The sequence below is a fragment of the Tasmannia lanceolata genome, unplaced genomic scaffold (genome assembly GCF_043159265.1).
Source record: "Tasmannia lanceolata isolate RefF3 unplaced genomic scaffold, GAP_Taslan_0.1 ptg000037l, whole genome shotgun sequence".
In the NCBI taxonomy this organism is placed as follows: domain Eukaryota; kingdom Viridiplantae; phylum Streptophyta; class Magnoliopsida; order Canellales; family Winteraceae; genus Tasmannia; species Tasmannia lanceolata.
Window position 1 is genome coordinate 17,174,711 of NW_027518714.1, and position 72,089 is coordinate 17,246,799.

At 41.9% G+C, this 72,089-nt stretch overlaps 1 protein-coding gene and 3 pseudogenes across 3 annotated transcripts; all 4 read right to left on the reverse strand.

Moving 5' to 3' along the window:
- Positions 1 to 1,777: 1,777 nt before the first annotated feature.
- On the reverse strand, positions 1,778 to 5,581 carry LOC143860616 (cytochrome P450 71AU50-like; annotated as a pseudogene). Its single transcript, XR_013239760.1, has 2 exons — positions 4,642 to 5,581; positions 1,778 to 2,655 (listed from the first exon to the last, which is right to left on the reverse strand). The product of XR_013239760.1 is annotated as a cytochrome P450 71AU50-like (transcript).
- A 1,819-nt stretch (positions 5,582 to 7,400) lies between these two features.
- LOC143860617 (cytochrome P450 71AU50 pseudogene) lies at positions 7,401 to 8,737 on the reverse strand (annotated as a pseudogene).
- A 14,778-nt stretch (positions 8,738 to 23,515) lies between these two features.
- Positions 23,516 to 24,049, reverse strand: LOC143861276 (cytochrome P450 71AU50-like). Its single transcript, XM_077372218.1, has one exon. It carries the CDS (start codon positions 24,047 to 24,049, stop codon positions 23,516 to 23,518), a length of 534 nt encoding a protein of 177 aa, XP_077228333.1.
- A 7,644-nt stretch (positions 24,050 to 31,693) lies between these two features.
- On the reverse strand, positions 31,694 to 35,167 carry LOC143861277 (cytochrome P450 71AU50 pseudogene; annotated as a pseudogene). The gene is made up of 2 exons (XR_013239946.1): positions 34,278 to 35,167; positions 31,694 to 32,406 (listed from the first exon to the last, which is right to left on the reverse strand). The product of XR_013239946.1 is annotated as a cytochrome P450 71AU50 pseudogene (transcript).
- Positions 35,168 to 72,089: the final 36,922 nt, after the last annotated feature.

A 72,089-nucleotide genomic window follows, 5' to 3' on the forward strand; every position in this document is an offset into this window, starting at 1 on the left:
GTACAGTGTTATGGCAGTATGACATAAAGGGTAGATAGCTCATACAACCAGCAGTTAGCACTCTCCATCATCTTTATCATGTAGCTAATTCCTGTGTCTCTGATAGGAGTTGAAGATATGCAGGGAGAGAAAAAGGAGAGAGGAAGTTGGGTGTGGAATCCTACTCTTCTTACTGATGAATCTGAGTTGGCTGTTTTCTACAACGAAGGTTAGCCGCCGAATGACTTTCGACAAAATTGTCTATTAAATTCCATATATGTGTACTAGTATTGTGGGCCATGCTATGGTAAAATGGTGGGCCCACCAAATTAAAACATGAGAAAAATAGTGGGACCCAACCTAATGCACGAGTTTGGATAGAGATGGTGGTAGGGGCGCAACTTGGGCCGGGCTCAACCCAAATGGGTTCAACCCGATTTTGGCTCGGGTTGGGTTAGGGTTGGGAAAAACCAACCCGATTTAATTTCATGTTGGGTTAGGGTTGAGGCCTTGCCAACCCGACCCGACCTCTATCCTCCAAGTTTATCTTGATTTATTTGGGTTATTGTATTTTTCTGTTTGGCCTCAGTTGAACACGAAGCCAACTCAATCTGACCTGATTTCGGGTTAGATGGGTTGGGCTAGGGTTGAGAGATTTAGAGGCGGGTTGGGTTAGGGTTGAGGGAATGCTATCTTGGATTGGGTTAGGGTTGGCCTCAACCCGACGCGAGTTGGACCCCTAGATGGTGGGGCTACCCCATAAGACCCATCGATTCTATTAGGGGTAAAATTGTGGGCTCACCCTACCCATGAGTTTGGATAGAGATGGTGGGCCACACCCTATGAAAACCAGAGGTGTAACGTGATGTGTTATAAAATTAAGGAGGGAAATCGTTATGAAACTTTTGTCAAATGGATTATATTAAAGAACAAGAAAGAAACGTTGAAACGTTGGGGTTTGAATGCCATAGGGGAGGAGAGAGATTTTAGGAGGGATTTAAGGAAACTTTCTAAAATTTTGCAAAAAGAGATTTTAGTGATGGGTAATACAAAGGAATTTCTGTTTTTTTTTTTTTTTTTCGTCCACATCACACAGTTGGCTTATTGCTATATTATAATAGATTGGCCGATTACTATATTATAATAGTTATAATAGATAGATATATACATATATAGGTAGCTGTCTGATTTCTGTGTGGTTGTATTGCATGGATTGACCCTTTAGTTTTATGTTAAATTATGCTTGAATATCATATATTACCACTTTGGTTTATTTACCTCAAAATTGCTTTATTATATTCATCCTCAGGTTCCCTGGCCCGTGTTTCCTTAAAAGAAGTTCCCTAGAATCCTCAGATTTTCTTAAGGATGATTGCCTTGTGAGTGCACAATGGGTGTTGTCACAACCTGGATCGAGAGGCACAGACAGTATTCCATATCAAAACCACCCCAGGACATAGGTCAGTGTCTTAAGAAGTTATGGGAATCTGGTACTGCCTTGGCCGTAGAGTTCGTGGTAGGCAATGAGACATTCAGGGCTCATATGTCTAGGACTTGCTCTTCACTATCCGGTATTCAGAGCCCAATTAATTATCTGGTCGATTTCGAATCATGGACAACATAGTGGAGACTGCACATATTGACACCCGAAATCGGTCTCTTTTATTTATTTATTTTCTTAAGCACCATTGTCTTAAGAAAATGGTGACCCACTTCAAATGGTTCACCCACTTCAAATGAGAGAAGGGACCAACTGAGTGACACTAAGAAATATATTTGCGGCTTCCTAGAGTAAATCTACATAAAAACTAGGCTTTTAGTAAGTTCATCATCGATGCATTTCCTTTTGATCAACTCAAGCCATTGAGCATTTTAAAGTGAAAAAGAAATACACAACAAAGCCAAAGGGCCTGTTCTCCATGAGGATGACTATCCAGGGTTTATTTTGTACTTGGATAGGCTTGATGAGCTGGATGTAATATTTTAACCAGGATAGCCAATGCCTTAACAGCTTATTTTAATGATTTCTCTCCCACTGGAGAGCAGCCCCACCCCAAAATTCTACCCATGAAGGCGATATGTTGGAATAGCCAATAGATGGTTAGCTCTTGGCACCACAAGGCTAAACTTCTCGGTCATGTCCAAATCAGAGGGAGACATTCCATTTGGAAGCTCCCAATCAAAGCAATGCACTAACTGCGCCAACACCAATCGAACCACCCTGAGTCCCAATTGCATCCCAGGGCAACTTCTACGTCCAGACCCAAAAGGAATAAGCTGAAAATCTCGGCCTCTGAGATCTATATTTGTGCCGATGAACCTCTCAGGCAAGAATTCCTCAGCATTCGGCCATGAATTGGGGTCCCGTCCGATCGCCCAACCATTTATAATGACACGAGATTTTCTTGGTATGTAAAAACCATTAACCGTGCAGTCCTCCATGGCCTCGTGAGGAGCGAGCAATGGGACCACAGGGTGGAGCCTCATGCTTTCCTTAATCACCATGTTCATGTACTCTAAGTTAACCAAGTCTGACTCCGCCACCATTCGCTCCATGCCAACCTCGCGCTCTAACTCTTCTTGGACTTTCTTCATCACTCTTGGATTCCGAAGGAGCTCCGAGAGGGCCCAATCGACCACGCACGCCGATGTATCCATTGCACCCAGTAGCATATCCTACACAAAAATGGTAGTTTTAATGATTTATACACACATATATGCTTTGAAAGAGCTCTTCAAATTTTGACTAATTAAGCATAAGTTTAATGCACAATTAAAAATTAATCTTGTACAATCTTTTTTTTTTTGAATGATATTCTTGTATAATCATATGTGGCCGGGTGTATTCTGATTTGGAGATAATTTTATATGCAAATATTAACATCAATAATAGCTTTACATCTATCTTAGTTAATGAATTCCAAAGTGGCTTAATGTCTCATTTGTTAATAAAATTAACTTAAAAGAATTTTATAAGAAAATATGTGACCATATTTAAAAAATAAGGACCGGTTTGTCTACCCGTAAAGTGCACATGTAATCTTCTCTTATTTAATTAATGATAAATTTTTTAAGAAATAAAAAAAAAAATAAGCGCTGATTTTTTTCTGTTATCAAAAGAGGCACGTGTGATTGCTAACTATATAAGTACTAGCATTCTTGGTCCATGGGTGGAAAATAATGCACCCCACCCTATCAAAACATGAGGTGTAAAATCGTGGGTTGCACCTATGCATGGATTTGAGTGGAGTAGGCAGAAGTACCAGGGTGGGAAATAGAAACGGGAAACGAAACGTGAAATGGAAACGGGAAACGCATGAAAAAAAATACAGTAGAAACGAGAAACGATAAACAATAGAAAATCGTACGATAGACGTCTTAGGAAATTACGTGTTTTTTCCACAATGATTTTCATAAGTTCCACACATGTTTCCTACGCGTTTCATATGCATTTTCTACTACTGTTGCATATGTTTATCACGTGTTTACACATTATTTACATAAGTTTTTCATATGTTTCCCATGTGTTTTAGAAATATTTCTCCAATTTTGTATCATATTTTGGCAACGTTTCCGAAACGTGTTTCTCTCATTTTAGGAGAAAAGAGTTTCCCACCCGCCTAAGGAGTTTCCGGCAACTATGGGTAGAACTCACCCTATCAAAACATAATGTGAAATGGTGGGTGTCACCCTATGCCTGAATTTGGGTGGAAATGGTGGGCCCGCTCATGGTTGTAAAATTGTGAGCTTTCCAGATAAATATTATTCATAGAAAGAAAATGAACGACAAATAAAAGAAACACATTCACTATATAGGAAAACACTTCTAAAACAGGATCCTTTCCCGAAAATAAACACGGGAATAGTGTATGGCTGAACGATTTGGCAATCCCGCGTAGGCGCGACACATGAGCAAAAGACAATGAAGTGATCTTGTCTTCCACAAAATGCAAAATAGCTGTGGAATTGACCAAATTGTCGGTGAATTCCACTTTTGTCTTCATTTTCCAAACGAAATCCCATTTTGAAAGTGTTTTCCAAATATTATAGATAGATATATAGACTTGGCAAACGAGCGGGCCGGGCCGGGTTTGACCCGGCCCGTACGGGTCCGGGTCAAACGGGCCTGGTTAAAATGACCTGGAAAATTTTACGGGTCATTGAGCTTGGACCCGCACCCGGCCCGTACGGGCCGGGTCGACCCGTTGGTCACCCGGATTTTTGACGTATTTTTTTAAAGATTTTTTTTGTACAGGGATTCTCTAGCCACCTTCGCCAAGGCTACTTTTCGGCTTGTCGCCAATTCTTTGCGGCAAAGATCGGCAGAAGTACGATTTGCGATTTGCGCAAAGGTGGCTAGCAATAAATAATAGCAATATATAATAATCATGCGGGTACTAAGTTTTAAATGAAAAATTACAGAAAAATGGAAGCAAAGTAGGAAAATTACCAAAAAAATTACCAAAAGAATGTATTAAAATATGACAATTACCAAAAAAAGTACAAAGAAAATAAAAAAATTATGACAATTATGGGAAAAAAAAGGCCAACATAAAACTTTTATACTTCTCTGCGGGTACCCGCGGGTCCACCCAGCCCGGCCCAGTTTTGACGGGCGGGTCCGGGTCACTTTTTGCCAGGTATATAGATATATTTCCTTACCAATAGGATGGCTTTGATGTTGGTGCGATCAACTTGAAACTCGGATTCCTTGGACTCCATGAGGGATAACATGACATCCATGAAATCCTTAAGATTCCTGTGGTCTCCAACCTGCATATGCTCATCTATGATTTTCTCTAAGAAATTATCCAAGACCTTGCTAACCGCCTTCATGCGGCGACTCAGCCCTTGAAGATCAAATACTCCAAAATAGGGGATGTAATCCGCTATGTTGAAAGCTGCCGTCAATTCGAGGGTCTCTTGAACCACTTCTATAAACCCTCTCTCATCCAAATCCTCATCCTTGTACTTCTTGCCAAACACCATCATACAAGTCATGTCCACGCTGAGAGATGCCACCTTTGCACTAAGGTCTATGGCCACACGAGAATTTGATATATCCTTGAGGGATTGGATGAGGAGGGCTAACTCTTCTCGCCTCGTGGACTCGAAGGATTCCATCTTAAGGTTGCTAAGCAACTCTAGGGTGCACAATTTACGAGCGTTGCGCCAATAAGGGCCATACTCGGTGAAAGCAATACCCTTACGGTTGTAGGCCATGTACTTGGCAGCCTCGGAGAATGGCCTATTGGCGAACACAAGGTCATGTGTCTTGAGGAACTCTTGGGCCGCCTTCGGGGACGAGACGATAACAGTCGGGACTAGGCTGAGCCTCATGAACATGATGGGGCCATAGTCTTTGGCTAACCTATGGAGATCGCAGTGAGGGAGCTTGCCCAACCTGTGAAGGTTCCCCAAAATTGGTAAGCCTAGAGGACCAGGAGGTAACCTTTTTTCCTTTTCCTCTCCTTGCAAGTAGGAGATAAGCAAAGGAACAAATTCCTCCCACTAACACCAAGAGAAGGGCAGTCCAAGAAGACATGGTAGGCACGGTTCTGGCAAAGCTAACACGCCTTTCGTCCATTATTTCTCTCTCTGAACCTGCAACTCTATTCTTGCATATATATATATATATATATATATATATATATATATATACAGCACTTAAAAAGAGAGGAGTGGAGAGGGGTCAATTTCTTGCTTGCCATCTGATGGAAAGCTAAGGAGATTTTTTTTATGGAAAGCTAAGGAGATTTTTTTTTGTTTTTTTTTTGACAGGTAAGATGGGTTAAAAACCAAAGCCTTAACCAATTAGAGCTAGAGGCTCAACCCGAAAGGTAAATGACATTATAGTAATTTCATAAGTGGTGGCTAAGGGTGTCAATTTTGGCTCGGGCTCGGAAGCTCTCTCGAGCTCGGCTCGAAAAAAGCTCGGCTCAAGCTCGGCTCGAATCCTTAACGAGCCGAGCCGAGCTGGCTCGTTAAGCTTAACGAGCCGAGCCCGAGTTATGCCAGGCTCGGCTCGGCTCGGCTCGTTAAGGCTCGTCTTGTCAACATCATCTGCAAAAACGTAATGAGGGTGCGTATGTCATGTCAACGTCATCTGTAAAAACGTACTCGTTTGAGTATCAAACGGTTGTGAAAAATCGGATTAATTTTTTCCCGTAATTGTCATAACTTCTAACCCTTTTTGGTATTTTTTTCTTAATTGTCATAACTTACTGCCTTTTCTTGGTAATTTTTCATTTTAAACTTTATAAATTCAGATAATTTACTTTTTTATTTGTAATGATTACTTTTTTATCTTATTTGCTTTTGCTACCAACCTTTGGTGTGCGAAACTCTCGATAAACCCAAGCTCGATAAAGCTCCCGAGCGGCTCACGAGCCTGGCCGAGCCTGACCGGACCAAGCCGAGCCGAGCCGAGCTGAGCCCGAGCCCGAGCCTGGTTCGAGTCCGAGCCGAGCCTTTGAGCTTAACGAGCCGAGCCGAGCCTGGCCAAGCTCGGCTCGGCTAGTTTACACCGCTAGTGGTGGCACATTTATCTCACTAGAAAAAATAGAGAGACGACACACACACATTTGTCATGGATTGTGCTGGTCAAACGCTTTGTTTTTACACAAAAACAATAGAAACATGGAGAAATGTACCGTGCCCAAAAGTGTGACTTGAAGCTGTAAGCACATGGTTTTTTTTAAAACCACTCTCTTGAAACAAGGCCAAAAAATGCCATACCCTTCTCCTTGGAGCTTTAGAAAAGCACATCCTTTTATGTCTATTTAGTACACATGCCCTTTACCTTTTAAGTACAAAACCAACCCAAAAGTCACTCAAATTTACAAAATCTTGCCACTGAGCCCTATATACGAAAATCAACCATTTTCTTGCCCATTCTTTTTCAAATTCTTCCCCAAATAAGACCGAATCTTGCCAGAAATCGTGTGCTTTCAATCAAACGGCCATAACTTTCCCAAAACCTACCCATTTTGCAAATTTATCCTCGCCCCAAGCACAAAATCTATTCCCCAAGAATCTTGCTTTAAAATGCCCATTTTTCCATTCAATGAGATATAGATCTCCTCCAAATCTTCAATTAGAACAAAAAATTCTTGCTTTCATGCCATCTTTACTTTAAAATAATACCCAAATTTTAAAATCCATGATTGATGGCCTAAAATAGTAAAATGGTAGTTCTTCACCCATTTCAACTATAAATATGCATCCCTACAACCCTATGGGTTAGAACTCACCCTATCACGAGGTGAGTTCTACCCGCCCATGGGTAGAACTCACCCTATCAAAACATAATGTGAAATGGTGGGTGTCACCCTATGCCTGGATTTGGGTGGAAATGGTGGGCCCGCTCATGGTTGTAAAATGGTGAGCTTTCCAGATAAAAGTTATTCATAGAAAGAAAATGAACGACAAATAAAAGAAACACATTCACTGTATAGGAAAACACTTCTAAAACGGGATCCTTTCCCGAAAATAAACACGGGATTAGTATGGCCGAACGATTTGGCAATCTTAATGCGTAGGCGCGACATATGAGCAAAAGACAATGAAGTGATCTTGTCTTCCACAAAATGCAAAATAGCTGTGGAATTGACCAAATTGTCGGTGAATTCCACTTTTGTCTTCATTTTCCAAACGAAATCCCATTTTGAAAGTGTTTTTCCATATATTATAGATAGATATATTTCCTTACCAATAGGATGGCTTTGATGTTGGTGCGATCAACTTGAAACTCAGATTCCTTGGACTCCATGAGGGATAACATGACATCCATGAAATCCTTATGATTCCTGCGGTCTCCAACCTGCATATGTTCATCTATGATTTTCTCTAAGAAATTATCCAAGACCTTGCTAACGGCTTTCATGCGGCGACTCAGCCCTTGAAGATCAAATGCCCCAAAATAGGGGATGTAATCTGCTATGTTGAAAGCTGCCGTCAATTCGAGGGTCTCTTGAACCACTTCTATAAACCCTCTCTCATCCAAATCCTCACTCTTGTACTTCTTGCCAAACACCATCATACAAGTCATGTCCACGCCGAGAGATGCCACCTTTGCACTAAGGTCTATGGCCACACGAGAATTTGATATATCCTTGAGGGATTGGACGAGGAGGGCTAACTCTTCTCGCCTCGTGGACTCGAAGGATTCGATCTTAAGGTTGCTAAGCAACTCTAGGGTGCACAATTTACGAGCGTTACGCCAATAAGGGCCATACTCGGTGAAAGCAATACCCTTACGGTTGTAGGCCATGTACTTGGCAGCCTCGGAGAATGGCCTATTGGCGAACACAAGGTCATGTGTCTTGAGGAACTCTTGGGCCGCCTTCGGGGACGAGACGATAACAGTCGGGACTAGGCCGAGCCTCATGAACATGATGGGGCCATAGTCTTTGGCTAACCTATGGAGATCGCAGTGAGGGAGCTTGCCCAACCTGTGAAGGTTCCCCAAAATTGGTAGGCCTAGAGGACCAGGAGGTAACTTTTTTCCTTTTCCTCTCCTTGCAAGTAGGAGATAAGCAAAGGAACAAATTCCTCCCACTAACACCAAGAGAAGGGTAGTCCAAGAAGACATGGTAGGCACGGTTCTGGCAAAGCTAACACGCCTTTCGTCCATTATTTCTCTCTCTGAACCTGCAACTCTATTCTTGCATATATATACAGCACTTAAAAAGAGAGGAGTGGAGAGGGGTCAATTTCTTGCTTGCCATCTGATGGAAAGCTAAGGAGATATTTTTTTTTTGTTTTTTTTGCCAGGTAAGATGGGTTAAAAACCAAAGCCTTAACCAATTAGAGCTAGAGGCTCAACCCCAAAGCTAAATGACATTATAGTAATTTCATAAGTGGTGGCACATTTATCTCACTAGAAAAAATAGAGAGACGACACACACACACATTTGTCATGGATTGTGCTGGTCAAACGCTTTGTTTTTACACAAAAACAATAGAAACATGGAGAAATGTACCGTGCCCAAAAGTGTGACTTGAAGCTGTAAGCACATGGTTTTTTTTAAAACCACTCTCTTGAAACAAGGCCAAAAAATGCCATACCCTTCTCCTTGGAGCTTTAGAAAAGCACATCCTTTTATGTCTATTTAGTACCCATGCCCTTTACCTTTTAAGTACAAAACCAACCCAAAAGTCACTCAAATTTACAAAAGCTTCCCACTGAGCCCTATATACGAAAATCAACCATTTTCTTGCCCATTCTTTTTCAAATTCTTCCCCAAATAAGACCGAATCTTGCCAGAAATCGTGTGCTTTCAATCAAACGGCCATAACTTTCCCAAAACCTACCCATTTTGCAAATTTATCCTCGCCCCAAGCACAAAATCTATTCCCCAAGAATCTTGCTTTAAAATGCCCATTTTTCCATTCAATGAGATATAGATCTCCTCCAAATCTTCAATTAGAACAAAAAATCCTTGCTTTCATGCCATCTTTACTTTAAAATAATACCCAAATTTTAAAATCCATGATTGATGGCCTAAAATAGTAAAATGGTAGTTCTTCACCCATTTCAACTCCCTCTAAACCACAAAAAGTCAAGCCAAAAGCCTCACACAAAGCTCTCAAGCTCTCAAACTCTTAATCCTTTTCCATTTTCTTCAAGCTTTCAACATTTTTCTCTCTTCTCCAACTTTCCTTTTCCATATTCTTCCACCGGTTCGTCTGCAACTCTGGAATTCTGCAAAGAAGGGAAGGACTAAACTCTTTTGTATTTTTAGACTTCATCTTATCAATTAATTTCTTTTAGAATTGCTATAAGCAACTGTTTTGAATTCTCTCTTCTCTACTTACTGTTGGAAAATTTGTTGAGGGTACTGTTGATGATAGAAAACAGAAACTTGTTGCTTCAAGGCGTGATATCACTTTCCTTAAGACAAGATTCACCCCCACTAGTAGTGTGCAAAGGGGATCCGCGAATTGCCTCCAAGATACAATGAAGCTTAGTAGGGAAGCCCTACTAATGTTTGATGACGCGTAGCACTAGCGGAATCAAACTCGAAATGCCCTTCCGAAATTTCAAGCCTTATAGAAATCTCTAGATTCTGTTTCTGCAGAAAAACTGTATCTAGAACAGTAAACAAAAGAAAAACAGTATGTAGAAATACTTGGGGATTTTTGTAGGAGTGTAGAAGAGAGTGTAAAGTCTGTCAGAATTGCCAATTCGATTTCTATATGAAATGACTGAAGTTTGCACATTTTTATAGACCATCTGGTGTCTTTTCAGTGTGAAAAACACCTCTACAGGGCACCTTTCCAGAATGTTTGAAATCTGACCGTTAGATCGCACCCATTGATATTGAATGGTCCTGATCGATTCTAGAGGTGACTGTTGGTTTGAGTAAAACCTCTCTCCAACCCAGTCATCGTTAGATCAACCATCTATGGTGTGGATCGCACCCCCTTGGCACATGACCGTTGGGGGAAGGGACACAACCCATTTGATCACACCCTTTGACCGTTGGAGTTATGGGCCCGTTGGGCCGACCGTTAGGCCCGAACCGAAGCCCAACCCAACTGAACCATTCGGCTTGATGGGCCTGCGAACCATTTGACCCACCCATCCGACCGGTCCACCTTCATCTTGATCCAACGGTGCAGATCAAATCTGGAAAAATTAAAGGCTCCAATCGCTCCTCGCGACGTTGCGTACGTGCGAAGTGCAAAGTGCGCCTAAAAAAGCGCCAATAAAGCGCCACTGTGCGCCCTATAGCCCATTGCCCACGCCGCGCGTGCGCGTGTGGGAACGGTGCGTTGCACCGTCCCGCGGGTCCAACCATGGGTTCAACCCAATGTGCAATCAACAAGAGTTAGAAAAGGTAGTGATTTATAAGCCCTTCTCTTTCTTTTCTCTCATCCGGTACGGGACTATCTTTTCAACTACACTTCTACATCCTTTTGTAAAAGCAAATATTTCCAAGAAAACATTTTCTTTTTCCCAAACGCTTTTGATAAAACATTTTCCAAAACACTAAAACATGTAATATACATGATTTTGAAAATGCAAAATCACTAATAATCCCCCACCATTTTCAAAATCAAAGAAAATTTTCTCATCAGGCTTGGAAATCTTATGCATAGATGAAGGTATCTCTCGATTTGAACCTTCACTTGGTGAGGACATATCAAAGTTAACCAGAATTGCATAGTAGACGTATCTTTGAACAAGCTATTCTATTTGGTTAACCGGATACGTCTCACACACAAGATTTCACCTCTTTGGGCAATTTCTAAAACCGACACATGTACTGGCCTTGTGTCTATATCTTGGTTTCATGAGCGCTCTAGAGACTAGCCAGGTCTCATAGGAAGCGGCACCACTTCCACACTCACATAGGTAGGCTTATCAAGAGTGCCCCTGTAACTAAAACACTCCAACACTATGTTATAAGCCTATTAAGAGTTTAAATACTCAGCCTTCTCCTTTTAAACATTACAGGTACCAAGCACTTTACCTTGGGATGGCAAATAATACAGATTATAGTGCTTGCAATCACTCCATATGATGTACTTGGACTCATTGAACTCAAGACTTGATGTTTATTCAAGTGTTGAGTTGATGTTCCATCATTGGTGACTATTGGTTAATGGCTTTAACCCCATCCCTAATGATGTTTTACACACCAGATCTCTTGCAAGAGCTTTAGTGAATGGATCGGCCAAGTTTTGGCTCGATCTCACAAAATCAATAGTTACTACTCCATTAGTAAGTAACTCTCTTATAGCACTATGTCTAAGTCCTATATGTCTGGACTTACCATTATAAACATGATTATATGCCCTTGATAGTGTGGCCTGACTATCACAATGGACATAAATCGATGGCATTAGTTTAGACCATAACGGAATTTCCAATAACAAATTCCGAAGCCATTCCGCCTCTTTACAGCATGCTGCCAGAGCTATAAACTCTGCTTCCATAGTTGAAGTTTGTGGACCCCGATCCGAGAGAGGCGGGGGGACGTGCCCCCACGCGAGTCTCGTGATTGTCCACGTGAAGGAGAGCCCCACCAAGGAACTCTCGAAAGAGTGCCCCTCACAGCATGAGCGGCGATGTGAAGTGAGATACCTCTCGATTCGAGGACTAGCCCGGATTCGAGACGCACCTTAAACAAAGAAAGAGTCGCCATCCAAGGAAGTGGGCCCTGGATCCCATGCTGTGCTCTGTCGCAACAGATAACCAGAGATATAAAAGGTCCGTGCCTGATGACGAATGGGGAAGGGGTTAGGCGCCCCCAATTCGCCCAAGTGCAAGCACCTGGTCTCTTATGCCATTTATTATTAACTTTGAAGAGTTTTGGGCAAAATCATGTGAAATGGGAACCATCATCCCCGAGATAACGTCTATCTAAGCATGCATGACCCGGGGATGGGCAAAGAAAGTGAACATCCAAATCCTAACTCATCGCATCTAATCCTAACTCATCACATCTAAGAAAGCAATAAACAATTGCATGCATAGCTACAGCTAAACAGATAATGACATATATAATGAGATAAGGAAAGCAAATATCTAAGTTTAGACAGATAATCAAGCTAAGACGAATGGATAACGCTATAGCTAAGCAATCAAAGCAGTAAGGTAAACACACTAGCATGCGAGCCTATGCAAGAGATAAGACTAAGAAAATGGCAATCGATCGCACGCTAGAAGAACAAACAAACTAGAATGCATAAGAAATCTAAGATAAGCGCACAGCAAGCTAAAAGGTGTAAGAAAAGAAAGAAATCGGAAAATCAACGGCACGTGAGAACCAAAATGCCAGAGGAAAGAAGATGGAACACACGTTAGGCTCAGAGGGCGATTCAAAAGAAATCAAGCCCAGCGATCCTAATCTGCTGAAGATCGGACAAGTCTCGCGATCGTCATAACCTATCGTTGGGCTCAGCGAGGGCAATCCCTGTAAAGGGGCCACGCTACGTCATCGCCCGTCCCAAAACCCGATAAAACATCAGAAAACCGATGGAAACCGAAAATCACGATGAAAACCGGAAATGGAATGAAAAGAGGGCTCTGAGTGACCGGGCAATTACCATCCTTGCCCATTTTTGCTTTTGTTTTGAAATGTTTGAAAATATTTATTAAAAATGTTTGACTGAACTTGGGTGGACGAAAAGATGAGAAATATTTGTAAAATGGTGATTTAAAAAATGGTGACTGGACTCAGGATGCCAGCAGCACGCCTGAGCTGCCTACATACCCCTCAGCTAGGGATCAAGCCATCCGTAGTTCGGACCAGATTTTCCTAACTACACTCTAATGACTCGAGATTTTTGAGATTTTTGATTTTTCAGATGTTTTTGATTTTTTTCGACACAAGAGGACAGAATCCTATCATCACAAGGGGAGGACAGACTCCTGATATCCCGCAAAGGTTAGACAGCATCCTATGCTTTGCGGGGGGGATGAACAGAATAACAACTCTGCAAGGGTTGGACAGCATCTTATACCTTGCAGGAGTGGATAGAAAAAATGCACGACTTGATGAGAGGGTGGACAGAATCCTAACCCCTATGATGATAGGACAGACTCCTGAAAGACTGAAGGACTGACTCCTATGCTGAAGGCTGACTCTGAAAGATGGAAGGACGGAACCCTAAATTTTATGAAGGGATAGGACAGAATCCTAAACTCTACAGGGGGAGGACAGACACCTAAACCCTAGGATGGTAAGACTGACTCCTAAACTCTCTAGGACTAACTCTAAAGAGGAAGAAATCCCTTAACCTGCGAAGACTCTAAGGCAGGAAGGGAAGGGGTTGGCTCAAGATACGTTCCGTCATAGCCGTAACCTGAGAAACAGGAAATCCTGGTGTTCGAGAATGGAACGGCAATGCCCACATAAAGTCCTAATGGGGTCCTCAGGAAGACGAAGGGAGGATCCGACACTAAACGTAACTCAATGACAAAGAAATTATTTACAAGGAATGATATACAAGGAAGCCATAAGATTTTAAAGAGCCAACCCCAAACCCACAAGGTATACATAACATTAGCAATCAGTAAATACAACACACAGCCAGCACAATTTGGTCATGGAAACAGCAAATGCTAAGAAGAAGCTAAGTATTACCTCCCTTTCCTTTTGCTGAAGTTGCAGGATTCTGGTCAAATTACCAGAACAGATGGAGAGGCTGAGTGATTGCTCAATTTGGGTAACAAATGGCTCGATCCAGGAGAGGGTTAGCTGAATCGATGAAAATGCATGCCAGAGAAGGTGACGCTGCCGGAATTAACGGCTCAATGAAATCGATGCCCGGAATCAGGCGAAATAACCTGAGAAAATATCTGGAATCTCTTTCTCTTTCTCTATATATTTCTCTATATGTCTCTCTCTCTCTCTCTTTCTCTCTCTCTCTCTCTCTCTCTCTCTCTTTTTCTCCTCTTTTTTTTTACAGAAAGAAACAGAGGGTTCGAGGGTTTAAGGGAGGTAATAGTGAAGATAATGGGTTTTGAGGTGGCAGAGGAGGTGAAATAGGCTTGCCGGATTCCGGCAAGCTTGCCGGAGAAGAAGGTAGGTTCGGTGGTTATGGGTTTGCGGATTTGGGGTGGAGGTTGGGCGATGGCCGCCGGTGATGGGGGTGGAGAAATACGTAGAGGTGGTGGTCTGTGGTGGGGGAGGGTTGGATCGGCGATGGGGTGGGAGGGGATTACAGAGGAGAAAAGAAAAAATAAAATAAAAGGCGAAATGGGTTTTGGAATGGGCGATGGAGTTGCAGAGGTGGCGGGGTACGGTGGAGGTGGGTTTGGTAGGTTTTGAGAGAGGGTTTAATGGAGGTGGTGGTGGATTTTTTGGGTTTTTCCAAAATGGGTTTGGATTGATTGGCTTTTAATGGCAGAGAGGATGGAAATCGAAGTGGGTTTCGGGAGGTGGAGATGGGTTTGGAAAGAAAAAATGGCAGAGGAGTAATGGTGGAGGAGGTGGCTGGCCGGTGGGAGGTGGTGGCTGTGTGGAGATGGAGGTGGGTTGGGACGAAAATGGCAGAGGAGTAATGGTGGAGGAGGTGGCTGGCCGGTGGGAAGGTGGTGGCTGTGTGGAGATGGAGGTGGTGTTTTTTTTTTAAAAAAAAAAAATGGCAGAGGAGGTGGCCGGCCGGAGTTGGGTGGGTTGTGGAGGATGGGTTTTGGTTTTGGAGGTACAAAAGAAAGGGTTTCGGTTTTGGGGTTTGGAGGAAGGTGAAGGTGGAGATGGAGGAAGATTTTCGAAGGGTTGGGTGGTGGTGGTGAGGACGGTGGTGGTGGAGCTAAGGACGATGGGGTTTGCCGGAAAAGATGGATGGCCGGCGACTTTCTTTCTTCTCCCTGCTCCTCTCTCTCTCTCTCTCTCTCTCTCTCTCTCTTTATGGTTTTTTGGGTGACAGAGGAGGTGGCTGTGGAGAGGCTTGGTGGTGGTGGTGGTGGCTGGAATGGAGGGGTTCTGGTGTTTATTTTTTTTTTGAAATGGGTTTGACCTTGAAAATGGTTTTTGGGTGAAGATGGCTGAGATGTTGGATGGTGGATGAGAAGGGAGGGTTGAAGGTGGTGGAGGGTTGGGGAAGAAGAAGGTGGACGGCTGGGCTCCCTCTCTCTATTTTCTTTTTCTTTTTCCTTTGAAAATGGATGAGCTCCTCCCTCTCAAGCAAGACTCTCTTTGTTTTATACTTAGGGTTCTATCCCTAACTCTAATCCTAACCATCTATGTGGCATCTTCCTTTCCTTGATCGATCTCAACCCTTGGTCTACTTCCTCCACAAACATTCCATTTTAGAAACCCTAAAACCCTTGAGTGTTCTAACTAATCTAGACCCTACACCTCATCTCCTTGATCCAATGGCTGTGCTTGTGGCTTGTAAAGGAAGCAACACTCATTTTATTAAAATACCCCTAGGACAAGGTGATTTTACATCCTCCTACCCTTAGGCTCTACTTGCCTTTTCTTCCTATCAATGGGCACCTTTGTTATGCTAGTTCACCCCCCTCTTGTGCAATAAAGGGAGACAGCATCAACACTACCACTCTTTGATAGTTGCACTAACCTGTTCGTCCTTTCTTCCATTTCTTGTCCAATTCTTGTAAAATTTGTAGGGACACTCTCGGAGAGGTTAGCCACCCTGGGAAAATTTGTATCAATTAGCGAACAACGCGAGCCAATAAAATTTTGGGGTTCCTTCGCATTTGGGTTTGATTCATTGCGGATTTCGAAATTTGAAACTTGGCTTCCGAGAGATTCTGAGGTTGACTTTAAGACTCGAGTTTCGGGATATTTGGGAATCAGATTTTTATTTGATCTCGGGAATTTACTCGACCTCTGGGACAAATTCGAATTTGGGGGAAATTGGGGGTAGGTCAAAATGGGGTGTCTACAAAGTTGTTATGCATGTCTGTTTCTTAGAGGCCCAGGAGACTGCTCCCCCACCAAGGGTGAAAATCCACCCACTGGTTAATAAATGGTCTATACGCTCAGTTATCCAACTAGCTTCAGAGTATCCTTCTATTACAGTTGGATACCCACTATAACATAAACCATAGTCTATAGTTTTCTTTAAATATTTTAAAATTCTATAGACTGCATTCCAATGAGAAAAACTAGGATTACTGGTAAACCTACTAAGTTTACCTACAGCATATGCTATGTCTGGCCTAGTACAAGTCATAGCATACATAAGACTACCAATTACACTAGCATACCCTAGTTGAGAGATAGTTCTGCCAGTATTAAGATACAACTTTATATTTGGGTCAAAAGGTGTTGAAATTGGTGAACATTCAAAATGGTTAAACTTTTTGAGAACTTTCTCAATATAATGTGATTGTGTTAGAATAAGACCATTATCCTGTCTTATGATTCTAATACCCAAAATCACATCAGCTTCACCCATATCTTTCATATCAAAGTTTTGAGAAAGATATGATTTAGTACTTTGAATGCTTTCAATATCGGTACTAAAAATTAACATGTCATCAACATATAAACAAATAACAACACCTTTGCCACCCTTAAATTTACTGTATATACATTTATCTGACTCATGTATCTTATAACCATTTGACACTAAGACTTTATCAAATCTTTCATGCCATTGTTTAGGGGCTTGCTTAAGCCCATACAAAGATTTGATAAGCTTACATACTTTATGCTCTTGGCCTGGCAGAATAAATCCCTCAGGTTGTTCCATATACACTTCTTCATCAAGTTCACCATTTAAGAATGCGGTTTTAACATCCATCTGGTGAATGTGAAGTTTGTATATGGAAGCAAGGGCAATCAACACTCTAATGGTAGAAATCCTAGCAACAGGTGCATATGTGTCAAAGTAATCAATACCGGGTTTTTGAGTAAACCCTTTGGCAACTAACCTTGCCTTAAACTTTTCTATGGTCCCATCTACTTTGATCTTCTTCTTAAAGATCCATTTACATCCTATAGGTTTAGACCCAGGTGGTAGATCAACCAAAATCCAAGTTTTATTACCCATGATAGAATCCATTTCGTCATTAATTGTTTCTTTCCAAAAAGCAACATCTTGTGACTTTATGGCTTCTCCATAGGTTTGAGGGTCACTTTCTATGCTTAAGTTTAACAAGACAGAACCTTGGAGTTTTTCCCTTGTCCCTTCTACCAGGTATGTTACAAAGTCAGGGCCAAAACTCCTATCCCTTCTATCTCTTGAACTTCTTCTTATTTTACTAGGTTGTACACTAGGTTCACCAACTTCTGTTTGTGATTCTAAAGGACGATCTACAGAAGTTGTAGGTTCAATTTCTTTAGGAATTGAAGTGAACCTATTTTCATAGAAAAAGGCATCTCTAGATTCAATTATGGTATTGACATCTATGAAATCATTAGGTTCTATAACTAAGAACCTATAGGCCTTACTGTGACTAGCATATCCCAAAAAGATACACTCAATACCCTTTTCACCTAATTTTCTTAACTTAGGTTTAGGGACTTTAACTATAGATCTACAACCCCAAACTTTAAGGTAACTTAAGTTTGGTTTCCTTTTCTTCCACAATTCATAAGGGGTTATATCAGATTTCTTACTTGGTACCCTATTCAAAATGTGACAAGCTGTAAGTAAGGCTTCACCCCAAAAACTTTTATTTAAACCAGAATTAACAAGCATAGCATTAATCATTTCAGTAAGTGTCCTATTCTTCCTTTCTGCTACACCATTTTGTTGTGGTGTATAAGGGGCAGAAGTTTCATGGACTATGCCTACTGATTCACAGAAATGAGGAAAGTGATATTCACCACCTCTATCTGATCTGAGACATTTAATGCTTGTTATACATTGGTTTTCTACTTTAGTTTTATAAATCTTAAATTTTTCTAAAACCTCATCTTTATGACTAAGTAGATAAACATAACAGTACTTAGAATAATCATCAATAAATGTAACAAAGTACTTTTTACCTCCCTTTGTGGGAATACTATGTATGTCACATACATCACTATGAATTAAATCTAACAAGTTAGAAGTTCTATCTACTTTAGGAAATGACTTAGTGATTATCTTGGTTTGCATGCATGTTTTACATCTATCTACTAAGTCATTTTCATATTTAGGAATTAAGGTTAACTTAACCATATCATTCATTTTCCTAGTATTTACATGTCCTAAACGATTATGCCATAAAGATAAAGAAGAATCCAAAACATAAGCAAAGACATTCACTTTATTGATATTAAGTTTGAACATCCCTTCATACATATATCCCTTCCCAACAAAAGTACCCCCCTTAGAAAGAATGAACTTGTCAGATTCAAATACAAGTTTGAAGCCATTCTTGTTGAGAATGCTTCCAGACACTAAGTTCTTTCTAACTTCTGGTACATGGTAGACACCGGTTAGAGTGAGTCGCTTGCCGGATGTGAACTCAAGTTCCACCTTGCCCTTCCCTTTGACTTCTGCTGTCGACGAATTTCCCATGTATAACACGCTTCCATCTTCAACTGTTTCATAAGTTGAAAACAGGTTCCTGTCTTTACAGACATGCATCGTCGCACCAGAGTCAATCCACCAATCATTGCCATCTTCAAGCATATTTGCCTCTGAAATCATGGCGACAAACTTTTCTTTGTCTGTTGGTGCACCCGACTTCTTATCCTTAAGAAGTCGGCACTCACTCTTGTAATGGCCTGGTTTGCCACAGTTGAAACAAGCACCCTTTCTTTTCTTATTCTTATTAGTATTCTTTTCAGGGTGTTTGCTTCTCTTCCAATTGCCTTTTCTTTGTTGGTTCGAATTCTTGACATTTTCCACCAAATGGATCTTAGAGGATACAGTTTCATTTTCTTTCTTGTCTCTGATTCTTGACTCTTCCTCAATCCTGAGGCATTGAGCCAAGTTTTCAATAGACATTTCCTCTTTCTTGTGTTTTAGACTTTTTCTAAAGTCTTTCCAATTTGGTGGAAGTTTGTCAATAATTGACGGGACAATGAAGGAATCATCAAGAAGGATGCCTTGCAAATGAATTTGATTAATTACATGTTGTATTTCATGTAATTGATCAATAACAGACTTATCATCTACCATTTTAAAATTTAAAAATTGACTCACAGTGAATTTCTTGCTACTGACATCTTCCGCCAAGTATTTGGCTTCAAGTGCATTCCAGATTTCACTTGCTGATCCCATGCCTTGATATATGTCAAATAGTGTATCTGACATAGCATTTAGGATGTGCCCTTTGCAAATGTAGTCATCCTGTTCCCACTTCATCCTTGCACGAGCCTCCGCCAAAGTTTCATTTTCATTTGCTGACGGCTTTAGAGTAGTGAGAACATGGACCACTTTGAGTGATGTCAAAATGAAGTGCAACTTCTTCTGCCAGTGCTTGAAATTTCCTTTGTCGAAACGTTCGAGTTTGACAAAGTCTTGGGTCATTTGACGAACTGAATAAAGTGCCATTGAAACAACAGTAGAAATATCTTGTTTTAAGATTGTTGGAAAATTTATTGAGGGTACTGTTGATGATAGAAAACAGAAACTTGTTGCTTCAAGGCGTGATATCACTTTCCTTAAGACAAGATTCACCCCCACTAGTAGTGTGCAAAGGGGATCCGCGAATTGCCTCCAAGATACAATGAAGCTTAGTAGGGAAGCCCTACTAATGTTTGATGACGCGTAGCACTAGCGGAATCAAACTCGAAATGCCCTTCCGAAATTTCAAGCCTTATAGAAATCTCTAGATTCTGTTTCTGCATAAAAACTGTATCTAGAACAGTAAACAAAAGAAAAACAGTATGTAGAAATACTTGGGGATTTTTGTAGGAGTGTAGAAGAGAGTGTAAAGTCTGTCAGAATTGCCAATTCGATTTCTATATGAAATGACTGAAGTTTGCACATTTTTATAGACCATCTGGTGTCTTTTCAGTGTGAAAAACACCTCTACAGGGCACCTTTCCAGAATGTTTGAAATCTGACCGTTAGATCGCACCCATTGATATTGAATGGTCCTGATCGATTCTAGAGGTGACTGTTGGTTTGAGTAAAACCTCTCTCCAACCCAGTCATCGTTAGATCAACCATCTATGGTGTGGATCGCACCCCCTTGGCACATGACCGTTGGGGGAAGGGACACAACCCATTTGATCACACCCTTTGACCGTTGGAGTTATGGGCCCGTTGGGCCGACCGTTAGGCCCGAACCGAAGCCCAACCCAACTGAACCATTCGGCTTGATGGGCCTGCGAACCATTTGACCCACCCATCCGACCGGTCCACCTTCATCTTGATCCAACGGTGCAGATCAAATCTGGAAAAATTAAAGGCTCCAATCGCTCCTCGCGACGTTGCGTACGTGCGAAGTGCAAAGTGCGCCTAAAAAAGCACCAATAAAGCGCCACTATGCGCCCTATAGCCCATTGCCCACGCCGCGCGTGCGCGTGTGGGAACGGTGCGTTGCACCGTCCCGCGGGTCCAACCATGGGTTCAACCCAATGTGCAATCAACAAGAGTTAGAAAAGGTAGTGATTTATAAGCCCTTCTCTTTCTTTTCTCTCATCCGGTACAGGACTATCTTTTCAACTACACTTCTACATCCTTTTGTAAAAGCAAATATTTCCAAGAAAACATTTCTTTTTCCCAAACGCTTTTGATAAAACATTTTCCAAAACACTAAAACATGTAATATACATGATTTTGAAAATGCAAAATCACTAATAATCCCCACTCTGCATCTTATCCAGTCTCTTGTAACTGATTGACGTATGACACCCACTTATTAAGTGCTCAGTTGCATGCCCTCACACAACCTTGATGCTATTGCTTGCTGCATCTTTAGTTTGCTCTGAATACTTGGACTTTAAAAGGCACCACAGCAGGTAGTCTTTTAGACCAATTATTATATTGCAGAGAGTCAGCACAAAGCTTGCCGCAACAATCAACGGTCCTTTCACCAAAATGTGATTTTTTGCACTCATGGCACATTGTCATTGTTGGTCTTTCCCATCTGTCTTACTCACGGTTGCCATATCATTTTCCTTTAACTTAAAAAATCTAGGTTTTGGCCTATAAAATTTAGGTTTTAGCTGGTAAAATCTAAGATTTTTACAATCCGGGATTATTAAATCCTTATATCCAAACAGGGAATACGTGTCCAAGGAGAAGACTCCTATTAAACCTTCGCTTCTTAAGCAATTTTTTCCACTTATTGTTACTATGAAAGCTTCACCTATTCCTTTTTCGTGATGTTGCATTTCTTTCCGGCATTATGTAATTCTTAAACCTTTGTTCCTTCTAAATTAAAATAGGGGCGGAGCTCCTTTAAACAATTTTTCGCTTGGATGAAATCATAGCTGGTGGTGCTTAGGGTTTTGCTTTCCTCAGTTTGGTTCTTCATTAGAGACTAGGATGTTGAGTTGGTGATACAAAATCACCGGTTCGATCTACGAGTGGGTCCACTTGGCCCTTTTAAGTTGGAGGTGTTTTCTATCTCTATATATATGGTTTAATTTGTATATGAAATAAAGGGTTTGAACAAGAAGGGAATATGTAAAGAGGAAAGGAGAACAGGCTAGGGCAAGGCAAGAGGGGTTTTCTCTTCGGGGACCTAGGAGGGCTTTTGTGGTGATGCAAAAGCAAGGTTCATCTTCTTGAGAAGAAAGCTAAGGCAAGACAAGATGGTTTTTCTCTTGGGAGCTCTAAGAGGGCTTTTGTGGTAAAAAAAGCTAGGTTCTTCTTATACTCAAGGTTGAAGAGAAGATTTAGGGTATAAAAAAGGAGTTTTCTCTTGAGCTCTTGGAAGGCTTTTTTGTGGTGAAGTAAAAAAAGGGTTTTTCCTCCTCTTGTTTATCAAGGTTTATTATTCTTCCGTTATTCTTCTTCCTTATAGAGTTTTCTTCTTTGCAAGAGAAGTAATGTTTTGGAGGTATTCATGGCATTCAAGCACTTCAAGGCCAATGTTGAAAAACAAATCGGATGGTATATTAAAGTGATACGGACGGATGATGGCATGGACCACAAGAAGAATGAATTCATCGAGTTTTGCAAAGATGAAGAGATTGTTATGCATAACACCGTTGCTTATACACCTCAACAAAATGGTGTAGCTGAACGCATGAACCGGACATTGGTAGAGCGTGCTCTGTATATGTTGAGCAATTCGGACTTAGGCAAAGAGCTATGGGCGGAAGCAGTAAATATGGTTTGCTATCTCATAAATCGATCTCCTTCGATGGCATTGGGTGAGAAAACACCTTAAAGAGTAATGGTTCGAAAGTCCTCGTGATTATTTTGATTTAAAGATATTTGAATGTGATGCATATGCTCTAATTCCTAGTTTTCAAATGAGTAAATTAGATCCAAAGTAAAAAAAAAATGTGTATTTGTTGGTTATGGAAAAGGTGTTCAAGGGTACTGTTTTGGGACCTAGTTTCCCGTAAGATTACTCTTAACAAGGATGTTCACGTTGATAAATTGCGTGTGCTGGCCAAGACTTTGAAAAAGGATGAGGAAAGGATTTGAAATAAGGTGGAGCATTTCGAAATTAAACCAAGACATTCTATTTCGTAAAATGACATTCCCATTGAATGACTAGTGTGAATGATGGGAAAGTTAGAAATGATGAAAATATTGAAGAAGCACCACCATCATTGGTGGAACGCCCAAGAAGACAAATTAGCTCGACGGCACGTCTTAGAGCTTGAGTAGATCACAGCACGATGATCGCACCACCATCATCGGTTCACCCACTTCAAATGAGAGAACTGACCAAATGAGTGACACTAAGAAATACATTTGCAGCTTCCTAGAGTAAATCCATACATCAAAACTAGGCTTATAGTAAGTTCATCATCGATGCATTTCCTTTTGATCAACTCAAGCCATTGAGCATTTTAAAATGAAACAGAAATACACAACAAAGCGTAAGGGCCTGTTCTCCATGGGGATGACTATCCAGGGTGTATTTTATACTTGGATAGGCTTGATGAGTTGGATATAATATTTTAACCAGGATAGCCAATGCCTTAACAGCTTATTTTAATGATTTCTCTCCCCCTGGAGAGCAGCCCCACCCAAAATTCTACACATGAAGGCGAAATGTTGGAATAGCCAATAGATGGTTAGCTCTTGGCACCACAAGGCTAAATTTCTCGGTCATGTCCAAAACAGAGGGAGACATTCCATTTGGAAGCTCCCAATCAAAGCAATGCACTAATTGCGCCAACACCAATTGAACCACCCTGAGTCCCAATTGAATCCCAGGGCAACTTCTACGTCCAGACCCAAAAGGAATAAGTTGAAAATCTCGGCCTCTGAGATCTATATTTGTGCCGATGAATCTCTCAGGCAAGAATTCTTCGGCATTCGGCCATGAATTGGGGTCCCGTCCGATCGCCCAACCATTTATAATGACACGAGATTTTCTTGGTATGTAAAAACCACTAACCGTGCAGTCCTCCATGGCCTCGTGAGGAGCGAGCAATGGGACCACAGGGTGGAGTCTCATGCTTTCCTTAATCACCATGTTCATGTACTCTAAGTTAACCAAGTCTGACTCCGCAACCATTCGCTCCATGCCAACCTCACGCTCTAACTCTTCTTGGACTTTCTTCATGACTCTTGGATTCCGAAGGAGCTCGGAGAGGGCCAATCGACCACGTACGCCGATGTATCCATTGCACCAAGTAGCATATCCTACACAAAAATGGTAGTTTTAATGATTTATACACACATATATGCTTTGAAATAGCTCTTCAAATTTTGACTAATTAAGCATAAGTTTAATGCACACTTAAAAATTAATCTTGTATAATCTTTTTTTTTTAATGATATTCTTGTATAATCATATGTGGCCGGGTGTATTCTAATTTGGAGATAATTTTATATGCAAATATTAACATCAATAATAGCTTTACATCTATCTTAGTTAATGAATTCCAAAGTGGCCTTAATGTCTCATTTGTTAATAAAATTAACTTAAAAGAATTTTATAAGAAAATATGTGACCATATTTAAACAGAATAAGGACTGGTTTGTCTGCCCGTAAAGTGCACATGTAATCTTCTCTTATTTAATTAATGATAAATTTTTTAAGAAATAAAAAATAAAATAAGCGCTGATTTTTTTCTGTTATCGAAAGAGGCACATCGAAAGAGGCACGTGTGATTGCTAACTATATAAGTACTAGCATTCTTGGCCCATGGGTGCAAAATAAGGGATTTGCTAGCGTCCAATGCAGAAGGCATTTCGTGGATGGTCTGTTACATGATTGCATCTGATAGCAGACACACAGGTTCACTTGTCATCATAGAGTTTTATAACTAATTAAGGGTACATCTTGGTACAAAATGATTTCGAATCAATCCGAACCCAGCCCGATTATATGGTAAAAGCTCAACCCAAATTCCAAAAAATTGGCCCGTGTTGCACCCCTGTAACTAATCCAACAAAAAAAAAAACGTTCAAAACAAAATAATGGAGAACTCAAAGACAAGTGGCACTTCTACAGTTAAGTAGACTAATTAGCTTAATAAACAATTTAAAAATGACCAAGCGAACTAGAAATGAGCTAAATAAAACTACTTCGCCCTGTTTTGATAAGAATGGAAGAAAGGAGCACATTACATGTTTCCAATGTTGGGCTCGTGTTCTATTTCTTTATATTTATAACGTTTTCTTTAGAGGTTTCTTAACTTATCTTTATTTACTAATTTGTTTATTTAATATTTAATAGGGTGTGGGTCTGTGTGACATTAGCCTCTTTCGAGAAATAGCATAGGTGGAAGGTTCCATGATGGCATGTTTCTCAACTCACATGTTCCCTACTTTGGTATGACTTTTTGGGCTCGTCTTGTACCATGTGGACGTGACTGGATCCATTGATCTGACTGGGGACCACAAATCTTGCCCATTGCCATTGACCCCACCTTTATCGGATGATGCTAGGCCCTCGATCAATCAAGCCTCTACAAAGAATAGCTGAACCATTGAGTTTTCATAGCCCGTCTTACTAGTGCGACATCCGTTTGGTGTGGGTTTGGTGTGGGAAGAGGACCATGTAAGTCCCCGCCATGATTATTTATAAAATCAACAGTCCCGATAATACATCTCCTTCTGTGGGACTAAAAATTGATCAGGACGGGCAAATGTCCGCCTATTTAATTAGTGAGGCTCTGTTTGTTTTGGATTTTGAGGACCGATTGTGAGTCTAAAACTGATTATTGGATTCAAAAGTAAACATGAATTTGAGTTCAATAATCAGTTTCAGACTCACAATCGATTCTCAAAATCCAAAACAAGCAGGGCGTAAAAAATCCAAACCCGCAACTCATTCCTTGCTCTCTCCGAATCCAAAATAAACAAGGCATAAAACTTCTTTGATTGGCTGTTAATACTTGAGGATTTGAATTATATCGAGACAATATGAAAAGTGTGAATTAAAGGAGCTGTTATATGTTATGTATAGTTTTTTCTTGGAAAAATATGGACAAGGAAGAAGTACAAACGTGGGCCACGTGTTCAATGAACCAAACTGTTTATCAACTAGGCCTTTTCATATGGTTGAGCCATGCTAATAGTCTACCCTATCAAAGTATACTAATCCTTTGATGTATACTCAAATAAAACCCATCAAAATTAATTAATTTACAAGAAGTCATCCTCTTGTATTCTTAGTCCTAAAGAAACCATTCACTTGTTGGGTCTCATTTTTCTGTCTAAAAAATCAAGAGTGATGATATTTTCACCCCCCGTGCAGTACTTGCACACCCGCCTTATAACTTGATTTGACATAAAGTTGCCCACTTTTCATGTCAAATCATGTTATAAGGGAGGTGTGCAGGTAATGCAGGGGGTGAAGACATCATCTCCAAAATCAATAGCATTCATTCCAATGAAATTCCACATGAAAAATTCCAAGATTTTTTATTTATTTCGTATCAATCTAACAAAAAAGTACAGAATAGATAACACTATGAAACTTTGCACAATGGTTTTGGTTGAAAAGTTAGTACTCATAGATGGAGTGAGGAAGCTGAGTAAACAAATCCGGAAAATTCAGGTGGGACCTCCACATGGGCCCACTTCCTGGTGCCAGTCTCCAGCACATAAGCACGGTGGCCAAGATCGCATCCAGAACCAATCACAAAAATCCGATCCGAAGAAGATCCACCGTTGATGAGTGCCACACAAGGAGATGAACATATACACTCCGGCATGGACCCCACAACCTTCCAACTCTTGTCCCTTCCATCCGAACCCAGCCCGATTATATGGTAAACTCAAAGACAAGTGGCACTTCTATAGTTAAGTAGACTAATTAGCTTAATAAACAATTTAAAAATGACCAAGCGAAGTAGATTATTTCTAGTGATCGAAGTTTGCCGCTAAATAAAACTTCTTGATAAGAATGGAAGAAATGAGCACATTACATGTTTCCAATGTTGGGCTCGTGTTCTATTTCTTTATATTTATAACGTTTTCTTTAGATGTTTCTTAACTTATCTTTATTTACTAATTTGTTTATTTAATATTTAATAGGGTGTGGGTCTGTGTGACATTAGCCTCTTTCGAGAAATAGCATAGGTGGAAGGTTCCATGATGGCATGTTTCTCAACTCACATGTTCCCTACTTTGGTATGACTTTTTGGGCTCGTCTTGTACCATGTGGACGTGATTGGATCCATTGATCTGACTGGGGACCACAAATCTTGCCCATTGCCATTGACCCCACCTTTATCGGATGATGCTAGGCCCTCGATCAATCAAGCCTCTACAAAGAATAGCTGAGCCATTGAGTTTTCATAGCCCGTCTTACTAGTGCGACATCCGTTTGGTGTGGGAAGAGGACAATGTAAGTCCCCGCCATGATGATTTATAAAATCAACAGTCCCGATAATACATCTCCTTCTGTGGGACTAAAAATTGATCAAGACGGGCAAATGTCCGCCTATTTAATTAGTTGAGAAAACTGTTAATATTTGGACAATATATGGTTTAAACCAATAATTTCTCCCACCTTATTGGTTTAAACCCCTAAATCTTGAATAATAAATGGTTTAAATCAATAATTTATGAGAAATTATTTGTTTAAACCCCTTCTATTTCGGCAATCAGCCCCTAAGTTTTGAACAATATGGTTTAAACCAATATTTGATATAAAGCATTTGTTTAAACCCCTAAATCTTGAAAAATTAATAGTTTAAACCAATAATTTATGAGAAATCATTGGTTTAAACCCCTAAATCTTGAATAATAAATGGTTTAAATTAATAATTTATGACAAATCATTTGTTTAAACCCCTTCTATTTCAGAAATCAGCCCCTAAGTTTAGAAAAATAATGGTTTAAACCAATATTTGAAATAAAGCATTGGTTTAAACCCCTAAATCTTGAAAAATCAATAGATTAAACAAATAATTTATGAGCAAGCATTGGTTTAAACCCCTAAATCTTGAATAATAAATGGTTTAAATCAATAATTTATGACAAATCATTTGTTTAAACCCCTTCTATTTCAGAAATCAGCCCCTAAGTTTTGAAAAATAATGGTTTAAACCAATATTTGGTATAAAGCATTGGTTTAAACCCCTAAATCTTGAATAATAAATGGCTTAAATCAATAATTTATGACAAATTATTTGTTTAAACCCTTTCTATTTTGGAAATCAGCTCCTAAGTTTTGAAAAATAATGGTTTAAACCAATATTTGATATAAAGCATTGGTTTAAACCCCTAAATCTTGAAAAATCAATAGTTTAAACCAATACTTCTTTGCCCTGTTTTGATAAGAATGGAAGAAATGAGCACATTACTAGCATTCTTGGCCCATGGGTGCAAAATAAGGGATTTGCTAGCGTCCAATGCAGAAGGCATTTCGTGGATTGTCTGTTGCATGATTGCATCTGATAGCAGACACACAGGCTCACTTGTCATCGTAGAGTTTTATAACTAATTAAGGGTACATCTTGGTACAAAATGATTTCGAATCAATCCAAACCCAGCCCGATTATATGGTAAAAGCTCAACCCAAATTCCAAAAAATTGGCCCGTGTTGCACCTCTGTAACTAATCCAACAAAAAAAAAAACATTCAAAACAAAATAATGGAGAACTCAAAGACAAGTGGCACTTCTATAGTTAAGTAGACTAATTAGCTTAATAAACAATTTAAAAATGACCAAGCGAACTAGAAATGAGCTAAATAAAACTACTTCGCCCTGTTTTGATAAGAATGGAAGAAATGAGCACATTACATGTTTCCAATGTTGGGCTCGTGTTCTATTTCTTTATATTTATAACGTTTTCTTTAGAGGTTTCTTAACTTATCTTTATTTACTAATTTGTTTATTTAATATTTAATAGGGTGTGGGTCTGTGTGACATTAGCCTCTTTCGAGAAATAGCATAGGTGGAAGGTTCCATGATGGCATGTTTCTCAACTCACATGTTCCCTACTTTGGTATGACTTTTTGGGCTCGTCTTGTACCATGTGGACGTGATTGGATCCATTGATCTGACTGGGGACCACAAATCTTGCCCATTGCCATTGACCCCACCTTTATCGGATGATGCTAGGCCCTCGATCAATCAAGCCTGTACAAAGAATAGCTGAGCCATTGAGTTTTCATAGCCCGTCTTACTAGTGCGACATCCGTTTGGTGTGGGAAGAGGACCATGTGAGGATCAATCAAGCCTTGTTAGGGATTCTACAAAGAATAGCTGAACCATTGAGTTTTCATAGCCTGTCTTACTAGTGCGACATCCGTTTGGCGTGGGAAGAGGACCATGTCAGTCCCCACCATGATGATTTATAAAATCAACAGTCCCGATTATACAGCACTTAAAAAGAGAGGAGAGGAGATGGGTCAATTTCTTGCTTGCCATCTGATGATAATTGTAATTTAGTTGGTTGTCTACTTTTTTATGAAAAGCTAAGGAGATTTTTTTTTGACAGGTAAGATGGGTTAAAAACCAAAGCCTTAACCAATTTGAGCTAGAGGCTCAACCCGAAAGCTAAATGACATTGTACTAATTTCATAAGTGGCGGCACATTTATCTCACTACAAAAAATAGAGAGACGACACACACACATTTCTCATGGATTGTGCCGCTCAAACGCAATGTTTTTACACAAAAACAATAAAAACATTGAGTTGATGCTGTAAGCACAAGGTTTTTTGTCTATTTACTGCCCATGCCCTTCACCTTTTAAGTACAAAACCAACCCAAAAGTCACTCAAATTTACAAAAGCTTGCCCATAAAAAAATAAAAATAAAAATTTACAAAAGCTTGCCACTCAGCCCTATTTAAAATTTACAAAAAATTTTAAAATCTTTGATTGATGCCCTAAAATGGTAGTTCTTCACCCATTTCAACTATAAATATGCATCCCTACAACTCGGGGTGCAAGTTTGGCCCTGTCAGCCGTGACCCGCCCTGAGCCCGAACAGTGTCAGGGCTGGATTTTCCAACCCTGAGGGCGGGTCAGGGTTCATTTTTTTAGACCCTGACTTAGGTTGGGTCGGGTTCTGGGTTGATGCCTCGTGTTGACCCGTTCCGACCCTAAGTTTTCTATTATAGAATTAAACCATCTATGCATGTTTCTTTTGCTAATGTTTTCTATTATCTTGGATTGGTGTTTCTTTATATTATTATTATTAATTGTCTCTGTTGCCCGTCATGTTGTTGAATTCATATTGTCTTATTTTGTTCCCTTTCTCTGTTTATTGATCAATTTGTTCTATATGATAAGTGGTTGCTTTATTTTTGGCACTCTTAACAGGTATTTGCACTAGGGTCAATTTGGGCCGACCCGGCTCAGCCTAATCAGGGCGGGCTAGGGCCAGCACTGAGCCCCAGAGTCACGCTTTCTGACGTCAAATCACATTAAAAGTGGGGCGAATGCATACTTGGGGGGTTTGAAATAGGGTGATGATATTTTCACCCTTGCAGTACTTGCACACCCCCTTATAACGTGATTTGACATAAAGTTGCCCACTTTTCACGTCAAATTAGGTTATAAGGGGTTCTCCACGAATGCGAGGGGGTGAAAATATCATCTCCCTTGAAATATCATCGCCCAAGAATAAACAAATTCCGGTGGGGCTTAGAGTGAATCCACGTTTTGGAGAGAAACTCCAAGTTTCACGTGGATGAACAATCCATTCAAAAGCATATCACCCAAAATCATGGTTTCCTCTACTTGTTATAGTATATATATAGAATAATAGGACTCTATTCTAACCAATAAGCAAGAACAAATCCTATATAATTAGAAAAGACACAAAACCATTATAGAAAAAAACGAAGAAAAATACTAATTATTAGCGACGGAAAATTAATTGACTTTTCTATGTGTCGCTATTTCCTAACATTTATGCGACGGAAGTATAATAACCTTCGTTAGTTATATCTCTTTAGTGACGGTTACACCTCCATCGTTAGTTATATATGATTTAATTAATTTTTTATTAAATTCTATAGCGATGGGAAAAAGATACGTCGTTTTTTCGTAACATTTGGAGATGAATTTATGATGACCGTCGCCATATGTGATATTAGCAATGGGTAAACAAATCGCTCGCTATTGTATTTAAGAAAGAAACTAAAATAAATAAAAAATAAACTATCCAAAATGTGTAGTTTTCTTTGAAATTTTAACTACTTATATAAATAAAGTTTCGAATAATCTAATAACTAACATTCTAACAAGCTCCCCGTTGTAGATACCCCATTTTGACCGGACCCTTTTTTTTTTTCCCAATACCGAATAAGCTCCTGAAATCAAATAAAATCCCAATCCCAAAAAGTGTCCATGGTTGATCTTGAAACCCCAAAATCGAATAAAATTCCTGAATTATGAATCCCAGAATTCTTGAAGAGCTGAGTCCTGCACCACTAAAAGACAAAATGGAACTTATATGTAATTTTAAATTAAATTATCACTATTCTTTAATAAAAGGGATTTGCGTCCATCGCAGAAGGCATCTAATGGTAACAGCATGTGAGAGCAACCACAAAGGCTCACTTTTCAGAGGATTTTGTCTTCATTAATGAGGTGGCTGCTCTCACATGCAACAGACCATCCGTGAAATGCCTTCTGCAATGAACCCTAGCAAATGCCTAAATAAAAAGAACTAAGAAAAATTCAAGAAGCACATCCTTTGTGACAGAGTAGGTCCAAGTAGTATGAAAACACTCTATTAGGGTCCTTGGTATTTTAATTCTACATGTATAATATACAAACACAAATTTTCCTAAACCAAAAGCTAATGCAGTCCCAATTCTTAATCTACATCATTATCAAACACACCACCAATACAAATCAGAAAAAATGGACCAACTCTTCTTATGAAATATCATCGCGAAGGCGATAAGTTGGAACAGCTACTAGATGGGTAGCTCTAGGGACTGCGAGGCCGAACTCCTCAGTCATGTCCAAGTCAGTGGAAGATAGGTCATTCTGAAGCTCCCAATTAAAGCAGTGAACCAATTGTGCTAATACCAGCCGAACCACCGTAAGCCCCAATTGTATTCTAGGACAACCTCTACATCCAGAACCAAAGGGAATCAGTTGAAAATCTCGGCCCTTGAGGTCTATACTACTACCCATGAACCTCTCAGGGAAGAATTCTTCAGCATTAGGCCATGCATCGGGGTCTCGTCCGATTGCCCAGTAATTTATAATGACACGAGATTTTTTAGGTATATAGAAGCCATTAACTATACAGTCCTCCATGGCCTCATGAGGGACGAGCAATGGGGCCACTGGATGGAGTCTCAAACTTTCCTTCACCACCATGTCCAAGTACTCCAACTTTTGTAGGTCTGATTCCTCCACTTTGTGCTCCATGCCAATCATAGCCTCTAATTCTTCTTGGACCTTCTTCATTACTCGTGGATGCCTGAGGAGCTCAGAGATTGCCCATTCGATTGCAGTTGCCGACGTATCCATTGATCCCGCAAGCATGTCCTATGAAAAATTGTACTTCTTATGGTTACTAAGCATATACGTACTTAATCAATGGAGCTCATGGGTTTTTTAAACATGTTATGAAGACTAGAATCAGATGTGTTGAAGTATAAATTATTAATTAACACCAATTCTAAAAGCTTAAGCTTTTGGTCTTTTGGAGTAATTGAGCTCGATCCTATCGTGTAAATATTGTTTGGTTCTAAATCTTCCACCCTCCTCGGTTTTGCTTTCCAGCAGCACTAACAGTGCCCGACCCACTCCGTGGGGCCTGCCCCTTGGGGATGCTGAAAACGCTTCTACACGAGGAGAATGAGAGTTCAAATATATAGCCCAAGAACTTTCTCTCCCTTTCTGATGTGGGATCTTACAATCCACCCCCCTTAGGACCCAGTGTCCTTGCTGGGACATCGTACTACGGGAGGTACGACTCTGATAACATTTTGTCACGCCGTGACTACACTGTGCAAATATTGTCTAATTTTAGGTCTTCTACCCTTCTCAGTTTTGTTTTCCATCAGTACTCCGCAGGGTCTGCCCCTCGGAGATGCTGAAAACGCTTCTACATAGGGAGAAAGAGAGTTCACAAATATAGCCCAAGAACTTTCTCTCCCTTTTTGATGTGTTATCTTACAATCTACTCCCGCTTAGGGCCCGACGTCCTTGCTGGTTCTGCGGCAGGTACAACTTTGATACCATTTTGTCACGCCCTGACTTCACTATGTAAATAGTGTCCTGTTTTGAGTCTTCTACCCTTCCCGGTTTTGTTTTCCAACAGCACTCCACGGGCCCGCCCCTTGGAGATGCTAAAAACTCGTCTACATAGGGAGAGGGAGAGTTCATATATACAATCCGTGAACTTTCTCTCACTTTCCAATGTGGGATCTTATAGTTAATTAGTTCCTTCATATGGTATTAGAGCTATTACCTCACGGTAGGTTCTGGGTTCAAAACCCAATTGACTCCTTGATATTAAACATCCACGTGTATGATGAACCCAAAAAACGAGGGTCCACACGTAACAGGGAGTGTTGAAGTATAAATGATTACATATATACCTGGCAAAAGCGACCCATGCCCGCGGGTCAACCCGACCCGCCCGCAAATTTGCGGGCACGGGTCTGAGTTTTAGTGACCCGTCAAAACTAACCCGCGGGTGACCCAACCCGCAAAAACACGGGTCGGGTCGGGTCAACCCGCAGGCACCCGCAAGTCACTTGGCTTTTTTAAGGGTGGTGATTTTGTTATGCTAATCTAGTTAGATGGCTTTTTTTTCTAATGCAAATGATGGTGATTTTGTCATGCTAATCTATTTTTTAAGGGTTTGATGCCTGAATAGGTTGTGGGTGGCACCATAGAATATAAATAGGTTGTGGCTAGCACCATAGGTTGATCCCAACCCTCCGATTTGAATGTTAGAGGGTTGATCACTTGATCCTAACCCTCTATAGATCGGAGGGTTAGGATCAACCTATTGAAATGATTTTTGGGGCACAACCTATTTAGGCTGTGGGCCATCTAATGGATGGTTTGGATCATCCCATGGTATCGGCCATACCCCCCTCATAAAAATCCAGTGATAAAATTTTCCAAAATAAACAACTGTTTGAATTTGCGGGTGACCCGCGGGTTGACCCGGCCCACCCGCGGGCCGCGCGGGTCACCTAAATTCTGACCCTAAAAAATGCGGGTCATCTCCTGACCCAACCCGTGTGACCCGCACCCCCATCACCTGCAGGTTGACCCGGCCCGACCCACCCGTTTGCCAGGTCTAATTACATAACACAAACTCTAAAAGATTATACTTTTGGAGTAATTGGTTGTTTCACAAGAAGCTATTAGGTACTTGTGTGATTTTTATATTTCCTTACCGACATGATTGCCTTAACGTCTGTTCGATAAAGTTGGAACTCAGAATCCTTGGAATTCATGAGGGATAACATGACATCAACGAAGTCCTGCTGCTTGCCTTGCCTAGCATTCATGTGTTCATCAATGATCTTCTCGAAAAATTTGTCAACTACCTTGTTTATAGCCTTCATTTTGCGACGTAGCCCTTGAATGTCTACTACTCCAATGTAAGGGATATAGTCTGCTAGATTAAAAGTAGCTGCCAATCTCATTCCCTCTTGTATCACACCTTTGAATCCCCTTTCATCCAAATCCTCATCCATGTACTTCTTCCCAAATACCATCCTACATGTCATGTCTGCTGAGAGAGATGCCACCTTCGCACTTAGATCAACGCTAGCACCCATCTTGGCGGTGTCCTTAATCGATTGGACAAGAAGACCCAACTCTTCTTTCCTCATGGACTTGAAGGAATCAATCTTAAGGTTGCTAAGCAATTGTAAGGTGCACAATTTGCGAACGTTACGCCAATATGGGCCGTACTTTGAGAAAGACATTCCAGCAGAGTCATAAGACATGTGTTTAGCGGCCTCGGTGAACGGCCTACTGGCGAACACATGATCATGCGTCTTGAGAAACTCTTGGGCCGCCTGTGGAGATGAGACTACCACAGTTGGAACTAGGCCTAGGCGCATGTACATGATCGGGCCATATTTCTTGGCTAACCATGGAGGTCGTGATGAGGGAGCTCACCCAACATGTGAAGGCTGCCCAAAATTGGAAGCCCTTGAGGGCCAGGAGGTAATCTATTCTTGCCTTTTCCTCGAATTGCACATAGGATATAGGCAAGGGACCAGAACCCTGCTAGTACAAGAAAGGGAAAAGCAGCCCAAGAAGATATGGAAGGCATGGCCGTGGAAAATCAAACACCGTTTTTTCCTTGCTCACTTGAAAGCTGAAGCTACGTAACAACACACTTTTAAGGTGGGGAGCTGATGACAAGAAAAGGGATAAATACATTTACCTCCCATCTAGTTTCTGACACATCCACTTCTACCCCTGTGGTTTAAAAAGTGACAAAGACCTCCCCTCTAGTTTCGTTGGGTTTTTTTAACTGCACGGTGCAAACGGCGCGCGTGAAATGACCCATTTGCCCTCTGTTTTAAGTCGACAACAGTTGGGTTTTTTATCTTTGGGGTTTTTTTTATCTCTGGGGTTTTACTCGACGGAACTAGGGTTTTCAATTTGTGGAAGACGAACGACTATTTCCTGTCATCTTCAACCTTGGAACCATCGATTCGAGGGTTTCTAAAACATTCGTCTTCTCCCAGCGTTTCAGGTTGGGAAGATTTCTGTCTTTTAATGTCGTGTTGTGGGAATATTATAGAAAATGATTGGTAGGTGTTAAAATAGTTTACAAACCCTTTTGTCTGTAAATATTTTAGGAAGTTTTAAAGGCTTGATTCCAAAGTTCCCACTTAAAACAAAGTTTCTGTGATTTTTTAATGGAAAATTGTCGGGTTAGGTGTTCTTTCGATGTAAACTGTAATGTTAGTTAGGGTTTATGAGTATTTTATTGGTTTTTGTGGAATGTCGAAATTTTTTGTGGAGAAACACTATGTTGTGGTCCCAATTTGTGAGAAAGATGTCATTTTGCCCCCTTTTTAAGGCTTTTTGTGCTATCTGTCTTGCATATGGTGTTAGTGTGGTCCTCCTTTTTAGGGCTTTTTGTGCTATCTGTCTTTCACATTAAGCATGTTGTGTTCCCCCACTGGAGATTCAGTGTTTTTTTTGCTTTGAAAGTAGGGTGTATATGTTGTGGTCCCCCTGGAGAATCCATGTATTTTGGATTGAAAATAGGGGTCTGCCACTGCAGATGTGCAAATGTTGTGGTCCCCCCCACTGAAAATTCTATGATTTATGCTTTGAAAGTAGGGTGCAATGAGTGAATGTTGTGGTCCCCCCTTTGCAAAGTTAATGTTTTTTGCTTTCTAATTAGGGGTCTAGCAGTGCAATTGGGTATATATTGTACTCTCCCTTTGCAAAGTCAATGCTTTTGCTTTAAAATTAGGGTTGTCCCTATGCAAATTAGTATATGTAGTGGTCCCCTACTGGAAATGATTATATGTTGATTTGAAATGATTATATGATGCTTTGAAATGGTCCCATTCTATCACTGTTGAGTCAAATGCAATGCGTATATGTTGTCCCTTTCAGTGTATTTTAACTTTGTTCTCTTACCTTTATATGGCAGTGATGGCCCCTGGGTATCTCACTTTCGAGGTGCATCATGGTGGGGAATTTGACAGTAAAAAGAGGGGGTATAAAGGGGGAACTGTGACGCACATCGATGACATCGACCCAGATTTGTTATTATTGTTTGAAATGCAAGACATGGTGGGAGAGATAGTTGGTGTTCCTATCCATTTGTTTATGTACCATAGGGTCCCAGAGAGAGGTAAGCATTGTGGTTTTCGAAGGATTGATTCAGACAGAGATGTCCTACAAATGATAGACCTTCATAAAGGGAAGTCTACAATTCAGATATATCTTGACACTCCCCCATTGCCAGCAAGTGTAGCTGATGTCTTGGGAGGGACATCAGAAGGACATGTTGTGGGAGGTGATGGAGGTTTGCATGGGCAAGTTGTGGCCTCCATTCCAACAGGTGGTAGCACCTCCATTCCAACAGGTGGTAGTGAGAGGCATGATGAAGCTGTCGATGATGAAGAGCACACCCCCATTCCAACAGGTGGTAGCACCTCCATTCCAATAAGTGGTAGCTCCTCCATTCCAACAGGTAGTAGTGAGATGCATGGTGAAGCTCTCGATGATGAAGAGCACCCCCTCATTCCAACAGGTGGTAGCACCTCCATTCCAATAGGTGGTAGCTCCTCAATTCCAACAGGTGGTAGTGAGAGGCATGGTGAAGCTGTCGATGATGAAGACCACACCCCCATTCCATCAGATAATAGTGATGAAGATTTTGAAGACTCTGATTCAGAGGATGAAGATTTTGTTGCCTCTACAATGTCAGATTACAGTGGGAGTAGTTGTGGACTAGGCAGTGAGTCTGATTATGTCGATGAAGCTGCTGATATTTTGGGAGGAGGTGAATTTGTGGGAGATGATGTACATGAAGATGAAGATGTGGTTGGGGCATGTGGAGAGGAGGTTATACCTGATGATCCTCTGATGTCAAATGCATGTGAAGATGACGAAGATGAGTATTACCGTAGAAGTCCAATATCTTCTTCAGATGAAAGAGAACCCAATATAGAGTTCAATGAGCATGTGGACATGGAGAAGATATTGTTGGCCGTGGGGATGATTTTCAGCTCCCCCAAAGTGTATAGAGCTGCATTGAAAGAGTATGCAATTGAACATGGGTTTGAGTACATGTATGTCAAGAATGAGCCTTCCAGAGTTACTGCAGAATGCAAGAGCAAATGTGGTTGGAGAATACATGCATCTCGTATGCAACAGGGAGAAGGATTTCAAATAAAAACTTTCAATTCCATTCATAACTGCCCTAGATCATATAACAACCACCATGTTTCTTCTACTTGGTTGTCGTCAAAATATGTTGAGAAGATCATGGATGATCCCAAATGGAATGTTCATGCAATACGGAAGAGTATTAAGAGAGATTTCAAGGTTGATGTACCTAAGTCAAAGATTTATAGGGCCAAGAGGAAGGCTTTAGAATGCATTGATGGAGGGTATGTTGAGCAATATGCTAGAATTTGGGACTACTGTGATCTTGTCAAGGTTAAAAACCCAGGTAGTTGTTTGAAGTTGAAGGTCGAGAGGCCTACTTTGGATGTGTTTCCAACCTTTCAGAGGCTATATATCAGTCTCCATGCTATGAGATCGGGATTCTTGGCTGGTTGTAGGCCTTTTATAGGCTTGGATGGCTGCCATTTAAAAGGTCGATGGGGAAGCCAAATTCTTAGTGCAGTTGGGAAGGATGCAAATGATCAGATGTTCCCAATAGCCTATGCAATAGTGGAGGCTGAATTGAAAGAATCATGGACTTGGTTTCTGACAACACTCCTCAATGACATTGGTCAAATTGAGACTCATGGTTGGACCTTCATTTCTGACAGACAGAAGGTATACATCATTTGCTTACAGTTTCAAGTGTTTATATGGTAATGTAGTTGTCTTTTAATTCTAGAATTCTATAAATGTACCTATCACCTTGTTATTGCAGGGATTGGTTGAAACTTTTGAAGATATCTTGCCAAATGCGGACCACAGGTTTTGTGTCAGGCATATGTATAGCAACTTTAAGGCGGAGTTCAAGGGTAAGATTTTGAAGGATACTATGTGGGCAGCAGCATATGCTACCACTCCGATTGAATTTCAGAGGCACATGGCAAAGATGGAGAAGCTTGATAAGCAAGCTCATGCATATCTTACGAAAATTAATCCTACATTGTCGTCAAGATCAGCATTTAGCCCTAGGCCAAAATGCAATCTTCTAGTGAACAACCTGTCGGAGACATTCAATGCATTTATTCTACCTGCTAGGGACAAGCCCATTGTAACGATGTTGGAAACCATAAGAAGGCTTCTTATGGGGAGATTCCAAAAGCAGAGATCAGATATGGAGAGTTATGGGGGACCTATCTGCCCCAAAATACAAGAGAAGTTGGAGAAGGCAAAGGTTGCGGCTTGTGATTGCCATGTCGAATGGTCTGGTGGGGAGGAGTATGAAGTCGAAAGGTATGGAAAGCAATATGTTGTTAACCTAGGGCAAAAGACTTGTGGATGTAGGAATTGGAACTTGAGTGGTATCCCATGCATGCATGCTATTGCAGCCATCTTCTACCACCATGAGACCGTAGAGAAATATGTCGACCCCTGCTACCAGAAAGATGCCTTCCAGAGGAGTTATAAAGAACTGATTCACCCCATGCCTAGTATGGAGCAGTGGCCATCTTTAGACATGGACCCGGTCCTCCCACCTCCAATAAGAAGGCCCCCAGGAAGGCCAAAGAAACTGAGGAGGAGAGATGCAGATGAACCCAGAAGACCTACAAATCCATTCAAGTTAGTAAGAAAGCATGGGTCACTAAAATGTAGTAAGTGGTCTGTTTGGACACAACAGTCGCACTTGCAAAGGGCCTATCAAGGAAAAAAGGAAGTGGGCTTCTCGAGGGAGAAGCACACCATCTACTACTAGTGATGCAGCTGGTGCTACTATATCTGTTGTTGGGCATCGTAGGGGAAAAGAACCAGTCACCAGGGGCTTGCACACACCTGGAGGAAGAAGTGAGAGACGTGGGAGAGGTAGTAGAGGTGGGAGAAGAGGCCATTTCTTCTCTTATCCAACAAGAAAAGTAAGTAACCTTCATAGTTCCATATGAGTTAGTACATATCACTATGGCCTAACTTCTTCTTGTTGGCAACTTTGCAGTCTCCTCGCAAATTAAGTGCACCTGCTGCTACTGCTGGTACTTCTGCTGTTGGAAGTACTTCTGTACCTTATTTTGGGACCCAACAGTCTTCAGCTCCAGGTGGGAAGTGATGTTTGGATTCTCTTCATAGATGTCTTCAGCTCCAGGTGGAGGGTTTTTGATGGGCATGCTTACTTTCAAGTTGAAGATGGCCAATGTTTTGGAAGTTTATTGCAGGGATTAGTTATGTTATGTTAACAATGTTATGTAAACACTGTTTTTCTATGTTCTTCATGAATACTTGGGGGATTAGTTATGGTTGTCTTCTTCTTGCATGTGGAGGGTTTTGGGTTTTTGTAATGAACTGGTGTAATTTGACATTGGTTTCAGATGGCATACGTGTCTTTGTAATGCAAATGACAGACATGTATTTCTCCATGGCTTGTATTAAATGAACAGGTGGTCTATGCTGAACAAGTGATCTATGCTTGTATTGAATGGATATTTGTCCATGGGTTGTATTAAATGAACAGCTGCTCTATGCTTGTATTGAATGGAATTTGCTTCATGCTTATATTCCCTATATTCAATCAACAGGTGCTCTATGCTTGTAATGAATGGGATCTGCTTCATGCTTGTATTCAATGAACAGGTTCTACATGCTTGTATTCAATGAACATGTGGTACATGCTTGTATTGAATGAACAGGTGCATCAGAATCATTGAATGAACAGGTGCTCTGCAGCAGAATCATTGAATGAACAGGTGCTTCATGCTTGTATTGAATGAACAGGTGCTTCATGTTTCTATTCAATGAACATGTGCTTCATGCTTGTATTCAATGGACAGGTGCTTCAAATGGGTTGTATTCAATGAACAGGTCCTCTATGCTTCTATGGAATGGTATCTGCTTCTTATGAACATGGTAATTCAACCAGCTCATTCAACCTGATAATTGAACATGGTAATTCACAGTGGTTATTGAAGGTGCTGGCAATTGATGTTGATTGCATTCAATCATTATTAATGTTGGTTGAATTCCTTTCATGGTTGGAAAGTCAACATGGTAATTGAACATAGTAATTCATACCAACCATTAAGAAGTAGGGTTCAGACCTCCCAATTAAGAAGTAAAAACCGAAATAACACCAACCATCATGATAAGAAATAGATTGAAATCTACTTTCATTTCTTCAACACATTTCCTACATAGATAGTCTTTCAAAACATCATTTCAATACAGACACTAAGAAAACAGCACATAGAAGAGCAGCACCCCATGACATGGCAAGTAAGGTCCGCAAAATCTTTTCCCTGCGACGATACTTGTCGACTTCAGCGTCCAACCTTTCAAGCTCCGCCAGCATCTTTGAGAACTTCTGCATAACCTTCGGTACGATAGCACTTCCTCGAACACATATCGGTGGATCCACCCATTCAAAAAAACCACAAGAAGCATCCATCTGAAATCATAGAAGCTCATTTAGAGTTACCCCATAATTCATATCCAAAGTATGACTACTCACAAAAGATTGCTCACCTCATACCCAGAACACCCCAAAAACCTTCGCCCGAAGTTAGTGCTAGTCCATGATATCCTTAGTGGCGCTCGTTGTCCACAGTGGCATGGTGTGAAGGCAAAACCTTGTGAATGTTTACCACTCGAAGAGGAACCAGCTGATGCCATCTACCTAGGCCAAAAAATTACCCAACTGTTATTTTTTCCAAATTAGGCAAACCCTTATAATGCACTTATAAGGGTTTCTTACTTGTAAATTAACCAACATTAATTGGTAGGGTTTCTATTAATAAAACTCATTCCAAACCCTAACTTACAAGGGTTTCTGACAAATAAATCACAGCCACAAATCAAATACAAGAAAACCACAGAACTCAAATACAAAAAAACCACCACAAATCAAACACAAGAAAACTCCCAAAAATCACAGCCAAGTAAACAACAAACATTAGGATTTTTTAAACATTAGGTTTACAGAACAACAAATAGTAACAAATTTCACCACAAACGTGATTAACAGTATATTACTTCGTTTGTACAATGGGAAATGATGAAATACATAGATGTAGTATAAAATCAGAAAACATACCTGTAACCACGTGGAAGGTGTGTCCAGCCAAGAACCCTAACCCTTCGAAGTTCCCTCTTCCACAACGAAGCTCTGTTTCAGATATTTAAAAAAAAACCGGTCTGTAAATGCCTTATCAAAGAGAACACAGATACGGGGGTATTTTGGTCCGTAAAATATTAACCCTGGTTACTTTCTACGGTTCTGTCGGGTTAACGTAACGGCCAATTGACGGAAGGGGTATACTTATAACCAAACGAAACTAGAGGGGAGGTCTTTGTCACTTTTTAAACCACAGGGGTAGAAGTGGATGTGTCAGAAACTAGAGGGGAGGTAAATGTATTTATCCCACAAGAAAATTCTGATGTGGGTTTGGTGCAACGAGTTAATGCAAGAAGAATATTGGAATTACGAGAAATAATTTAATGAAGGACCTTATGAACATGTAAAGGTGGTACGATAAATGTACCACCCTTGATATTTGATCCAACAGCAGGATCAAATATCAAGGATGGGATGATGACCCTTCATCATATAATTTCTTATTGGAATTACAGTGGGTTTTGGTTTTGTAATAGGTGATAATCCGTACATGGCGGTGTTGATTTCATCCACAAAACTACGAGTGGCTATAATAATCTTATCACTATCATTAAATGAATGACTGAAAGTCCAAAATATCTCATATGCCGGTGAGCTTAGGACACCTCTCTTCTACTTTTTAGAGAGAGCAAAAGAGGCGTGAGAAATCTGGCTGGGTTGAACGGTTATTACAGATATTAAAATAAAGGAATGATATTCGCTCCTTTTGCTTTCTTGGGCCACCCCTTATAGTGTAAAAGGGTTGTCATAAATACATTAGAGGGCAGGTTTGCCTGAAAGATTCAGCTCCTTTTTCGGAGAGTTATCTTTTTTTGTTGTTGTTTGGTTTGCTTTTATTTTGTTATTTGTCTGTTTTGGTGTTCTTTTGGAGCGTGTCTGTGCTTCCTTCGTTGTTTGTTCTCCTTTCCAAGTTCTGGAAGAGTTGCTTTTCGTTTCTCATGTATATCTTATCCTTCTTTTAATATATCTGGTCGGGGTCCTGCCTAACCCAGCTTACCCATAAAAAAAAAAAACATTAGAGGGCGCAAATATATCACTTCCTTAATAATAGTGGTGACCATGGTTTTGAAATTTCGACAGAAATCCGAAATTTTGAGTTTCACCCTGGACTAGACCTGGCAAAAGCGACCCGTGCCCGTGGGTCGACCCGACCCACCCGCAAATTTGCGGGCACGGGTCTAAGTTTTAGTGACCCGTCAAAAACTAACCCGCGGGTGACCCAACCCGCAAAAACACGGGTCGGGTCGGGTCAACCCGCGGGCACCCGCATTTTTACAGTATTTTTAAATTCTTTTGAGAATGTTATCATCACTACTGTTTTTTATGAGGGAACTCCTCACTTTATAAAAAGTACGGTATGGCCTGCACCATAGGATTATCCAAACCGTCCATTAGATGGGCCATAGCCTAAATAGGTTATGCCCCAAAATTATTTCCGTTGGTTGATTCTAACCCTCCGATCTATCTAACATTCAGATTGGAGGGTTACGATCATCCTATGGAAATGATTTTTGGAGCATAACCTATTTAGGCTATGGCCCATCTAATGGACGGTTTGGATCATCCTATGGTGTGGGCTATACCATACTTTTAATAAAGTGAGAGTGCGCTCATAAGAAACAGTAGTGTTGATAACATTTCCATCTATTTTTTATTTTATGAGAATTCACTACCAAGCTTCTCCTATGGCAATTTCTCGGCAAGTGGCCATCGGTGCAAAGATACACAATTGGCAAATGTTGCTGGCAAACCAAAAAAAACGAAAAAAAGTAATCATTACACAAAAAAAAAGAAGCTAAATTATAAAGTTTTAAATGAAAAATTACCTAAAAATGGTTCTAAAATTGTAAAATTACGAAAAAAATACCAATAAAATATACAAGGTTATGACAATTACAGAAAAAACAAATGCTGTCAAATCAGAATAATTATTACAATCCCATATTTGCGGCATATTTGCGGGTGACCCGCGGGTCACCTAAATTTTGACCCGCAAAAATGCGGGTCATTTCCTCACCCGACTCGTGGACCCGCACCCGCATCACCCGCGGGTTGACCCGGCCCGACCCACCCGTTTGCCAGGTCTACTCTGGACCGACACCGAAACGTCTAATAATCGAAACCGTATTTTATTTTGTCCGAAATTTTGGAATTTCGGTCGAAATTTCTTTTTTTTTTCTGAAATTTCACCCAAATAGCTGTTTTTTTTTTAAATTTATTTAATATTTTACAGAAATTTCTAGGGCTGCAACTCGGGTCGGGCGGGTCGGGTTTTGGAGAACCCAACCCTACCCGAGAAATATCTTGGGTCGGGTCGGGTCGGGTTTTTTTTTTTGGGAAAACCCACGATTCCCAAACCCGGCCCTACCCATGATAAATCTCGGGTCGGTTCGGGTCGGGTCGGGTTTTTTCACGTTGACGCAATTTTTTAAGGAAAATTCTTGTTTGGCAAGGCAACTCAACTCATAGAAGCAGAAATTACACTCACATTACACTTGAATCAAATAATGCTGTAATCAAACAATGTTGTAATTACAATCAAACAATGCTGAATCAAACACTTGAATCAACTCAACTCATAGAAGCAGAAATTACACTCACATACAATAACAGTGGGTGCGTGGGTTTTCACTTTTAACTTTTAACTAACAATAGAAAAAAATGTAAATACCATAACTTATGTAACTCGGGTCGGGCTCCTTCAAACCCGGCTCGACCCGAGATTAATGCGGGCTTTTGAATGCTGAACCCGGCTCGACCCAAAACCCATGAAACCTGAACCCAACCCAGGCTATTTTCGGGTCGGGTAAAACCCGACTCGAGTTGCAGCCCTAGAAATTTCTACCGAAATTACCAAAATTTCAGAAATTTCAGCCGAAATTTGGTATCAAATAAAATATTATTTTTGACGTTTCACAGGATTTCGATGGGGTCTGAAACCGAAATTTAAAACCATGGTGGTGACTTACACTGAATTTCGCTTTCCATGAACAGATATATTATCTCGTGGCTGGTCTGTATAGTGGTATTATTGGTTTGTTCCATTAATTTGCTTCATGATAAGATGGTTAATTTGGCTCATCATTGGCCTTATCAGTATGCGTAAGCCTTCTAAAATGGAATATCTTACTGCTTCTATATAACCCGCCTTCTTTTTTACTAGGGTCTGTCTGGATGTGGACCAAAAAAATCGCTTTCTTTCCATAGCTCCAAGTCATCTCAAAGGTGATGATGCCAAAATCTGGATCTGTGCGTCAGGCGAGCGCTATCGGCAAAACCAGAAGCTTAGGTCGGTAGAGCTCCTATTTATGGGTGCCTGCGCTCATAGAAAACAACATTAGAAGGGCCCCGGAGTGGGGACTAGGGGGCACCCTCCGACGCTCAAGTCAGGTATCGGTATCACAAGTATCTAAGCAAGACTAATAGAGATAAACATGCTTATGGGGGGAAGAAGAGTGTCATTTACCATTGAGCAAGGGGGTGCCTTTTATAGGCTTAGAATTCTTACACCATGTTTTGGTGTATAAGCCATGTGTCCTTGTGCATGCCATGTTTTTAGCATGTTTGCCACTTGTAGGTGTGCTTGCCATACATTAGCATGTATGCCATGTGTCTAAAGTAAAAGGGGAATTTATTTATTTTTCCCCCAACACTTGTTTTCATACTCTTCTTGATCATAATTAGATTCCTTTGGTATAAGGGTGAAACGTGGCGGGCTTTAACGGTCCTACCATATTTTCTCCCTATCATAATATCCCCTACTCCTTTGGTCCATTAAATGGACCAAGGGAGTAAGTTCATTTGTCCAGTCACATAATATAGTGAAGAGGGTATTGATGGGAAGCTGGGAAGGCAAAGGGGCATGCTGTTACATTCGACGGTTCATTCTCGAGGGGCATTTTCTCCATCTAAGTGGAATAACTGTAGGGTGACCGGACCCTTGTCCTGAGGTCCGAGCAATTTTTGCTTAACCAGGTTCTTTTTACATCTAAGTGGAATGGTGCTAGTGCGGCTGGACCCTTGTCCTGAGGTCCGAGCCTTTTTTGCTCAACCAGGCTCTTTTTCCATCTAAATGGAATGGGGGTAGTGCGGCTGGACCCTTGTCCTGAGGTCCGAGCCTTTTTTACTCAACCAGGCTCTTTTTCCATCTAAGTGGAATGGTAGTAGGGTGGTTGGACCCTTGTACTAGGGTCTGAGCCCTTTTTTGCTCAACCTGGCTCTTTTTCCATCTAAGTGGAATGGTAGTAGGGTGGCTGGACCCTTGTACTGGGGTCCAAGCCCTCTTTTGCTCAACCAGGCTCTTTTTCCATCTAAGTGGAATGGTAGTAGTACGGTTGGACCTTTGTACTGGGGTCCGAGCCCTTTTTTGCTCAACCAGGCTCTTTTTCCATCTAAGTGGAAGTGTAGTAGGGTGGCTGGACCCTTGTACTAGGGTTCGAGCCCTTTTTTGCTCAACCAGGTTCTTTTTCCATCTAAGTGGAATGGTAGTAGGGTGGCTGGACCCTTGTACTGGGGTTCGAGCCCTTTTTTACTCAACCAGGCTCTTTTTCCATCTAAGTGGAATGGTAGCAGTGCGGCTGGACCCTTGTCCTGAGGTCTGAGCCATTTTTGCTCAACCAGGCTTTTTTCCATCTAAGTGGAATGGTAGTAAGGTGGCTGGACCCTTGTACTGGGGTCCGAGCCCTTTTTTTGCTCAACCAGGCTCTTTTTCCATCTAAGTGGAATCGTGGTTGTGCGACTGGACCCTTGTCCTGAGGTCCGAGCCATTTTCGTTCAATCAGGCTCTTTTTCCATCTAAGTGGAATGGTGGTAGTGCGGCTGGACCCTTGTCCTGAGGTCCGAGCCTCTTTTTGCTCAACTAGGCTCGTTTTCCATCTAAGTGGAATGGTGGTGGTAGTGTTAGGCCCTTGTGCTGAGTTCCGGGCCTTTCCCGCTGTACTTGGTATTTTCCATCAGGTGGAATTGTGGTGGCCCTGCCGGACCCTTGTGCTGGGTTCCGAAACTTTCCTACTGTACTTGGTATTTTTCATCTGGTGGAATTGGAGTGGTAATGCCAGGCCCTTGTACTGGGTTTGTAATAACTCTTTGAACTCTCTTTCTTTTTCCTCCTCTCTTTTTTGTTGTTGTGAGGACCTGGAAAGGAAGGCTCGCTTGCTTTCTGCATATTTTATGTGACACTGTATACAGTGGTTGAGCCCTTTTGCAGGTTTCTTCTTGATGGAATGTTGTTGATTTCTAATTTCAACAGCAAAAATACCTCTATTGCGCCCTCGCTGGGTGTCACTTCAGGGTATCTTGTTTGTGGAAGGGTCATCTTCCTCTCGAGTGATCAGCTCGGAGTTGATTGGCCCTGCCTGCCCCTTTTAAAATGGACAGGTCTTTTTTTTTCATGGGGAGCATTTTAGGGTATTTTCGGATGGATCAACCTAGATGTTACCTTTGTCCCACTCCCTGTTTTCTTTCAGTCCCGCATACATCACGGGCCGGAAAGTGGAGATCCGCATAGTTTAGGCAGGAACGCAATTTCATTGATCGCAAAGGGAAATACATAGCTTTGTGCTGAAAATAACAAAAAGAGACAAACAAAACATACATGATAACTTAAAAGGAAACACAGCTTTTACCCTTCCTTTTTACTTATAAAACTTTTGGAGGTTGTCCATGTTCCAGCTTCGAGGGACTGGGGTCCTCGGTGTCTCCAACCATATAAGGTGGGATCTGGGTTCAGTTGATGTCGTGCCTCGGTATCTCCGACCGCATAAGGTGGGATCCGGGTTCCGTTGATATCGTGCATCGGTATCTCCAACCGCATAAGGAGGGATCTAGGTTCCGTTGATGTCGTGCCTCGGTATCTCCAACCATATAAGGTGGGATCCGGGTTCCGTTGATGTCGTGCCTCGGTATCTCCAATCATATGAGGTGGGATCCGGGTTCCGTTGATGTCGTGCCCTGATATCTCTGACCGTATAAGGTGGGATCCGGGCTCTGTTGATGTCGTGCCCTGGTATCTCCGATCGTATAAGGTGGGATCCGGGCTCCGTTGATGTCGTGCCCTGGTATCTCCTACCGTATAAGGTGGGATCCGGAATCTGTTGATGTCGTGCCTCGGTATCTCCGACCGCATAAGGTGGGATCCGGGTTTCGTTAATGTCGTGCCTCGGTATCTCCGACCGCATAAGGTGGGATCCGGGTTTCGTTAATGTCGTGCCTCGGTATCTCCGACCGCATAAGGTGGGATCCGGGTTCCGTTGATGTCATGCCTCGGAGGGGTCTTTTTGGTGACGCTTAGCTTCAGAGAGGGCTTTTGATCTTGGCTTAGGACTTTATAGCCCATCCTTGCCGGAACTTTTAAGCTTGGCCTAGAGGAAGAACCTCAACACAAATATCATTTCAAAAGCAAACATAGAATTTCAACAAGATAAAACTGCAACCAAGATATTTTGAGAACACAGCTCTACGCATGGTTTAGAACCTCAATAGTGATCATTTACTTCGCGACTTGAAATACTCTGTTGTTTACCATGACTTTAACCGCCGATGGTTATTATGTAGCATTTCCGTATAAGCGCCCATTAAATAAATGGCCTGGATTTTTCAAGTCATTCAAATAACTCGTAAGAATTTGAGTATTAATTATTATTTTGAGTGGTGAGTCTTGGAACTTGTTCCAAGGTTTTAAAGCTTTCAGGGGACGCATCATTTTCTTATGGAGCTAGCCGTGAACATATCATGGCTGGAATTTTGGGAATCCCGGCTGATGAGAGTCCTTCAAAATCTTGATTTAAAGGAGCCTTTCAGCTTGGCCTCGGAAGGGCATTTAGCTTGGACTGCGGCAGATCCTCGATTCAGAAGAGAGGCCGAGTCTAAAAAGATGGAGGTGAAATGGGTAATCTTGGCCCCCACCATTCTTCCCTTGTTTTTATTCTTTACTTTTAAATATTGTTACCTGTCTTCCCCATACCGATGCAGCTGATGGCTGACAAAGTAAGTCCCTAACGATCTGAAACAAGGGTTTTGGCTTGGAGTAGGGCCCAAGCTATGGAATTCTGGAGTCTGTCCTGCAACTTTGCTGATGACGAAGATAGCCGAATGGAGGCCCGAAAGATTTAATAGGGCATTGGTGCCTATCTTGCTAGAAAAACCAAGGTCTCTCAACCGGAGACTGGTGCCGCTATTGCTGAAGCAGAGGACCCCAACCCTCATGGTGATGGGGATGAATGAATCCTACGAGATCATTCCTTGCTGATAATCACAGGTACGGGGAGGATTCAGTCTTAGGACCGAGCTTGAGGGTCGGGCCTGATTATTGCGGCGATAGTCGGACTTGGAGGTGACACTACACTCGACCAGAGTTGGGAAGAGCTTCTCTGCTTAGGGTCGGCGGAGCTTTCTAGCTTGGCTAGGGAGGGGCTTCTTTGCTTGGCAGAGCTTGTGTACGCCTCTGGTTGGATGTTTGACCTCAAACGATAATGAGATCAATCAGATGACTCGAGGATAACGGCTCCAGATACCACGGATGTGGTCCACTTATGCAGCAGCTTCCTCTGATGTAGGATTAGAAAAGACCCGGTAGAAGAAGCGGCTCGTTGTCAAATTTTATTTCTCAAGGACCAAGTAGATCCTCCACTCCACGTATCTTAGTCTCCTTTCATATGCAATAACATGTTCTTTTCTCTCTAGTGACAAGTCTTTATAAAGAATCCTTATTTTCTATGTGGGTGTCTCTACTGGAATCACAGGGTGCTGCTATCAAAAATAGAAGTTATGATATGCCCTGATCTTTGAGCACTTCCCAAGGCAGAATAAACACCCTTCTTGCCTTCAAGACTGCATTGGGTGGGGCCCACCATCTCCGGCCGCTTGTTCCCAACGCCATAAGACTCCTCGCAAGGTAAGCAAGTTTAATTTTATAAACTTAATTTGGAATTAGAAATCCAGCTTCCAGACTTGTGGAGTAACGACAAGCTGATCATGGGTGCCACTATCAGGTTGAATGGTTACCAGAATATCATTATAAAATCTCCTCTTATAATACCATGGTTTTAAGTTAAAGGGGTAGAGCAGTTTCGGGGTGGTTTTCAGTAAAGGTTATAAAACAGGCTTTAATTTTGGCATGAGTGCGATTACCAAAATATTCCCAATGTATCTTTAGATGTGTTTGGATTTCTGGGATTTTTGTCTCGTCTTAGTGATGCATGGGTGCACATATCAAAGACCATTGAGGTGATTCATATGAATACCCATCACGACCTTATCCTCTTACCTCACGGTAAAAATGGCATGGATACTGGAAAAGATGCCGTGTGATGGGGTCCGGACTCAGCACTGATGGGTCCGAACTCGGCACTGATAAGGTCCGAACTCAGCAACCAATTGGTGTAGACACCCCATTTTGCTCTGCTTTGATTAAAAAAGAAATTAGGGTTTCGCTGTCAATTTTTCAATGTTTTCTATTCCGGTGTTCGTCCCTTACGCTTTCTCAAATCTTTCTGGTCATTTCTGCATTGTTCTGATTTTTTCCGCTAAAGTGCGGAGAAGGGTTATTCGTGAGAATCCGAGCAAGGGAGAATTTGTACCCGTTTGGTGGGCCCGCATTGAACATTTGTTTAAAATTGAATCAACCGGGGGCCCACATTGTGGGGCCCGCGTTGTGGGGCCCACGTTGTGGGGCCCGCGTTGTGGGGCCCGCGTTGTGGGGCCCGCGTTGTGGGGCCTCAATGGGGCCTCTTGTGAGGCCTCTTATGAAGAGCAATGATGGTAGCTCTCCACTAAGACAACATGATGGGCCCTCCACTAAGAACAATAATGATGGATTCTCCACTAAGAAACATGATGGGCCCTCCACTAAGAACAATAATGATGGATTCTCCACTAAGAAACATGATGGGCCCTCCACTAAGAACAATAATGATGGATTCTCCACTAAGAGGGACAACATGATGAGCTCTCCACCAACATATCTCTCTCTCTCTCTTTCTCTCCCTATATATATCTTCCTTCCCATCCATAAAAGAAAAAAAAAGAGAAATTTATCTTCCATTATCTCTTTCTCTTCCATTATCTCTTCTAATCACTCCCTCCAATCCCTTTCCTCAATATATTCTTCCATCCCTCTCCCTAATATTCTTCTTCCATTATCTCTTCACTCCCTCAATCACTCCCTCTAAACACTCCAGAGAAAGCGAAAGACGGCGGAGCGGATCGGCGGCGGCAGGATTTTTTATATTTTTTTGGATTGGGCGGAGATCTTCACCACAGGTAGGTGCATTGTTCTCAAAATATTTCTGTATTTTTCCGAATTTTTCTGATTTTTTCCGCAAATTGTGTTTTAAAAATGGAAAACTCTTCAAAAAACATCTTTTGACGAAGAAAAATTAAATTATATACCAAACAGATTCTAAAATTAATGAAATTTCGTGGGAAAATAATATGTTACTGATTCATTTTACCATGAATTTATAAAGATTTTTGGAGTTTATTTGGTATATTATTTAATATTTTCTTTGAAACTTATCAGATTTTAGGAGAATTTTTACTAACATCAGATCATCATTAAAATTCATAAAATTTTTACAGTAGTCTTATCTTGCATATTACTTGTTACTGTAAAAGTTTCGTGTTATTTGGATCTGTTTTAATATGGGATGTAGTGTTAATTTATAATCTGGTCTGGAAATTGTAAAATCCGAAATTGGTAGTAAATAATTTCTAAAATTCATGAAAATCTCACTGCATGCTATTTTGATTCATATAGTATTTCTGTAGAAATTTCATAGAATTTAGAGTTGTATTTCTACTAGTTTATGTGTTAATTGTGCAATCTGGACATTTAATGGATTAATCAAGATTAAATGTGAATTTAATGTAAAAATATGCAAAACTCATCCTGTAAGCTACATACATTTTCATCTTGCTGCTGTAGAAATTTCAAATCATTTCGAATTTATTTGCAACAATTTCACTTGTAAAACCGCTCATATGCTTAAAATTGATAAAATCCATGGAAAATTCGAAATTAATTGAAAATCATATAAAAATTCCTAAAGAACTTTAAAATTCTGTCACATGTTCACTCCTTAATCCATTAAAACAGAAATTTTAGGATCTTTAGATTTTCCTGGAAAAATGGCCAGTGCATCCATAATCGTATCCCAATTGCAACTTGATCTTTGACAATTTGAATATTTAAGTTATAGCATGTTGTTGGCTCCGAGGTTATTGTCCACGGAAATCCTGAGATTCTGCCAGGCAATAAGATGCTATAACCTAAGTATTAAATTGCACAAGGAAAGAGCGCATGATTCCCTCCTTTGGATGCCATTCAAGGCCGAAATTGGTGAACCCTAGAACCATTGGTAATCCTTAAATGTCTAGAAACTGAAAATCTTCGAAATCTGAAACTCATTAACCTCGAGAACTTAAATCGATTTATCTTGTGTCTTTCGGAACCATTGGATTATGGTTTCCAATCTAAGAACCATTAGAGCCCAATTTAGGAACACTGGTGTCGTGCCGTGTCCTAGGTTTTAGGGAGTCCTAGAGTTAGGAGTCCAGCCTCATCACGGACGCTTGCTATGAATAGCAACCGTACCATAGGTCTAGTTACACTAGTCACCCAATCTTTCCTTAAGACAAGCCTAGTAAACTAGGATGTAGGCAAACCTGCATTAGTCTAAGGAACAACTTGCATTTAGATAAGAATCATACAGCATCTTAGATGAAATCCTAAGATAATAAAATCCTCAACTTGAATTAAATAACTACTTTTAAAACTGTTGAAACAGTCAAATCCGTTTAAGTCGGTGTCCTAGTTGAGTTAGGCATAAGTAGCTTAGCTTAGGTGCACCGAACTACGTCGACTCTGATCCCAGTGAGGCTTGGGTACGTAGGCAGCTTGGATGTCAGATGGCATACCAACCGCGAGTCGGCACCACAACAAATTGTGGTGTTTTGTATTTTAATTTTATTGTAAATTCTTAATTAAATCACTTAGGATCTTCTATGAGATTAGAATCTTAGGAGAACTTGCACTTAGATTGAATCCAGACAAATCAAGAAATCAAAATACACATTTAGGATTCACATTGAAATTAAATCATAGGATGCATGTCCCGTAGATAACATATTAACATAGAGTTGAATGAGCCATTTAAAATAAATTTAAAAGAGTTAGCTTTTGGAATCGAAGACCGATTATCGGGCAGGAATGGTGCATGTGGTGGATAAATCCCCATACCTTCCATTCTTGTAACCAGGTAGCGAGTCTAGATTTCTGGTTAATTACGGGTCCTAGATCCCATATCTAGGTGGCGACTCTGTCAGTCTCTTTTATGTGGAATTCGGATTGCCTTAGTGATCCCAAGTTCACATAAAAGACGAATCTAAATCAACACTAAGAAGCACACGCCAATCGCGTGGGTATTAGAGACCAAGAGAGTGCATGGCGGCTCGCGCCCCACCCCTCTCGCGGGATCGTGTCCCACAGTCTGGCGACTCTGCTGGGGACCACCTAACTTCATTACAATTCCAAAGGATAACTCATTTGAATCTATTTTAACTGGCTCATGAAAACTCTATCTCTTTTATGCTTGTTAGATTAGTTTGTATGCTTTATTTTCTCATCACATATACTCAAACTTAATCTAACAAAACCTGAAGGCATCATAGATTGCGCGAACTTATTGCACACACTTACATCACTTTCATCTAAACCCCTGCATCTCACATGCACACACGTCCTATTTTAGGAACCCGGAGTGTTATCTAGCATGGTTGACTGGGATTTCATCACCTGGTGCCTCTGTGCTAGAGAAGCATTCCACCCTTAGCCTAGTACCTTTATGGTACGTAAACGGATCTCTTGTTCACGTACTGATACGCCGGACACTGGTACAGTATATCGAACAGGGATTCGCGCTAAGGGAACTCTTGGCCTTACCCCTAGATTAACCCACACATGCATGTAGTATACGAACACATGTGCATCACGTGTGTGAGCCTAGTTTAGGATATCCTACCTATTTGTGTCTAGATTAGGCCGTAGACCATCTTCTAATGGCTACGATCGGTCCTAGGTACACAAACAAAGTCATGAGTCGAGATCCTCTCTCCACTCCGCTAGATTAGGATTAGGGTTGATGCCTTCAGGTAACACTGATAAAATGTGCAAAGATTAAAAAAATTTCCCTTTGGGGTTAGGATTTAAATCCCATTCATTTCCAAAGATCTCATAGGATTAGTCATTCATGATCCATCCGTTGAAAGCAATCTTATGCTATCTCATCTCATCTCGATCGTACGATTTTTAATCTTATATTATCTGATTCGATCGAGTATCCATACTTCCTTTATATTGGTAGGAACTCATCCTAATCTCATGTTCATGTAATCCTGATTATCCCTGTATCCTTTCTCCTGGCTTACAGACACCATGTCTACTCGTACAATTCTTGATTGGATCCGTGGTACATTAAGAGAATCCCATATCTATGCCATAAGTGAGCAAGAGAAAAATCTTTTCGGTTACGTGGCCACCATCAAGCTCGATTGGGGATTACTCTATGCTGCATCAGAGTGTTGGGATCCCGATCATCATGTCTTCCGTTTTGGCAACCAAGAAATGTGTCCCACCTTTGAAGAATGGTGTGCCTTATTGGAATATCCTGTAGATGGCCCTCTGGTGAAGCCATCTTACGTGTCGGATTATCGTCCTTTGTTCCTTCGCTTGATGAATAATCCAGATGAATCCATGAACTCTTTCATCAAAGACCAGGAAGTGTCCATGCAACAACTGATTGACATTTACCCTCCTGTTGGGCATATTGGTGCTGTTGATATTCAAAAAGCCCGAGGTCGCGCTCTGAGATTCTGCTCCTTTGCTAGGTTCCTCACTGTCCAGCCTTCTCGCTGTGCGTCAGCTGTTCTCTTGGACCTCGTTGATCAGATGGATCGTGGCGCCAATCCAATTCCTACTATGCTTGCAGAAACCTTCAATGGATTGGATGAGATGGCTCGTCTTCGTGCCAGCTCAGGTCCAGGCTCTTATGTTCGATCTTTTGTTGGGTCCTTCTCAGGATGTCCTGCATTACTTCACGTGTGGTTATGCCACAAGCTAAAAATTGCAGCTCCTGTGCATTTTGATCATACGTTATACACCTTCAGTGAATGGCGTCATGATGTTTCTTTCAATCATAAAGGCGATTGGGCTGAGTGGTTGAGTTCTCGCCATGAAGATCAGATTTATTGGCAAATCCCTGGAATCCAAGAAGCTGTCTTCAATACTGGAGAAGCTAACTACGTTCGCCTTCTTGGCCTCAAAAAGACTTCCTTTTATATTCCTGCCAGGATTCAGCGTCAGTATGGAAGGGAGCAATCCATTGTGCCTCCCCTTCGTCATTTCTATCCGCCTGAGGATCTCAAGCCCAAGATTGTCAAAGCCGTTTCATCTGCTTGGGATGTTCGAGTCATCAAATCTTTCAAGGAGTCAGTTGAGGAAGATAGTCGTCCAAAGAAGAAGTCTAGAAAGAGTGCTTAATGTCATGTTTTCTCTTATCAGTCTATCTTTGAAAGATCGAACCATGTACTCAAGCTTTAATGATCTATCAATAAAAGTTCACCTTTTTCTTTCAGTATCTTCGTCTATGCATACATCAGTGTCTACTTCTTTCTGATTTTAAATATGTCTTTCAAATATTACAGGGCCGTAGACACCATAGCTAACCCTAATACTCCTTGGGTTCGGGTCTCTTCTCGATTACAGAGGAAATCTGTATCCCCGCCACCTTCTCTGAGAACCCCAGCATCTCATTCTTTCCCGTCCTCATCCTCACCAATGGCAGAAAACCAGGACAGTCCTCCACTCGCTGCTATCACCGATACTCTTACCTTGATTCTCCGGCAGCTTCAAGAACTCAAGGAAGAGAACCAAGTTATCAAGGCTCAACTTTCTGAGAAGTTCGGACAATCGTTGTCCAAGGATAAAGGGCCTGTGCACCAAGCAGCTACTTCAGCAGCACCTGTCCAGCCAGTGTTCATCAATATCCATGATAAAACCGAAGAAGATTTGGAAAAAGAGCAGTATAGCGAGAATCGCAGTAGACCTTCTCAGTCCATGGTTGATAAGTCTGTTATGGAGAAATTAGAGACTCTTACCAGAAAAGTTCAAGACATTCAGTTTCAAGACCAGGGTAGTTTCAATCCCAGTGATCTTACTCTATTTCCCGAAATCCGCCTTCCTGCTAATTTTCAAATGCCCGATTTCGACAAATATGATGGTGTGGGTTGTCCAATCACACATTTACAAATGTTCACCATCATGTGTCAGCCTCAAGGCTTATCTCCTGAGCAAATGGCTCAATTGTTCCCAGTTTCCCTAACCAAGGTTGCTAGGAGATGGTTCATGGTCTTGGACAAGACTCGTTACAGGACATGGAAGGATATCGGCGAGCAATTCATCAGGCAGTTCAAATATGATGATGGGACAGAAATCACCAGAAAGGATTTAGAGAGAACAAAACAAGACTCGAGAGAATCCTTTCTGATTTTTGTGAAAAGATGGAGGAGAATAGCAGCTCAGATGATGGAGCGCCCGTCTGAGGAAGAGCAAGTCCAGATAATCATGAAAAATATTTCCCCCCAGCTCCAGTATCACATGTCATTGCAATACTATCCAGACTTCAAACACTTCATTGTGGCTGGCACCCAGATAGAGGAGGCTATGGCTCAAGGTGTATTCAACCGTAGCAACCCAAATCCTAGAGATTTCAAAAAATCCCCACCAGCCCAAGTCAGTAGTATCTCCCATTCCAATGCTCAATCCTCTAAATCCCAGGAACCTCTAGTAATGGACTATGCTCAACCTGCGACCGCACCTCGGCAACAAGCCCGGGTAGAATTTACTCCTCTTCCCATTCCATCTTCGGAGGTGCTTAAGCAGTGTCTGGCTTCAGGTCGCATAACCCTACCTGCCACCCGGCCTCCCCCCAATCCTTTACCTGCCAATTGGCGAGCCGACCTACACTGTGAGTATCACAGGGGTCCTGGTCATCTTACAGACAATTGCATCGCCTTGAAATTCAGAATCCAAAAACTTATTGATGAGAAAGTCATTGCATTCCAACCAAGACCCAATGTTACCCAAAACCCGCTACCTGGTCATGCTAATCCTCCCGCTGCCGTTAATGCCATAACCATAGGAGATCCTGAGTTTGACCCTCTCACCCTCATATGTGCTTTAGAACCCATTTCTGAACCCGAAATCATCTTCTGTGATGAATCATACCTAAGGGAGTCTGTACCTCCCTTGGTAATCACCTATGAGCCACAAGTCCCTCAAATTATCACCTATGGTGAGCCAGAATTGGATGAAGTCAGACATGTGACAAGGGGTGGAAGAATTTTCAAACCTGCTGAATTAAGAGTCGAAAATCCAGGGGCATTGGCTCGAGGAGAGGAGCCGCAATACGTGAAGAACCCAGATGATGAAGTTGTTCAGCAGTTGAAGAAAACTCAGGCTGTCATATCTGTTTGGGGGTTGTTGATAGCATCGAAGAAACACAGAGAGGCTGTGTTGAAAGAACTGAATACCACACAGGTGTCCTCAGAAATATCTCCAGAGCAACTAGCTGAAGTTGTCGCTCTGACACACGCCACCAGGGCCATTAGTTTCTCAGACCAGGAGCTGCCTCCTCAAGGTCGGAATCATGCTAGAGCTCTTCATGTCACTGTTGTTTGCGAAGGCAAGAAAGTACCGTCTGTGCTGGTAGATAATGGATCCGCGTTGAATGTATGTCCATTAAGAACTGCCATTACCTTGGGTTTCGGTCCCACTGATTTTGCCGAATCAACCCTTGGTATCCTCGCATATGACAATACCCGCAGAAATGTGGTCGGAGTCCTTACCACCAGGATCGTTATAGGCGGTCAAGAATTTGAGGTGGAATTTCAAGTTATTGATATCAAGGCCTCGTTCAATATACTTCTGGGACGACCCTGGTTGCATAAGGAAGGTGTTGTTGCCTCAACCCTTCATCAAAAACTGAAGTTCATTAAAGAAGGAAAATTGATCACTGTCAGAGGCGACGAAGAGCCAGAAATAGGGCAGATAACAGGAGAAACTCGGATTCTTCCAGTTACAAAAGCAGATGATTACAACTTGAATGGTTTCGCATTCGATGTTACTGCTATTTCCTATGAAGATGCCTCTCGGGAGGAGTTGTATTTGCCTTTTGCCATCAGTCCTGTGGTTGCCAAGATGATGAGAAAAATGAACTACTTTCCGGGTATGAATTTAGGCCGTGATCCAAGCAAAGCGTCTCACTGGCGCCCAATCAAAGCAAACTCTGGAGCTTTCGGTCTTGGGTATATACCTACTGAGGAGGAGGAGGAATCCATGAAAGAATTGTTGAAATTGAAGGAAGAAATCCGCCGCACTGGAAGGATACTCCCGATGACTCCATATTCCTTATCAATGAATGGTCACTTTATCAAAGAAGGTGAGACTTCTCCATACTATGGGTTTTCTGAACCATGGTATGACTCAGTAACAGGGATCATGATACCAGGTTTTGAAATATTCAGTGGCCTTGCTCTCCCAGAAACAGAACCGCCGGTATATTGTGTTGAAAAAACTGTTGAGGATTGGATAGTCTGCCTTGAGCCAGATATGTTGGGGTCTTTGTTCGAAGAAGATGTGCCTGATGTTGTTTGTCAGGAGTTGCCCGTTTTAGATCATTCTAAAAAGCAAGAAGAGACTGACTGTGAAGATGTGCTGGTGGCAGTTATTCAGAGTAATGATACCTTTACTGAACCTCAGAGTCAGATTGCACCTGCAACAGAAAATCTTTCAAACTGGAGTTCTGATGTTTTTCCACCTTATTATATTGCTAAGTCAAGTCTAGTCAAGTCGAGTGAATCGGTGTCAGTGCCTAGTCCAGGCGAGTCATTTTCTGAGTTTATTTACTATGTGAATCCTGAGCCTGTTCAGGATGAGTCCAATGATAATGATGTAACTTCTTTCAATTCAATGAAATCTGATTCTCAGTATGTCTCTGTGTTTGCTTCTGACTTTAATAATAATGATAACACTCCCTCCTCAGACGAGGAAGAGGGGATCGACGAAACTCCCTTTGAATTACAGCATATGCTCAAACAAGAGGAGGAGCGCCGAGCCCAGCCTCTTAAAGATGAAATCGAAATTATAAACATCGGAACAGAAGATTTAATACAGGAAATACGAATTGGAAATACTCTATCATCTGAAGAGCGCGATGAATTAATAAACCTACTTAAGGAATATAAAGAAGTTTTTGCCTGGTCCTACAAAGATATGCCCGGGTTGAGCGAAGACATTGTTCAACACAAGCTACCTTTGTTGCCTGGGATTAAACCTAAAAAGCAGAAGCTAAGGAGAATGAAGCCTGAGTGGGTCCTGAAAGTAGAAGAAGAGGTTACTAAGCAGTTGAATGCTGGATTTCTGCAAGTGGTGGAATATCCAGAATGGCTCGCAAATATAGTACCTGTACCAAAGAAAGATGGAAAGGTGAGAATGTGTGTAGATTTTAGGGATTTGAACAAGGCAAGTCCAAAAGATGATTTCCCTCTACCACATATCGATATCTTGGTGGACAATACGGCCGGGCATGAATTACTATCTTTCATGGATGGTTTCTCGGGCTACAATCAAATTAAGATGGCACCCGAGGACATGGCTAAGACCTCGTTCATTACACAATGGGGGACATATTGCTATCGGGTAATGCCATTTGGTCTTAAGAATGCTGGTGCGACGTATCAAAGAGCAGCTACAGCCTTACTCCATGACATGATACATAGAGAAGTCGAAGTTTATGTCGATGATATGATTGTAAAAGCTAGGGAAAGGAGGGATCACATCCCGAACCTCAAGAAGTTCTTTGAAAGAATACTCAAATACCAGCTTCGCCTGAATCCTAGCAAGTGTGTATTCGGGGTTACCTCTGGTAAGTTGTTAGGATTCATGGTGAGTCAAAGGGGTATAGAGGTGGATCCTCAGAAGATTAAGGCTATCCAGGAGATGCCGCCGCCTAGAACCGAGAAGGAAATTCGGGGATTCCTAGGAAGGATACAGTTCCTAAGGCGATTCATCGCTCATCTGACATCAACTTGTGAACCTATCTTTAAGCTCTTAAAGAAGAACTCTTCCAAAGAATGGACAGAGGAATGTCAGCAGGCCTTTGAAAAGATAAAGCAAAGTTTGTCTGAACCACCGATAGTAGCACCAGTGATACCGGGACATCCATTGCTGCTTTATTTGTCAGTAACAGAAACCACAATGGGTTGTATGTTAGCGCAGCAAGATCCAGAAACCAAGCATGAAAAGGCTGTGTATTATCTTAGCAAGAAGATGTTGGAGTATGAACAGAAGTATACTGTCCTAGAAAAAACCTGCTTAGCCTTGGTTTGGGCTACTCAGCGACTCAGGCATTACATTTTATCACATAAGGTCTTGCTCCTGTCAAGGATGGATCCTCTGAAATATCTCTTTGAAAAACCAGCCTTGACAGGCAGGACTGCCAGATGGTTATTGTTGTTGTCTGAGTTTGACATCACCCATGTAACCCAAAAATCAGTAAAGGGCCGAGTCATTGCTGAACAATTGGCAGAAGCACCCCGAGAAGAAAATCAGCCTTTCAAGACGATGTTCCCAGATGAAGAGATCATGATGGTAGAAGATGAATATCCAGAAACTGGTTGGACCCTCTATTTTGATGGAGCAGCAAACCAAACAGGGCAAGGAGTAGGGGCATTGCTTGTGTCACCCCGAAATGAGCATGTTCCCCTTGCAGTTAAGTTACAATTCAATTGCACCAACAATATGGCAGAGTATGAAGCATGCATTGTTGGGCTTGAGGCAGCATTGGCCTTAGGCATAGAGAATCTTGACGTATATGGAGATTCAATGTTAATCATTTGCCAAACCCAAGGAGAATGGAGAACCAAAGAAGAAAAGTTGCTGCCATATCATGAATACTTGGATATTCTCGCTAAGCAATTCCAGCACATCACTTTCAGTTATTTGCCAAGGTTGAAGAATAGATTCGCCGATGCCTTAGCGACGTTAGCTTCTATGATTGACATACCTCACAATATGAAAATGAGGCCCATCACGGTTCAAGAGCAATGGGCTCCTGCATATGTTGATGCTATAGAGATAGCTGCAAGATGTCCCGATGGTAAACCATGGTATACGGACATAAAGAACTACATCTCGGGCCAGGGGCATCCTAATGAGGCGTCGAATAAGGAGATAAGGACTTTGCAGAGATTGGCGGCTAACTTTGTCATTTGTGGAGGAGAGCTGTATCGACGGTCCTTCGACGGAATTCAACTCTTATGTGTCACTGAAGATCAGGCAGAAAAAATTCTCGCAGATGTTCATGAAGGGGTGTGTGGACCTCATATGAATGGGAAGATGTTGTCAAAGAAGATCCTACGTCTGGGGTACTATTGGCCAACATTGGAAGCAGATTGTCACACATTTGTGAAGAAATGCTATAAATGTCAGATACATGCGAATCTCATCCATGTACCACCTACCGAATTGCATTCTCTTACTTCTCCTTGGCCGTTTTCGGTTTGGGGAATTGACATTATTGGCAAAATTTCCCCTAAGTCATCTAGTGGTCACGAGTACATACTCGTTGCAATTGACTACTTCACTAAGTGGGTTGAGGCCGCTTCTTATGCAAAGCTTACATCCGCATCAGTTGCTAAATTCATACGAACCAACATCATATGCAGATATGGAATTCCCCATGAACTTATCTCAGATAACGGATCTCATTTCAAGAAAGAAGTTATCACTCTTTGCGAAGAGTTCAAGATTAAGCATCATAAATCTTCACCTTATCGGCCGCAGACAAATGGAGCGGTGGAAGCTGCAAACAAAAATGTCAAGACTATCATTAGCAAGATGTCAGAAACTTATAAGGATTGGTCGAATAAGTTGCCGTACGCATTGTGGGCTTACAGAACATCAATTAGAGCTTCAACTGGGGCAACCCCTTACTCTCTTGTTTATGGTATGGAAGCAGTGCTACCTGTGGAGATCCGTGTACCTTCGCTCCGAGTATTGACTGAAGTCAAGTTGCCAGAAAATGAATGGGCAGACGCCAGATATAAAGAGCTGAACATGCTAGATGAAAAGAGGTTAAAAGCACTTTACCATGTGCAGGGTTATCAGCGCAGAATAGCCCGGGCTTTTAATAAAAAGGTTAAAATCAGAGATCTCGAAGAAGGCAATCTTGTTCTAAAAGAAAATCGAGCACCAGTGCTTGACCCAAGAGGCAAATTCAAGCCTAATTGGTCAGGGCCATACATCGTGGACCAAATCTTACCCGGAAAAGCCGTCAAGCTCCGTAATTTAAATGGAGAAATATTGCCGGAACCAACAAATCTTGATCAACTCAAGAGGTTCTATGCTTGAACACCAGAAGGCCGTCTTTTGGCCGAATAAAACCCAAATTCATAACCCAAAATCAAAAAATATATAACCTTTTGCAAACCCTTTCGAGCCTACATAAAATTTTCCTTCAAAACCCAATGTACTAGGGGCATTCCCCTGAACTACGCATGACCTGATTCCTACACTGGGATACGTAGGCAACCTGTTCACAGGTTCGGTCGAAACTCTTGCAAAACCTTAAGCCATTCTTTGAAAAGCTCTACCTCACCTGTAAAGTCCTTTTGGTGTTCAAAAAAAAAAAAAAAAAAAAAAAAAAAAAAAAAAAAAATGGAGCTTGAAAATCCGCTAGGAAAAGGCGATCTAGGCAAAATTCAGGATCATTCCTCTGCTAAGTTGAAAACCTGAAAAGGCAGCTTAGGCAAAAGTTAAGGGGGTAGCCTGCTGAGTTGAAAACCTAAAAGGCGATTCAGGCAAAAGTTAAGGTTGAACGGTCCGCCAAGTTGAAAATCTAAAAAGGAATACTTGGTCGTGGTAAGATGGGGTTCACGCCAGAAGAATTACATCGACCTCTGAACTCTCAGTAGGTCAGGCAAAAATAACAATGATTCCCGAAACTAAGGGCATTAATTTCAAAACAATCCGAAAGTTGATAGAAGGATATATGAAGTATCACTGTCTTAAAAAATAAGTGAAGATGTTTATCAGTGGAGAAACATTCTTTAAAAGAGGCTAACCTAACCCAAAAGAAAATACTGATAAGTCAGAAGCATCACGAGATCACTTGAGTAATCTTTCTTATTTTGTCTTTTTATTACCAATGTCTGTGGTTCTATTTTTAGAAAAATTTACAAATGCTATTTTAAAGAATTGTTGTAGGGTGCAATCACTCTGAAGGCAGGTTCATTAACGGATTCCGAGAAACTTGGAAAAGGTGCGACTGTCACGAATGGTGAAAAATCGTTGCAAGAATGATCTCTGGTCAATGAATAGAAGAAGGTTAGAAGGCCTTAAACTGGGGCAGGTTGCTAATAAAGTGGCATCTCATATTCAAGCCTTGAAAGACCTTTGCTGCATGGGGGTATTGAATCATTTGCTTCCAAAATTGTTAATTGGAGATTCCAGTTCCCCCTTTCCTGATAATCTCTGTTATCATATACTCTCTGAGTCCATTTGAAAGTGGTCTTCTTTCTTTGAACATCATACAAATATGATATCTCATTTCCTTGGAACTCCGTAAAAATACGGTATTCCATTTTCTTCTAAGTCCATTCAAAAATGTTCTCTTATTCTCTTTGAGCATCATACAAATATGATACCTCATTTCCTTGGAATTCCGTAATTCATCAAATCCAATTCTACGTTAAATTCAAATTCCCAAAATTCATCAAGTCCAATTCTACGTCAAAATTCAAAATCCCAAAATTCATCAACTCCAATCCTACGTCAAATTCAAATTCCCCAAATTCATCAAATCCAATTCTACGTCAAATTCAAATTCATAAAAAAACCTCCAAATTCATTAATCTCAACCGAAGATTGAAGCCGTAAAAATACGGTATTTCATTCTGAGTCCATTAAAAAATGTTCTCTTATTCCCTTTGAGCATCATACAAATATGATACCTCATTTCCTTGGAACTCCGTAAAAATACGGTATTCCATTCTCTTCTAAGTCCATTAAAAAATGTTCTCTTATTCTCTTTGAGCATCATACAAATATGATACCTCATTTCCTTGGAACTCCGTAAAAAATACGGTATTCCATTCTCTTCTGAGTCCATTCAAAAATGTTCTCTTATTCTCTTTGAGCATCATACAAATATGATACCTCATTTCCTTGGAACTCCGTAAAAAATACGGTATTCCATTCTCTTCTGAGTCCATTCAAAAATGTTCTCTTATTCTCTTTGAGCATCATACAAATATGATACCTCATTTCTTTGGAACTCCGTAAAAATACGGTATTCCATTCTCTTCTGAGTCCATTCAAAAATGTTCTCTTATTCTCTTTGAGCATCATACAAATATGATACCTCATTTCCTTGGAACTCCGTAAAAAATACGGTGTTCCATTCTCTTCGAGTCCATACAACTACGTTCTCTTATTCTCTTTGAGCATCATACAAATATGATACCTCATTTCTTTGGAACTCCGTAAAAATACGGTATTCCATTCTCTTCAGGTCCATACAACTATGGTCTCTTACTCTCTTTGAGCATCATACAAATGTGATGTCTCATTTCCTTGGAAGCCGTAAAAATATGGTATTTCATTCTGAGTCCATTCAAAAATGGTCTTTTCTCTTTGAACATCATATAAATGTGATGTCGAGCGGCACCGCAGCGGGATTTTTTTTACTACATTCCAATTCTAGGACTTCGTTTTGGGTTTTACATTAGGTAGTAAATGCTTGCGTCTAGGTTCCGTAGAGTCTTTTGTCGATTAAAGCTACGCAAAATGGTTCTGTCATTTTGACTTTGGTATTCGATGACTACGTCATCTCTACCAAAGAGGGGCATCTGTAGACACCCCATTTTGCTCTGCTTTGATTAAAAAAGAAATTAGGGTTTCGCTGTCAATTTTTCAATGTTTTCTATTCCGGTGTTCGTCCCTTACGCTTTCTCAAATCTTTCTGGTCATTTCTGCATTGTTCTGATTTTTTCCGCTAAAGTGCGGAGAAGGGTTATTCGTGAGAATCCGAGCAAGGGAGAATTTGTACCCGTTTGGTGGGCCCGCATTGAACATTTGTTTAAAATTGAATCAACCGGGGGCCCACATTGTGGGGCCCATGTTGTGGGGCCCACGTTGTGGGGCCCGCGTTGTGGGGCCCGCGTTGTGGGGCCCGCGTTGTGGGGCCTCAATGGGGCCTCTTGTGAGGCCTCTTATGAAGAGCAATGATGGTAGCTCTCCACTAAGACAACATGATGGGCCCTCCACTAAGAACAATAATGATGGATTCTCCACTAAGAAACATGATGGGCCCTCCACTAAGAACAATAATGATGGATTCTCCACTAAGAAACATGATGGGCCCTCCACTAAGAACAATAATGATGGATTCTCCACTAAGAGGGACAACATGATGAGCTCTCCACCAACATATCTCTCTCTCTCTCTTTCTCTCCCTATATATATCTTCCTTCCCATCCATAAAAGAAAAAAAAAGAGAAATTTATCTTCCATTATCTCTTTCTCTTCCATTATCTCTTCTAATCACTCCCTCCAATCCCTTTCCTCAATATATTCTTCCATCCCTCTCCCTAATATTCTTCTTCCATTATCTCTTCACTCCCTCAATCACTCCCTCTAAACACTCCAGAGAAAGCGAAAGACGGCGGAGCGGATCGGCGGCGGCAGGATTTTTTATATTTTTTTGGATTGGGCGGAGATCTTCACCACAGGTAGGTGCATTGTTCTCAAAATATTTCTGTATTTTTCCGAATTTTTCTGATTTTTTCCGCAAATTGTGTTTTAAAAATGGAAAACTCTTCAAAAAACATCTTTTGACGAAGAAAAATTAAATTATATACCAAACAGATTCTAAAATTAATGAAATTTCGTGGGAAAATAATATGTTACTGATTCATTTTACCATGAATTTATAAAGATTTTTGGAGTTTATTTGGTATATTATTTAATATTTTCTTTGAAACTTATCAGATTTTAGGAGAATTTTTACTAACATCAGATCATCATTAAAATTCATAACATTTTTACAGTAGTCTTATCTTGCATATTACTTGTTACTGTAAAAGTTTCGTGTTATTTGGATCTGTTTTAATATGGGATGTAGTGTTAATTTATAATCTGGTCTGGAAATTGTAAAATCCGAAATTGGTAGTAAATAATTTCTAAAATTCATGAAAATCTCACTGCATGCTATTTTGATTCATATAGTATTTCTGTAGAAATTTCATAGAATTTAGAGTTGTATTTCTACTAGTTTATGTGTTAATTGTGCAATCTGGACATTTAATGGATTAATCAAGATTAAATGTGAATTTAATGTAAAAATATGCAAAACTCATCCTGTAAGCTACATACATTTTCATCTTGCTGCTGTAGAAATTTCAAATCATTTCGAATTTATTTGCAACAATTTCACTTGTAAAACCGCTCATATGCTTAAAATTGATAAAATCCATGGAAAATTCGAAATTAATTGAAAATCATATAAAAATTCCTAAAGAACTTTAAAATTCTGTCACATGTTCACTCCTTAATCCATTAAAACAGAAATTTTAGGATCTTTAGATTTTCCTGGAAAAATGGCCAGTGCATCCATAATCGTATCCCAATTGCAACTTGATCTTTGACAATTTGAATATTTAAGTTATAGCATGTTGTTGGCTCCGAGGTTATTGTCCACGGAAATCCTGAGATTCTGCCAGGCAATAAGATGCTATAACCTAAGTATTAAATTGCACAAGGAAAGAGCGCACGATTCCCTCCTTTGGATGCCATTCAAGGCCGAAATTGGTGAACCCTAGAACCATTGGTAATCCTTAAATGTCTAGAAACTGAAAATCTTCGAAATCTGAAACTCATTAACCTCGAGAACTTAAATCGATTTATCTTGTGTCTTTCGGAACCATTGGATTATGGTTTCCAATCTAAGAACCATTAGAGCCCAATTTAGGAACACTGGTGTCGTGCCGTGTCCTAGGTTTTAGGGAGTCCTAGAGTTAGGAGTCCAGCCTCATCACGGACGCTTGCTATGAATAGCAACCGTACCATAGGTCTAGTTACACTAGTCACCCAATCTTTCCTTAAGACAAGCCTAGTAAACTAGGATGTAGGCAAACCTGCATTAGTCTAAGGAACAACTTGCATTTAGATAAGAATCATACAGCATCTTAGATGAAATCCTAAGATAATAAAATCCTCAACTTGAATTAAATAACTACTTTTAAAACTGTTGAAACAGTCAAATCCGTTTAAGTCGGTGTCCTAGTTGAGTTAGGCATAAGTAGCTTAGCTTAGGTGCACCGAACTACGTCGACTCTGATCCCAGTGAGGCTTGGGTACGTAGGCAGCTTGGATGTCAGATGGCATACCAACCGCGAGTCGGCACCACAACAAATTGTGGTGTTTTGTATTTTAATTTTATTGTAAATTCTTAATTAAATCACTTAGGATCTTCTATGAGATTAGAATCTTAGGAGAACTTGCACTTAGATTGAATCCAGACAAATCAAGAAATCAAAATACACATTTAGGATTCACATTGAAATTAAATCATAGGATGCATGTCCCGTAGATAACATATTAACATAGAGTTGAATGAGCCATTTAAAATAAATTTAAAAGAGTTAGCTTTTGGAATCGAAGACCGATTATCGGGCAGGAATGGTGCATGTGGTGGATAAATCCCCATACCTTCCATTCTTGTAACCAGGTAGCGAGTCTAGATTTCTGGTTAATTACGGGTCCTAGATCCCATATCTAGGTGGCGACTCTGTCAGTCTCTTTTATGTGGAATTCGGATTGCCTTAGTGATCCCAAGTTCACATAAAAGACGAATCTAAATCAACACTAAGAAGCACACGCCAATCGCGTGGGTATTAGAGACCAAGAGAGTGCATGGCGGCTCGCGCCCCACCCCTCTCGCGGGATCGTGTCCCACAATTGGCTGCTGGCACGTGGCCCTCACAAGGACCGTTGCAAAGCCAACACCTGTCCCTGCTAGGTGTGACACCTAGACCAATCAGGGACTTCCACCTACCCTTCTTAGGTATGAGACCTGGTCCATACAGAGGCCACCACCTGTCCTGGACAGGTGGCTCAGAACTACCACCTGTCCTAGACAGGTGGCTCAGAATCACTATAAATAGCCTTCACTTGTGCTAAGGTGAGGGATCTGAAATCAAAACCCTAAGCTTTTTGCTCTGACATTGCTCTGCACTCCTGCTCATACTGACTTGAGTGTCGAAGCGCCCGTCCGGAGCACCACTCCGGGTTGGTCCTCTGACCCTTTCTCTTCTTGTCTGTACCCTTGTGCAGCGCAGGACTCCCCTAGCCTTTCAGGTGTGACTTGCCAGATCAGCCCTTCAGGCCCAGATCAGCCCTTCCGGCCCTAACATAACCTGTTACAAATTTTAGACCTAACAGATTTGGCGCCATCCGTGGGACCCCGCAACAAAAAGCTGTTCGGAACCTCACTTAAGCAATGGTAGGAAAAAACGGAAAGCATGTGCCAACCTCCCGGACGACCCGGGCTACAGCCCCCCGCGAAGGAAGAAGCGAGCGATTGGCCTCGCAGATAGAGGTCGGGGCGCCAGGGGAGCGCAGTCCGACTCGCTCGGACCGTTCAGACCCTACCCCGACCCCGAGGGAGATGCGGGCCCTTTTCCAAGAAATGACTGCTGTGATTGCGCAGTTCAGGAATCCGGCCACCGCACTCCAGCAGCACCCAGCCGAGGCCTCTCAGCCCTCCCAGAGGAGGGGAAGCTCCCCCAGAGAGCACACGCCTCCGCCCCGGGAGCAGACTCGTCACTCTACAAGACGAGATCACCTCTCCTGGGACAAGCATGTGCGCCCCGAGCCTCGCCTACATCACCGGTCACGATCTCCCTCCGTACAAAGGCATGGCAGCAAGAGAGAGGCCACGCACGGAGAGGGATCGCGGCACCGGCGAAGGAGTCCGGCCAGTCAGTCCGGATCAGCTATGAGCCCGCCAGCAAGGAGAGAAAGGCCCGTCCACCGGGCTGAGGAAAGAGAGGACCCGGTGTTGCGAAGGATCCAGCAGATCAACCACCGGATCGAAGAGCTCGCCAGAGAGCAGGGCCGGCCTGCCTCCCGGATCTTCACAAGTACTCAACCATTTTCGGACAGAGTGCTCAGCGCAGAGGCCCCTGCGGGCTGGAAGATGCCGCAGATTCCATAGTATGACGGGACCACCGACCCCGTGGACCACTTGGAGACTTTCAGGACCACAATGCTCCTCCACGGGGCGTCGGATGGATTCCTTTGCCGGGCATTCCCCACCACGTTGACCGGAGCAGCGCGGGACTGGTACTCGCGGCATAAGCCCAGGTCAGTGGACAATTTTGATGATTTTGGGGATAACCTGGCCCGCCATTTCATGAGCAGCAGGAGACCTAGGAAGACGACCGCTTCGCTGATGGCCCTCAGGCAGGGAGATGATGAGGCCTTGAAAGTGTTCGTTGGTCGCTTTAACAGGGAAGCTCTTCAGGTTCCCAACCTGGATCCCTCCGCGGCCACGAACGCCCTTCTGACCAGCGTCCGATCAACTGACTTCAGGTGAGCAGTGGCCCGGCGCAACCTGCAGTCCCTCGCAGACCTGATGGCCGGGGCGGAGGAGTACATCTCGGTGGAGGAAACTCTCGCCGCCCTGGACTTTGCTAACAAGAGAAGGCCCGAGGAGAAGAACCCTACCAAGCAGCGTAGGGATGATAAGTCTCAGAAGAAGGAGAGAAGCCCTTCTCGAAAGGGGAGAAGCCCTTCTCGAAAGGAGAGAAGCCCCCAAGCGAGAGAACATTACACGCGGCTGACCGCATCCAGAGCACAGATCCTGGCAGCCATTCGGGAAGAGGACTTCATCCGGTGGCCGGAGAGGCAGACCTCGTCCACAAAAAGAAACATGTCCCAGTACTGCAGGTTCCACAAGGACCACGGCCACGACACCAACGCATGCCTTCATCTGAAGGAGGAGATCGAGCAGTTGATCAGCCGAGGGTACCTCGGAAGGTACTTGAAGAATGATGACAACAAAAGAGAACGCAAGGAGAAGCCGAAGCCCAGAGGCAGAAGCCCTCGCGGCGCTCAACCTCTAGGCGACCGCATTCAAGCTCCGGCCCCGGCCAGCCCCCCTCCTCAGGTACCTCAACCTCAACCTCATGGTGTTATTGGTACCATTTCAGGAGGGCCGACCGCAGGAGGAACCTCTTCATCAGCCCGCAGGACTTATGCCCGGCAGGTAAACGCCGTCCATACCTGTAGCAAGAAGGCCAGGCTAGAGAACGAGATATCCTTTTCGGATGCAGATCTCGACGGCCTGATCCTCCCTCATGATGATGCCCTGGTCATCACCATGCTGGTGGCGAACTGGGAAATGAAGAAGATCTTGGTCGACAACGGGAGTTCCGCAGACATCCTCTATTATCACGTCTTCGAGCGGATGCTGATCGGAACCGACCGTCTGAAGCCGGCCAACTCTGATCTGTTCGGGTTCTCCGGAGAAGTTGTCAAAGTCGAAGGGCAGATCGAGCTTCCAGTTCTTATCGGGGAGCCGCCCTGCCAGTCCGTCGCCATGGTGAACTTCTTGGTGGTAAGGGCCAAGTCGGCCTACAATGCTATCTTGGGCCGCCCTGGCCAGAATCTTCTCCGAGCCGTTCCCTCCGCCTATCATCAGAAGATGAAGTTCAGTACACCAGGGGGTGTAGGGGAAGTCAGAGGGGACCAGCCCCAGTCAACGCAGTGCTATGCAGCGGCACTGAAAGGGAAGAATGCGTCCGAGTCTCTGCCGATCGAGCTGTTTGATCTAAGGGACGAAGCCCAGATCACAGTAAACGAGCCGGCTGAGGACGTTATATCTATCCCGTTGTATAGCGGCGACGACCAGAGGGTTGTTCAGATCGGCTCTGCCCTGCCAGAAGCCGCGCAGCAGGATCTCGCTCAGTTCCTCAGAGCCAATGCAGATGTCTTTGCCTGGGCTCCTTCAGACATGCCCGGCATCGACCCTGCAATCAGCACCCATGAGCTCGGGGTTGATCAGACCTGTAAGCCCGTGAAGCAGAAGAGGAGGCACTTTGCACCGGAAAGGCGAAGGGCCATCAGAGAAGAGGTGGAAAGGCTTCTGAAGGCCGACTTCATCCGCGAGATCCAGTATCCGGACTGGCTCGCGAATGTTGTGATGGTGAAGAAGTCTAATGGGAAGTTGAGGACGTGCATAGATTTTACAGACCTGAATAAGGCCTGCCCGAAGGACAGCTACCCGCTCCCAAAGATTGATCAGCTCATCGACGCTACTGTAGGTCACGAGCTGCTAAGCTTCATGGACGCCTTCTCAGGGTATAATCAGATCAGAATGCATGAGTCCGACATTCCGAAGACATCCTTTGTAACCGATCAGGGGACTTATTGCTATCGAGTTATGCCTTTTGGACTGAAGAACGCAGGAGCCACCTACCAGCGGCTCGTCAACAGGTTGTTCAAAGAGCAGATCGGCCGCAATATGGAAGTGTATGTGGACGATATGCTGGTCAAGAGCAGAGCTGCCTGCAATCATGTTGCCGACCTCGAAGAAGCGTTTCAAGTCTTGAGGGAGCACAGCATGAAGCTCAATCCGACCAAGTGTACGTTTGGCGTCGGAGCAGGCAAGTTTCTGGGCTTCATGGTAAGCCAGAGAGGGATAGAGGCAAATCCTGAGAAAATCAAGGCGGTGATGGAGCTGACTCCGCCCAGAACTATCAGAGAAGTACAGCGCCTGACCGGATTAGTAGCTGCCCTGGGGCGGTTCATCTCTAAGTCCGCAGAAAGATGTCTTCCCTTCTTCAACGCAGTCAAGGGTATAAAAACCATGCCCTGGACTCCGGAGTGCCAAGCGGCATTTGAAGAGCTGAAGCAGTACTTGTCCTCTCCACCGTTGCTGTCGAAGCCAGAACCAGGAGAAGGGCTGATTCTGTATCTCTCAGCGGGACCTTTGGCAGTTGCAGCAGTACTGATCAGAGAGGAGTACCACCAGCAAAAGCCGATCTACTATGTCAGTAAGGTCCTCCATGATGCAGAGACAAGATATCAGCGAGTCGAGAAGCTCGTATATGCCCTCGTTAT

Excerpts from the sequence above, each read along its gene's own strand:
- LOC143861276 (XM_077372218.1), bottom strand. The coding sequence starts at position 24,049 with ATGAAGAAAGTCCAAGAAGAGTTAGAGCGTGAGGTTGGCATGGAGCGA.